Source organism: Biomphalaria glabrata, chromosome 9, assembly GCF_947242115.1.
Source record: "Biomphalaria glabrata chromosome 9, xgBioGlab47.1, whole genome shotgun sequence".
Taxonomy (NCBI): domain Eukaryota; kingdom Metazoa; phylum Mollusca; class Gastropoda; family Planorbidae; genus Biomphalaria; species Biomphalaria glabrata.
Genome location: NC_074719.1, coordinates 23,267,037 through 23,338,552, shown reverse-complemented (window position 1 = coordinate 23,338,552; position 71,516 = coordinate 23,267,037). Strand labels below are relative to the sequence as shown.

General features: G+C 35.7%; 2 protein-coding genes across 6 annotated transcripts; both read left to right on the top strand.

Moving 5' to 3' along the window:
• Positions 1-1,242: 1,242 nt before the first annotated feature.
• LOC106061777 (asparagine--tRNA ligase, cytoplasmic-like) lies at positions 1,243-17,687 on the top strand. 3 transcript variants are annotated; one of them, XM_056041053.1, is made up of 15 exons: positions 1,244-1,383; positions 1,487-1,500; positions 2,084-2,170; positions 6,022-6,100; positions 7,836-7,906; positions 8,832-8,918; positions 9,130-9,216; positions 9,371-9,427; positions 9,869-10,024; positions 10,875-10,996; positions 11,479-11,614; positions 11,803-11,916; positions 13,459-13,590; positions 14,012-14,143; positions 17,235-17,687. In XM_056041053.1, exons 1-15 carry the CDS (start codon positions 1,380-1,382, stop codon positions 17,364-17,366), a joined length of 1,410 nt encoding a protein of 469 aa, XP_055897028.1. In that variant the 5' UTR covers positions 1,244-1,379; the 3' UTR covers positions 17,367-17,687. The 3 variants fall into 3 exon arrangements, with proteins under 3 accessions (XP_055897030.1, XP_055897028.1, XP_055897029.1); XM_056041055.1 differs by lacking the exons at positions 14,012-14,143; positions 17,235-17,687 and adding an exon at positions 13,772-13,831 and having other exon boundaries at positions 1,243-1,383; XM_056041054.1 differs by lacking the exons at positions 1,244-1,383; positions 1,487-1,500 and adding an exon at positions 1,507-1,647.
• Positions 17,688-23,719: 6,032 nt separating this feature from the next.
• On the top strand, positions 23,720-68,158 carry LOC106079142 (GTPase IMAP family member 7-like). 3 transcript variants are annotated; one of them, XM_056041058.1, is made up of 2 exons: positions 23,720-23,871; positions 43,126-46,753. In XM_056041058.1, the coding sequence occupies exons 1-2, from the start codon at positions 23,862-23,864 to the stop codon at positions 44,031-44,033; spliced, it is 918 nt and encodes a 305-aa protein (XP_055897033.1). In that variant the 5' UTR covers positions 23,720-23,861; the 3' UTR covers positions 44,034-46,753. The 3 variants fall into 3 exon arrangements, with proteins under 3 accessions (XP_055897033.1, XP_055897031.1, XP_013095737.2); XM_056041056.1 differs by lacking the exon at positions 43,126-46,753 and adding an exon at positions 66,511-68,158 and having other exon boundaries at positions 23,812-23,871; XM_013240283.2 differs by lacking the exons at positions 23,720-23,871; positions 43,126-46,753 and adding exons at positions 58,328-58,460; positions 66,511-68,158.
• Positions 68,159-71,516: the final 3,358 nt, after the last annotated feature.

Sequence of the window (71,516 nt, the reverse complement as noted above, 5' to 3'; positions counted from 1 at the left end):
TTTTTGAAATTATTATTTTTTTTATTTATTTTTATTATATTTGAATTTTATATTGCTTTTTTTTTTTTAAATATTTTTAAAATGTTTTTCACGTTGATCTTGCAATTCGCGGCGTTCCAATACCACCTCATCGTGGTCGCCGCGTGAACATCCTGCTCTCTTAGGGTGGCCAAGGGTACTGGTTAATCGCTACTGATGAATGAGCTGGCAGCGATTGCAAAATCGACTCTAAAGGGGTTATAGTCCAGCCTACCCCCCCCCCCCCACGTGGTGAGTAAGAGACGCGCGGGTTCTCCGAAAAGCGCTGGACACCAACTCGAGGTTTGGTCGGGATCTCCTGCGTTCTGGCTGATTCGCGGATCTCACTAATGAGAAAATTGGGCTGACTGGCGTGGCCTTCGCAGGCCGTGTCAGGCGTCTCTTTTGCGCTCATGAGCTAGGCTCTATCTAGCAGTCCCCCGACGCCGTACTAGAGGAACGCGCCGACCCACTGACAGTTCTAATACTGGACATATGGAGAAATCTTCGTCAAACCACTCCCAGTTGTGGGAAACTCTAGCCCTCAGATCTTGTTAGTCCTATCGCTGTAAGACAAACTGGGAGAAGTGAAGACATGAACCATTAACATTGGCTCAAATAATGACTCGCTGACATCTGTAAGAACTAATGAAGTGCAAACTTAAAATGTATGGCTATAGCTCGAGGTCCTCATGACCCTCAAAGACCTTCCTGCTAGGAACAGTACCAGGGAAACAAAAAGAGAGTCAGTCAGAGAAAGTAATTGACGGGCCGGCCATTGAAAGAAATTCTAGTCTAGGCTAAAGACAAAGAAGAATGGAGAAAGATGTCTTAACAGACTAAGCGATAGGTGAAAGGTGAAGATAGAGGGACAGAGTGAGACAGACACATAAAAAGAGAAGAATTACACTACAATTTTGTAAAAGAGAGAAAGAGAAAGATTAAAAGAGAGATAAAAACACAAAAGTTACACGAAACCCTCGAACAGTTGACTGTTTTCTTTTCCTCTACACTTACGATTATACCGTATACGAAAATGCACCGTAGCAGGTTACAGTGACTTTTGAATAATTTACCGTGGCTCCTTGCCAAAAAAAGTAGGCCCATGATATCTAAACTTATTCAATAAAAGAATGAACATTTCAATTAGATTACTTGCCATGGAAATATTTATTTTGAAACATTACTCCATAGTTTTTAACGACTTGTGCTGATTTCGATACAAATTCTAGAAATATATTTTCCACGAAAGAAGCGCTGACGTAATCAGCAGTATAAGTAATCTCCCTTAGAATAGGATTATTATTGATCTAAATGTTACGCATACCTTATTAATCGAACCAGTCTGTAAGCTTTCGAACATGGGTAAGTAATTCTCTGTGTTATAACTTATTCGTTAGATTTTTTTTTTTGCTTAGTGTAAGGCCAGCTAAGCATTTGTAAACACTTGTTTTCTATTCCTTTTCAGCGGACACACGCCTGGTAAGTAGACAGAGATGCGTTCATTCTTTTCAAGTTGCAAACGTTAAAGTCAACAGAAATAAAATGGAAAGAAAATGATTTGTTTAAAGACGCCATGGTCATGAACTAGAGGAACTTTTAATAACAAATCTAAGACAGTTTTTGTTTGTATGTTTTTAAAGTTGTTCTTTTTTAAACCACATTTTACAAACAGTATATTTTTAAAGAAATGACTATATATCATATAAGATATCAGTAGGTTTTTCTTAGAATCCATTTACTGAGTCTATTTCTATATTTATATAGAAGACTTAAAAGTAAAGAAGCAATTATACATAAAACACTGAACCAAAATCTTCGAATACAAAAACAAAATTTAATAAAATACTCAGAACGAAACAAAGATAAAGGCACATTCCTCGTTCCATATGCTAGGACAAATTTGTACAAATGCTCCTTCTTCCCTAGCTCTATTAGAGCATGGAATGGGTTGCCTGAGCTAGCCAGGAAAACCAGTGACTTGGCAGAATTTAGGTCATTGGCTAATATGCACTACTAACGTTTGTATTATATAAGATAAGATTTATAATTATCATGACAACAGATTGACAGTGAAAGGAGAGAGAAGAAACTGGAAGAAGCCAAAATTATAAAAATTACAAACAACCCAGAACTTCCTTCTCCTAAAAAGGTAATTTTTTTTTTTGAATCTCATAATAATTTTATCCAGTTTAAAAATCCATTAGATATAAGAAAACATACTTAAAAATTGCAATAATAAGCTTAATTCTTTTGCAATCTGGGATCTTTACTATAGACTGAAACATTGTGAAATAAAATAATCTCAACAGGTTCTAGTTTACCGTGCTGACATAAATGAATCTACTATATATTGACCAAATACGGACTCATCGATCACGAAACCAGTTAAACTATCGCACCTAACTGCATGAAATTTCGTACACAGATTCCTTTTACCTCCTAGACTCTCACTAAGAACGGTATTTGACAGATTCTAAACTTGTGGACGCTTTTCGCGAAAATCCACACGTTTTCTATTACATTTTTTTAAATTTTATTTTCGGTATTTCCCCAAAAGGCAGCAGTCGTATTTTTAAAGCATTTTTTTTCTTTTCCCCATAGACAAATATATATATATATATATATATATATATATATATGTCTATGCCTTTTCCTTAAGTTTTTTATTTTGTACATGCATTACGTCATTTCCACTTTCTTTTAAACGCGGTCTAAATAAAAAACAAATCCAATGTAAATTGTCCACATGTTGTGACGTTGCAGGTCAGTGTTCAGGCCTTCTATGACGATTGGTCTCGGTTAAATCCAATAACATAATACAGGGGCGGACTGGCTATATGGGCAAACGGGCAAATGCCCGGTGGGCCGGTACCAAATGGGCCGGTCTGGTCGCGACCAAAGGAAAAAAAAATTCAATGCAGACACCTTTTTAAAAAAAGTGACAGCATCAAGACACAAAGTTGTCGTTTTTTTTAAAGATTACACTATCTACTGTACATATTATAATTTGTAAAAACGTTAGATCGTACTTTCTGCTATGCACGAGCGGCATGGCCTTCAACACTACTTTGATGTCTTCGAGACTGTGTTTGGCCTGATCATTTTGCTGGTCGGCATGGGCCTTTGATGGCACTCCTATTTTTGTTTTGCTCCTTCCCTCACCCGTCTTTTGGTGGTTTCATTGAAAGTTAACAAAAAGAGGGATGGGAGAGGATAAGTTAGAAAACATTGATATAACGCGGCAAAAGGGGAGACAATTAGCTCGTTAACAAAACTTAATAGAAGTTAACTTAAACACATACACACAACCTCGAAATTGCAAAACACCCAACTTATTCATAACTCAATAAGGGTAAAAAGAATTTATATAGCGCTGTCCCATCCGATATTTAATGAAAGGATATTTAGAATCATTTATATTTTAAATAATACTAGTCGACCGACGGCGTAGCATACGCCGCTATTTTGCAGGGCCGGCCTAAGGCCACTGCAACCTATGCGACCGCAGTGGGGCCCGCACTTTCATAGGACCCGCTCTAATTCAAGGTGTATATATCTTTATTAAATTAAACAATTTTATAACAAAACAGATTTCCAGCGCCCTCCTGTCGAGCTCCTGGAAATCTCCCGAAATCGCAAAATATACGAAAAAGTCCTTAAAATATACGGAAATATATACACAAATTGTCATTTTGTGGTGTCATTCAATATGGAAAACGTCAATCTTACGCGCGGCATTATGCATCAGCCGTAATTGTGTAATCTGGTGAAAGAAGCTACTCGCGCCTCAAACTAATGAAGAATTACTTGAGGTCAACAATTTTCAAAGATAGATTGAAACATTCGGTAATTCTTGCTATTGAGCGTGATCTATGTAGAAAACAGAATTATTATGATATACTGTATGACTTCGCTACACGCAAGGCTCGTAGAGTAATTCTGTACGTAGTTTTTAAAAAATATATTCATATACAAATCGCGTTTTTGAGAATGTACTAGGACGAAGCAAGAGCTTTTCACATTTAGAAGTACCTCTCTAACCATTCTGCTTTCTTTTATCTTTTAAAGGAATATATATAGATCTCTCTCTCTCTCTCACACACACTTTATCTCTCTCTCCATTGTAGTTCGATTATGACCACTTTGTCATCCATGGGGCTGAGGGCTTTGTACTGGGGTTTTATGTCTCCTCGTGTGGCTGGTGAGACCTATGTGAGCCTGGAATGTTCGGCCGCACACTAGGCAGGTTATTTCAGCTGAAGCTAGTGTCATTGGCCTTGCTTTTCTTCTCTGGAATTTTTCTTCTGCCAGCATTGTTCTCTTTTCCTCAGCAACCTGTGCGCCGGTTTTCACATCGCGACGACATGATGCTCTGTCATGTGCCTCTGTCTCCCAGGTGGCTGGGTCTATGCTGAACGCATTCAGAGAAATTTTGAGGGTGTCCCTGAAGCGCTTTCTTTGACAACCGAGCGCTTTCCTTCGCTTAGTTGGCCATACAAGAGTCGTTTAGGGATGCGGTGGTCTTCCATTCTGCATACATGTCCTGCCCATCGCAGCTGGGACTGCATCAGGATTGTGTGGATGCTTTGCAGACCCGCTCTTTGAAGGACTTCAGTATCTGGTATTTTGTCTTGCCATTTGACATTCAGTATTTTTCACAGACATGTCATGTGGAAGTAATTCAGTTTCTTTGCACGTCAACTGTACACTATCCATGTTTCTGAGGCATAGAGCAATGTAGGGAGGATGACGCCTCTATAGACCCCTAGTTTTGTATTTGTGGTGATAGCACTTTAAAGGAATGGGTTGCCTGAGTCAGCCAGGAAAACCAATGATTTAACATATTTAAAGTCTCAGATCAACATGCATGACTAGATTGACACGTGAAATGTGAAGGACCTAGCTATTTTATTTTTTTGAAGAAACGTCTGTAATCTATAAGTAATACCAAAAAGTTTGAAACTCATTAAGGCTGCTATTGTAGTGTTTATAGTTTTCAGACTACATACATATATAAATAGAATACATCATGTAAGCCTACGAAAGCATACATCCAATTTTCGATGCGTTATCAAACTTTATATATTTTGAATAGAATTAGGCTTACACCTATGACAAACTACAGTCACCAAATTTCATGAGCGTAGCCAATAGGGGTTTTGTGGTTTCCCTCCCCCCCCCCTCCAATACAAAACTAAAGCATTTTACCATTTTCTACCAGTCGCTGGACTCCAGTGAATAGAATATTTAGTTTTTGATTTTTTTTTAGAAGAGTAGCAGGCTAATTGCACTGTAGATACCTCAGAATATGCATTTCTTTAAAGCTTAAAATAACGGAAATAATGCTTGGATCCGGGGCTTCGCTTACAGCACTCCCCCAGACTCCCAAGCTGTCCCTTGGCTGTGTATACTGCCTTTCACTAATTATAGGAAGAGAGTATTCTAGGGTAGAAAAAACGTTTAAAAGAATGAAAGATAAGAATGTAATGAAGATTAATTACATATACACACACTAATATATATATATATAGGTAAAAATCCCCCCCCCCCAACCGAAAATATATGACATGCCATTTGTGGGCCGGTTTATATGGTAATGCCCGGGCCGATTTTGATACCCAGTCCGCCCCTGACAGAATACATTATAGCGTACACTGAAATCCATTAATGCATGACACCAAAACCACGTGACGTTTTGTTAAACAAGCTACTCCGCGAAGTGTTATGAAGTTTAATCCTTTGGTACTATACACCTTAGTTTTTTCTTTTTTTTTCTAGATCAAAGTGAACCCTAAACGTTTTTAACTATTAGAACTATTTAGTTTTGTTGGCTGCTTGCCCATGAAGTATGTAAATGAACTGTCACCAAGAAGGTCCGCAGACCAAACCCCTCTCGTTAAACTCAAGTCACGTGTTGTGTAAAGATTCTTAGGTCATATGAATTGTTTTTTTAAATAACTGAACCAATTACTCTTTATTAAAGTTTAATCATTGTTTTAGATCAAAATTAAGGATGCAGTCCAAACACATAGTCAGCGTGTCAAGATATTTGGTTGGGTTCATAGACTTCGACGTCAAGGTAAGATAACTGTAAACTTCATTCTACATTTTGGATCAGCCCTTAGTTCATCTTATACAATTTCTCTTATTAGCTTGCTAAATTTCCGTTGGTTGGTGGATACTGGGTTGGTGGATTCTGGATTTGTGGATACTGGATTTGTGGATACTGGGTTGATGGATACTGGATTGTTGAATAATTGGTGTGTGAATACGGATTTTGAAAATAACTAACAATTTTCTAAGATATTTTAAAGATATTTTAAAATTATGTATATCTTTCGGAAAAAAAAAAAAACCTAGCTGATTGGCGACATAGTGAAAACACTGGCTTACCGTTATAATTGTTCAAAATACCATAATCTTAATATTATTTAACTTTGGTTTATTTTGAACACGCATCAGTAAACCTCAGTGGAAATTCCCGCACTCGACTCCAATGTTTTTCTGTATTCAGTACAGAGTTGAATAAATAGATAGACGTTCATAAACCTTTTGTCCATTGCTTTGTGTCCAAGTCATTAGCTGGACAGCTAGAATGAATTAGTGACACTATGCATATATACAGGGCTTTTTTGTGACGGTACGCACCGGTACGGCGTACCGGCATCTTTTTGAATGTGGGGAAAAAATATTACTTTTCTTTTATTTTAACGTATAATATTAATTTATTAGTAGTTAAAAGTTAGGCAATCAATCACTTAGTACCGGCACCTATTTCTTTACAAAAAAAGTACTGTGTATATATATATATATATATATATTACATTTACATAAATTCGTTCTTATATCTGCGAATTTAGAATTCCTGACGTACATTCTTTCATTAGACAATACCGTAATGTTACACATCTTTCTATTCCTAGGTCTAAAAATCTAATTCAACTTTCTCTTCGCAGATAGTTTTATACTTTAACACATGAACATACTAATTATAGTCCATTCACTTCATATTTTAATCAAATTAACATTCAAATTTGTTTTTCTAAATCATTTTTCATACATTCGTTCGCTAAAGCTGCGAAGCCATGTTGAGATATATTCTAATGGTTTCATTCATTAATCGCGTACATCTTATAAAAAAGGTCACGCATGCACAGAGCGAACCCTTCACGCACGCGCAGAATGAGCTCTTTCCAAGCCAATATTTAACTCTAGATTTGTGTAGATCTAGATCTATGTCTAACTCAAGATCTGTTCTATACTTTGAAAATAAACATACAAAATTAAGTCTATTCATTTCAAATTTTAATAAAAATAGATCTATATGTAGGCCTACAAGCAAATGTTTTTATTTCAAAAAATGGATTTAAGTCGATTAGCTATTTTGATAGCTCCATTCATACTATTTTTACATTTTAAGTAGATTAATAGGCCTACGTAGACGTAACCAGGATTTTTTTCGGGGGTGCGGTATTGGGGCGGGGTAAAAGGTTTCTTTTTTTTTATCCTCTATCATGTATTGGGTATTGAGAGATATGTAATAGGGTTGGCAAAACGCCACCGGCTTCATCAAAGAGAAATTAAATGTTGAAACCTTTTTTTTAATGTGACTTCTTTTTGTTTACTTACTGCAACTCTATTTCATTCAATACAGGCTTCAGTTATGTGCTTTGATAAATTAGGCCTACTGATGGTACCAATAGAGAACATTTTCTGTTCTTGTTGTTGATATTAATAAGCATTGAAATATTTGCTAAATAATGGATGAATAACCTTGTGACAATTATATGATGTTATTTTTGTTTGTATTTTAGGTAAAAATCTCATGTTTGTAGTGTTGAGAGATGGCACTGGCTTTCTACAAGCTGTATTTACAGATCAATTGGTAATAACTTTAATTTAATGTGGAACAATTTTAACTCTTTCTCTCAGTAATTATTTTTCCACGTTGCGAAGGAATTCTTCATTTCGCTCATTACTATTTCACTCCCCTGTTATGATTAAGCTTTAATATCTTTGTTGTTTGTTATCAGAAAATGATGTATTTGGTATAGGATTAAACGGAAATGCATGCTCTTTTTTATGTAACTCAAAGTCAAGCTTATAAAATGAAGAATTAATTTAATTTAACGAGGTCAAATCAACGATGGTATCGTCGATTACGAGAGAAAGAGTTAACTTGACATAAGTTTCGACCTTTCTTAAAAAAACAACTCCAAGTGGTGCCGATGTTTATATTACTTTAGGTTCAATGTTTAGTTATGCAGTTGTAGTTGACTGGTATACAGTTTAATGTGAGAAAAAACATGTCGAAGTGTATATATTCACCTCATTCAAAATCATATCTGTCCCACCTGCTTTGTTGTCGACTACAAACATTCTGTGTGGCTTGAACATTTGGTTTGGGGGAAAAGTGGAAGGGGGAGGTGTCAATTTTTTTGTGGGGGGAGGGGCTGGTGGAACACAAGAAAAACAAGAAAAAAAATTCTGATCTTTAAGGAATATCGAATCCATCCATCGCTATTGGATGCCAGAATGAGTTTCAGAAAGGACGGCGGTTGTTTGTTCTGCTTATAACATGACACTTGTCATAGAAACAGTTAAGATTAATTTTCTGTTCCATGGATCGCAAGATTTAAAATTAGAACATTGTACAAATGTTGATAAATGCATTGGTTTAGAATTGATCTCATTCATCTCATTCAAATCAGTCTACTTACATTTAACGTTTGAAGTTAAATATCAAAGCTTGGTCATATAATTTAACTTGCACAATGTTTAAACAATAACTTTATTGTTTTCCTAAACAGTGTCATACTTACGAGGCTTTAACATTATCAACAGAGTCTTCTGTAGCTGTGTATGGTACCATCCATGAGGTGCCAACTGGGAAAACGGTAAGTGACAAAGAAACATTTAACATGGAAAACAAAAAGCTGTGAATTGTCTTGATAACAGATTAGCCTTCTATGATTGTCAGAATGCACTCACAGTCTTATTATAGCCAAACTTAGAAAACAAAAAACAAGCATATCTAATGTTATATTTTATGTAAATAATGTAATTATGCACATAATGAGTTCTAATATTTATATTCCAATGTATCAGGCAGTTGACGGTCATGAACTGCGTGTTGATTTCTGGGAGTTGATCGGCACATCGCCTGCAGGTGGCATAGACACTATCCTGAATGAGGTGAATATATACATTCAACAACTCTTCAGTGGGAATTTAATTTTTAAGTCTTTGTAGTTATAAACCGAAACCTAGACAAACAACTTCAGCTATATCGGATACACCTGAGTCACACTGACATTGTATGATCCTCTATAATTCTGTGTTATTTCAGGAGGCACATGCAGATGTACAGATGGACAACAGACACATGGTGATCAGGGGAGAGAATGTAAGATGTACTTTTAACGCTTGCAGTGAACACGAGAAGATATTGAGCTGAGTGCTTACAGATCGAAAGTAGTCATTGGTCTCACTTTGTTTAACTAATTGTTAATACTAATATAGTTTCTCTTTGCGTACTAGAGGCTCAGTCAGAGAACATATACAACAAAGTCAGCACAAGCTTCGTAGCAAAGTAGAATGTGGTCATCATTAGCCTTTAAATATATAAAAAAAAAATCTAATGTTATGTAAAATTCTCTATTACTTTAGCAAGGCTAACGTTGACTGCAAGCCAACAAATCGTTTGGTTAATTTTTTAATAGTATTAATGTAATGTACGCACAAATTAGGGAGAAAATGATAATCTCACCTGTTAATATTGCCTGTTTCACTTAGTCAATTTTAAGGTAATTCAGTTCTTGAATGAATCGTCCCTATTTGTTCCTAGACTTCCAAAGTGCTAAAGATGAGATCAATCATTACTCAATGTTTCCGAGAACATTTCTTTGATCGTGGCTACTTTGAGCTGACACCACCAACATTAGTACAGACACAAGTCGAAGGAGGATCGACACTATTCAAAATGAATTACTTTGGTGAAGAGGTCAGTGAATTGTTTTTGTTTGTAATCAATAATTCGTTTCTTATGTACAGAGTTGAAAGTAAAAACAACGGTGATACTGAATATATTTAAATACTATTCCGTTTGTTAAAATAATGAATTCAAATTCTACATAGTTGCATTAGGCAATTTTTTGGTGCTAAAATTGTATTGATGAGAATATAAAGTCGTTAATAAAACTGACTTAAATTTCGACATCTGACAGAAGTGAACTATACAAAAGATTTAAATAGTAAGTCATGATGATCTTGCTGTGTTTCCAAAAATATAAATTGCATTTTAAAGCACAATGGAACTGTGAAGATAAGTTAATTAAGTGAAATTAAGTCAGCATATTCTTTCCATTGAGCACATAACCCAGCGCCGGCCTTACAAATAGCGGGGACCAATTTAATGGATGTTTGCAAGGTCCCTCTTCCAATTTTTTTTTTACAATAACAACTATTACTATTAATGAGATCATTATATCAACATTTTGTATACATCATGCATAGGAAGCAACTCAAACTCAATAGGCGACAGTGGGTTGATTAAAGTTATGCCAGTCGTACGATACACTCAGTATATCAACCCCCTAAGTCCTACATCTTTAAAAGCCTGTGACAAGAACCATGACTGATAGTGATAAAGCTTAATGTAAATTTTGGAGTCCCTGCTAGGCGCGTGGCCCAATTTAGAGCAATCGGTTTAAATGCCTAAAGCCGGCCCTGAACACCTCCCATTCTTCTGCAGAATGAATTTAACTATTTTTAAAAACTGATAAGCAACTTTTTAAAACATTAATACAAAGTTTACATTGAAGTAATATAAATGAATACTACTTGTTTTTCAGGCATTCCTGACCCAGAGTTCCCAGTTGTATTTAGAAACTGTGATCCCTTCAATGGGAGATGTTTTCAGTATGGCCCAGTCTTATAGAGCCGAGCTGTCCAAGACACGACGCCACTTAGCAGAGTTTGTCATTTCTCAAAAGCTTCTAGATGTTGTAAAATGTAGATCTTTGTCTATGCTGCAAACAATTCCCCCTTATACCTATGCTGCGCTGTAGGGGACTTGGGCTGGGCTTGAATGTTATAATCTTCGTTTCTGAAAGAGCATATAACACTTATAAAACATATCAAAATTAAAGCCAAACTATCAGCTAGTGTGTCCCAAATCCTTTGTACTTTTCTTGACACTATGCGAATCTAGTACGTTTCAGCCTTCAATTAATTATAGCTATCTACTTAGAAATGTGTAATCCAGCCTCGTTAATAAATCGTGTGAGTCTTGGGATCAAAGTGTTGCTAGTTTCTATTTTATTATAGAACTGTTTTTGTTTCTTTGTAATATTACTTATATTGTGTTGTTATAGTTTTGATATCTTTTCAATGCCTTCTCTCTTTCATTGTGTTAGCTCATTCTATAGCAAACTTTTTGTCTCCAATACTTTGCAGATACACTCACATTGAAGCTGAATGCCCTTTCATCTCATATGAGGAACTTCTTGACAAAATTGAAGACCTTGTTTGTGACACAGTTGACAGGATATTGAAGTCTCCTTGGGGAAAGGTTGTCTTTGAACTTAACCCAGTAAGTAGCCTGTATATCTCATTTCTAATTCTAACATCTAAGGGACATCTAGATCCACATAATACTCAAGCGATTAAATGTATAAGTATGATTTAAAAAAATATAATTGTTGCATTGTTATTTAAACTTGAAAAAATTGGATTGAAATATAACAGAGCTATGAAAGAACATCGTTTATTTCCCCCCAGGACTTCAAACCACCAAAAAGACCTTTTAAAAGAATGAACTACACTGATGCCATAGAATGGCTGGAAGAACATGAAATCTATAAAGAGGATGGTACGCCATATCAATTTGGAGATGTAAGTTTTGGCAACCATCAATTAGTTTATAGTTTATACTAAAACGTGTGCCTCACATTAAGTAGTTCTTAGGTCTTCTCGAATCTCTAACAGCAGTGACTATGGTTGGTGATTTAAAGTAATCAAACTTACAGTTACGTCAAGGTTTAAATAGTATACGTTTGCTTAGATATTTATATCCGTGCTGAGCCATAGACCATGGTCATTATAGTTTGGACTTTAGTTTTTTTTTTTATTAAACTGACTTGTTTGATACTTGCTATAAACTATTGCACATTTTTACCAGTTGTATTTTTGTTGTTGATGTATTTAGTTCCTCTGCCTTTGCTTTCTGTTCTTCTAAGATAAAGTAATGTCATTCTAATAAGTACATACATTACAAGTAGATGATTGATATTCACTGGCGTAGCTAGGAATTTGCCATCCTTTTGGGGGACCGTGTGCCTGATCTCTTTGGGGGCCCCTGCATTTTTCATAATATTTAATATAAAAAAACAATTTCAAACACTTATTTGGCCTCCCCTCAAGTGGGGGTCTGGGGTTGTTTTCAAATTCCCCCATCCCCTACCCTAACTACGCCAGTGTTGCTATTCTTAGTTTTCTTAAAGAAATCTACCATGTTATTTTAATACTAATTACAACTGTTGTTGACGGTGGTTGACTTGTAGCACCAAACTGCTGATGGATGCAGGTGTATTATAGTGTAACTTCTACAACTTGAAATAACTTGTATAACTTCATTGTGAACAATACTATATAAAACTTTTATTACAATATGTACGAATTGAACATGAGATGACATGAAATAAATCTAGTAGACTTTAGTAATAATATAAAATAGTATTTTTTAAAATCTAATTCCCCACAAAACAAGTCTTTTCGCTCTGGCATTCTTGGGTCGTTTGGCCTAACCAGGACAGCTTAATACAGCTCACTTATCTTGCATCATTCAAATAATAGCTTAATTCTTCTCACCATCCCCATAAACACACACTAACACATACTCTTGGCAGGAAAAAAAGTTGAATATCATCCACCTTCAAATCCTTTAGACGGATTCTTAATATTTATATATAAGGTGGCAAGATAAAATAACTAAATAAAAAGTACTACAAATAGCAGTGTGCTAGGACACGCTGTTACCAACAGCAGACGCCTTGGCTGGCTTGGACATGTTCAAAGAATGCTAGTAGGTCGACTCCCACAAGACATTCTGTATGGTGATCTAACTGAAGGCAGGAGAGCTTATAAGGTAGACTGATGTATACATAAAGCTTTTCAAAATCGACACTGACAGCTGGGGAAAAGAGGAACTGAATAGATCCCCAAGGAGAGTGAGCAATGAGGAAGGCTCATGGATTGCAGCTGATGTACACACAAGAATAGGAAAGAAAGTTGAAAACGCTACAGTTGTGTATCAAAGATTGAAAAAGATGACCATTCAAAACATAAAATGCCACAGACTAATTATTATTTAGAAATACTCTTAGATACTCTAAAAAAATATTTCATCTAGCTTGAAATGTGTTTTTATTGGTTTAGGATATCCCAGAAGCCCCAGAACGTAAAATGACGGACACAATTAATGAGCCAATCTTTCTTTGTCGATTCCCTGCAACTCTGAAGTCGTTTTACATGCAGCGATGTCATGAGAACACTAGATTGACTGAGTCCGTAAGTTAACTTTCATTGATCGTCTTAAAGTTGTATTGAATTAAGTGCCGAGTTGAAGTCTTTCGGGTTCTTCCTTTAATCGTCATTTACTTTATTTACAAAAAAATTTCAGCTTTACTTCTGTTACTCAGGCCTAAAGTTACACCAACTCTTAAAGTGTTCAAATTTCCATCACCTTTAGACTGATCTTCTAATGCCCAATGTATTTTAGACTGATCTTCTAATGCCCAATGTATTTTAGACTGATCTTCTAATGCCCAATGTATTTTAGACTGATCTTCTAATGCCCAATGTATTTTAGACTGATCTTCTAATGCCCAATATATTTTAGACTGATCTTCTAATGCCCAATGTATTTTAGACTGATTTTCTAATGCCCAATGTATTTTAGACTGATCTTCTAATGCCCAATGTATTTTAGACTGATCTTCTAATGCCCAATGTGGGTGAGATAGTTGGAGGCTCTATGAGAATTTGGCAACAGGATGAACTGGAAGAAGGCTTTAAAAGAGAAGGCATTGACACGAAACCATATTACTGGTACATTGATCAGGTAAATGTGTGCTAATTAATACATTTATCATGATTTATCTAAATTGTAATGGAATATGTTTTGAATTACTAGTAGTAAGTGCTCCTCAATTTTATAAGTAATAAATTTAATGTTTCACTGAAGGTCAAATGATTAATTCCTTAGTATTTTAATTACATAAAAAAAAAATTGTTTCTTTTTTGGCATTTCCTAAAGTAAAGAACTGTAAATAGCTAACTTTAAAAAAATATATAATACTGATGATATCACCAAAAAAGAAAGGGTAAAAAAGATTACGATTTTTAAGCAAATGTCCTCCCCTACTGTTAACGAAAAAGCTTTGTCATGTTTTATCATCTGCTGTATTTTAGGCTTCAAGTACCAGGTGCCCGAGCCTCGCTCGGTTGAATAATTTATTAAGGAAAGTTATTTGCCCGAATTCATTTGGGAAACATTTTTGTAATGACGAAACTGAGCGCTCTGGTAACAAGTACCAATCTGAAGAGTTGCTTTTATGTACTGTTAGTTCTAGATGTTAGTTTGTAAAGATTCAATATCACTGCCTGGTAGGGCATTCTAAACATTACAAATAAAAATAACCTGCAGAAAATTATAAATGCTGCTAGCAATATCATTGGTAGCAAACAAATTCCATTCGGATAACTGTACGAGAGAAACATTCGTAACTAGGATAAAAACAAAAGAAAAGAAAACGCCTTCTGGGCCAGGATTTTGAGATTTTACAATCACAAAGAAGATACAAAGAGGATACAAGATACCGTTTACAAAAACAAACAGACACAAAAACTCCTGTGTTCCCTCGAGATCAAATCAGTGACTAGAATGTGTGTATATGTGACTAGAATGTGTGTGTATCTGATGTAAACCTGCTACGTTTGAGTGAAAGCAGTGTTAACGTATATTTACAAAGCTTCTATCAACTCACTATGTCTTGTCTTTCTATCTGGTTCAATACTGTACACGCTTTTTCTCTCATACCCAATCTCGGATCAAGTTAAAACTTTGCATAATTATTTCTTTAACCTAACAAAAAATGAATCAATAAAAAAAAATGACCAATTTGTTAATTAATTATTGGTAATAATTATTTTGTTTGGTATTGAACAAGGGAAAGAAATTGTACTTTATCTCCATTATCTTTCATCTCAACTAGTCCCTGCTTTCCTATGTTCTACTCTTATTCTCTTTTGTAAAAAATGTTTGTAAGTAAAATGTTTCGGATCGGATGTTTCTTCAGAGTTGAAGATAAGCTTTTCCTCTCAAGCCTAGTGCTTTCCCTTTATCCCTGTTCCTTTTGTAAACTTTGACCTCCGCGTCAAACTGTCTCTTGTAGACGGACCAGGACACGGAACCATCCAAAACTGGAGGCTTTATTTACAACAAGATATTGGGTACGAATGACGTCACATCAGTCTCCAGCGACTTAGTCAGTTCACCTTGGGCTTGAGTCTTTTAGTCAGTTCACCTTGGGCTTGAGTCTTTTAGTCAGTTCACCTTGGGCTTGATTATTTTAGTCAGTTCACCTTGGGCTTGAGTCTTTTAGTCAGTTCACCTTGGGCTTGAGTCTTTTAGTCAGTTCACCTTGGGCTTGAGTCTTTTAGTCAGTTCACCTTGGGCTTGATTCTTTTAGTCAGTTCACCTTGGGCTTGAGTCTTTTAGTCCGTTCACCTTGGGCTTGATTCTTTTAGTCCGTTCACCTTGGGCTTGATTCTTTTAGTCAGTTCACCTTGGGCTTGAGTCTTTTAGTCAGTTCACCTTGGGCTTGAGTCTTATATTTCTTCAATGGCCTTCTCAACAGCGTCGACTTTCAACCGCTCATCTACAGTGTTTATTCTTTGTTTTTTTGTTTTCTCCTTGGCGTGTATGCGCTGTGTCACATGAAATGGCTGATCACACATAGGGCTACACTCTCGTCATAGTTCAGTTAAAGCAATATAAATGATAGCTTCCCCTCTCAGACCTTGCGGTTTATAGGGCAGAGACCTTGTGGTATATAGGGCAGATGATGTAAAGGTCATCTGTTTTGGTGGCCTACGGTTAACGAGGGTGTCATGTGGCCAGCACAACGACCAACTGCCTTTACTTTTCCCCAACTAATGTAAGGTATCCATTAGAGCTGGGTGGACTCGGAGGCGCCCGAAGATCCCGAAATTTAAAATCCCAATCTTCTCCATGATTCGAACATCGGACCCCGGTTCGTAAGCCAAGCGCAATTACCCCTCAGCCACCTCGCCTCCAATATAGATGATGCTAAAATATCTTTCTTTGTTAGCATACTGTTAACATAATCTCTCTTACATTTATGTATTGTTTTTGAATCGCTTACATAATTAATTTTTAAAAGCAAAACATTTTGCCCCTAAACTTAGCAAACCATGAAGTATGGTGAAATTTTCTTCTCTTCTAGTTTTTGAGATCATCAGAGTGTGACACCCGGACAGTTTATACATCTAATACAAGCTTTTCCACTTACGTGGGTCGCTTAATTAAAACATTAAACAAAAAAGAGATTAGGCCTACTAATTAAACATTTATATTGAAACTCCTCAATAATTTAAATAATTTAAAAAAAAAACAATTTTGCTACAGCTACTGTTTCAGCCCATTTAGTGCTATACGTTCTTTGGCTACATTGCATTCTCAGAGATGCAGTATCAATAATTATACATTGTTGTACTTGCGCGGTGGCTGAGTGATTAAGCTCTCGGCTTCCGAACCTGGGGTCCTGGGTTCGAATTTCGGTGAAGACTAGGATTTTGAATTTTGGGATTTTTAGGGCGCCCCTGAGTCTAATGGGTACCTGACTTTAGTTGGGTAAAGTAAAGGCGGTTGGTCCTTGTGCTGGCAACATTACACCCTGCTTGTTAACCGTTGGCCACAGAAACAGATGACCTTAATATCATCTGCCCCATAGATCGCAAGGTCTGAAAGGGGAAACTTTCCTTTACTTTTACGTTGTTTTATGTTGATCGTTATTGAGCCACCATTGATCATATTGAAATAGAGTATTTGTTATCTCACATATCATGTATTCATTCCTTATATGCACTCGAAACGTAGACAATTATTTGTTTTATTACTAATTGCTCAGAGAAAATATGGCACCTGTCCCCATGGAGGTTATGGCCTAGGACTGGAGAGATTCTTGTGCTGGATCCTTAACAGATACCACATCCGAGAAGTCTGTGCATACCCAAGATTTGTTGGAAGATGTAAACCTTAAACTACGAGCTCAATAATTAGATAATAACATTTGGAGCTGACATAAATCATAACACAATGCAGTCTATTATTACTTTGTGTGGAATGTAACTTTGCAATGATAAGGAGTTTTTGAGAGTCAATGTACAAGAGAACGTTGAGCTACTTGTACTGACTGACATTTATGTACACAGGTAATTAGTTACTATCACAATGACTCAACTATGCAGTGATAGCGGATTCAGTAGGTTGTATAACAGACTGTAATATTTTTATTTTATGTATGTATGAATAATGAAATATTGACAATGAAAAACAAACAATAAATATTTTTTTAAACTTCTCATTTGTAATCATTATTGTGATCATCCTGTCAGCTTATTCACTAGTGATCTGTAAACTTATTTTTATAATAGAATTGAGCCTTTATCACGTGAGTACTCCTAAAAGAAAACAACAGGAACTGTTTAGGATTCTTCACCTGATGCTTATAGGTTTCTTTTGTAACTCTCCAGCTTACAAAGTAAAGTCTAAGGCTAAATATGAGAAGTTATATAATCCACACAATTCCATAACTAAAAATTACAGCGGTTGCCCCAGTTGGCCATAGATAAGGAGTATTCAAGCAAAGTTCTTAATAATATCGAAACGTAATGAGAAACAAACATAGTTATACAAAACAAAATATATATATTATTCCCCCCTCCCCCTCATTTTATTAGAAATTTAGTCGACCGGGATTGGTGGCGCACAGCACCACCTCGGGATCTCATATTTATTTGTAAGCCCATAAATTATCTACATTTTTGCGTTGAAAATAAGAATGCCAGTTAAAGACATGTGTCTATGTATCTGAATGGGACATCGACCCAGATGTGATGTGCTCCTTAAAGATAATAGTCAACGAATCAGAGCTTTCGCTGCAGGGTCCTCCAACAAAAGGATTCGGAGTTGGGCCCACTGCGCTGGTTAGCTAAGATAGATCTTATATATATTTACATGTATACTGTTAGCGGCAGTAGCTACTTGCTATTATATCTAAAATAATAAACTTTGAACCCTGATACTTCTTATCACTGTTAGACAGTTAATGCAAATTTGAATTCTTCATACTAGTTGGGTATAAGAGCCTTACCATTTTATTCTTCTCATTAGCCCGTACAAAGAAATGTTAATGTATAATTTGATTATCTGTATTTATAACAGTTGCTTAAACATATGGGTTAGGGAAACCGTACAAATTAAATACTTATGTATAATTGGATTATCAGTATTTATTTTAGAACAGTTGCTAAAACATATGTCTAATTTAAAAAGGCTCACGTAGAAAAAGGCCGATATTCGTTTGGTGTTGTACGTCTGTCCGAACGTCCTTGCGCCTGTTTGTCCATCTGTCATGTTTAGAACACTAGAAAACTAAAAGCGTTATTGAAAATGCAATAGCACTATCGCTCGTGTCGTGCACGAGATAAACGCTACGGGTACCTTGGTCTTGGAATAGCATTTATCTTTGCCTTCAATTCAACAGAGAAAGCGATGGGAAGACAAAAATGAATGGACAGGCCTGTCACTGAATGAAATCCTATCCAAGGCAAAAGACAGAAATGGAGAAAGACGGTCAACAGATCTTGTGTGGTACCCTAACGGTTCAAAAGACTAAAGGATACGCAGTGGCGTAGCTAGCTATGTGCGGGTGGTGCGGGCCGCACGGGGCATCAAGTGATGGGGGGCATCAAACTGAGGACAATCTTTCTCAGTAAAACTACAAATTGTAATGACATAAATAAAAACAAATATTTATTTGTCTTGGCAATTTGTTATGTCCTACATTCTTTCTTTAATGAAATGTAAGCTCTAGACCGGCTTGAATCAAATTGTATCAGATTTGTTTAAATCTCTGCAGGCAACGCACTTAAACTTACTAATTAGTAATGGTCCAATCTCTTTTGTGGACCAGTGGGGGAGGGGGTATCTGGGTGAAGGTTTTCAAACGCTCAGCAAACATAACCCTGCTAGAGTCGGGATTCAAACTCAAGCCCCTTGTGAGGTGGCCAATCCGTAGTCAAACGGTTTTAGCCTCCCAGCCACACATCACTTGTGTGGAGGGAACTTGAAGTTTGTCTGTGACTAGGTGACACATCACTTGCGTGGAGGGAACTTGAAGTTTGTCTGTGACTAGGTGACACATCACTTGCGTGGAGAGAACTTGAAGTTTGTCTGTGACTAGGTGACACATCACTTGCGTGGAGGGAACTTGAAGTTTGTCTGTGACTAGGTGACACATCACTTGCGTGGAGGGAACTTGAAGTTTGTCTGTGACTAGGTGACAATAATGTAATAAACCTGGTGGCGGCACAGATGGGGGTAGTTGTATGTGTGTAGACAGCCGACGCAAATCGCCCCAGGCCAGTTGTAGACTAGCGGTCAAGCGTGACGAGCTACGACGGTCAGCCAAGACAGTTCGGGAAGGATCTGTGTTGTGAGTAAAGGTCATGAGCGTCACGAGGGACGTAGTCATCTTACCACCCAAATTGGTTGAGCGACGTTCTGGCCTGTTCTAGAAGGCCATTAGGGATCCTAAATAAAGAGCGGAAGTGTCACAGTCAAGACGGTTCACTACAGTCCAGTTCACTACAGCCCAGTTCACTACAGTCCAGTTCACTACAGTCCAGTTCACTACAGCCCAGTTCACTACAGTCCAGTTCACTACAGTCCGGTCGACTACACCACAGTTCAGTGTGGTTCAGCGGTGTGGTCTGTACAGAGCATTACAACGGTTCAGTGCCGAGTACTGTCTTGTACAGTCAAGACGAAACGGCGTCTTGATCTTGGTCTGCGATCGAGTCCGACACAACGAGCCTAGTGTGTGAGGTCAGTCCTGAACAGTTGAACCCAGTGCAAGTCCGGAAAGAGACGGAGAGGCCAGTGCAAGAGTTGATACGGCAATACGGTCGATACGGAGAGATATTTGTATAGCCTATGTTACGTGTTGCCAATTGTACAGTATTGGCTGTAATTTAGTGGACATTAAACTGTTACATTACTTTGGAGCCTTGAGTCGTCTTGTTCTTTAAGTTGGTGGTATCGTGTGGTGCAGTTTGCAGAGAGCCCGGATAGGGAGATTCATTACAATAATAATAGCAAGGCTTAAGATTTAAATAAGCAAGAGGGAAAAATGATGAGAGATTATCTGTAGAGAATCTTGGACCTCATGCGTTTTTTCTTCAAGCAGAATCTGAAAATCCGTGGGCATCACGAACGAGTTGAAGAAGAATTGGCAGTACAAAATCAAAGGAAAATCCTGGAGTGAAATGACTATCTAAGTACGATCCATTCCTTAGAGACCGAATACGTACATATCCCAACAAAATAAAAACGAATTTATTGTAATATAAAATCTCATGAAAAAAAATCTTACAGAAATTTTAACAGCAAATATTTCTCGATGATTTTTCACAGCACACTTAACATCTAAAATCTGGATCAAAATTTTATGGTACATTGTCATGCAGAGCCTCAACAGCGTATCGGCCACAACAAAAAAATTGCCAGGTGAAAAAAGATGAAGATAGATTTTTTATCAACGCACAAAAAAGAGCTACTGATGGAAATATTTTCCTTGGACGGATTTGTTCAAGAAATAATAGCCTCATAAGAACAACGTGATGATAAATATGAATTTTAGTCACCTTTATTGAATCCTCAGATGGAAATCAATCTCGAATGTTCTTCCAGCGACATAGACAAAAACAAACTTTGTCTGGGGCTTCAGGTAATTGTCGCAGTTTCCCCAGAAAGTCAGTCCCCGAATATTGCCATTTTGATCCGCATATTTTTTTTACTTTTGTGGTAAGTGTGACAAGCAAGCGAAGTTTTTCCAAACTTACTTTAAAGAAATACTTGCAATCAACGATGACGAATTTACGACTCAATTCTTTGACAATTTCGTCTATTAAACAAGACTTAGTGGAAAAATTGATCTGATAAAATCATCGATAGTTTGCCGACGAGAAAACACTGAGATTCATTTTTTTGTAACATAGATTCCTGGCACATTGTGATCCAGGTATGCTCGTACGTCCCTATGATAGTGCGGCGGGGCGCCACTTGTTGGAAATAAAACTCATTATTACCGTATAATGCACGAATGGCAGGGAATATGGAGTCCCCTTGCAGACAAACCACACCGCACATTTACGCTGGGCAAATTCACAGCCTTTTCAACTGTAATGCGAGGATTATCTTCACTATTGTGCCTACTGACAGTTCCATTAAGTTTGAATTGGGCTTCATCCGTGACCTCCGTGACGTATGTCGAAGGCGCCGCTTCATCCGACCAAATTATGCCACCCATAAATCCCGGTTCACGTCTCACCCTCTCCTAACCTACGATCTGGATCGTCGTCACTTAGCTGTTGCACCAGCCTTGGAATGTACACACAAAACTTCCTCAGAATGCGTAGCACACTACTAGCACTTACATCACTCTCACCTGCCGCTTGCCTTGACGATTTTTGAGGTGAACGCTGAAACAGTTCCAAGACCGCAGTTGTGGACTCATGACTTGTAGCTGTACGAGGTCGCCCTGATCGACCTTTATGCACATCACATTGTTCCGTGAATCTCAAATGTGTCTCGTAGACGTGTAATTGTTCACCTTGAAGCTGGTTCTGTACCATACTCATGCCTCCACTGTCTTCGAGCCACAGCTACATTCTCAAACTTCCTATACCACTTAATTATCTGCTTCCGCTCTTCAAAACTCAAACGCACGTCCGCCATGTTACAATTACTGATGCTGATGGCCACCAGTTTAAACATTACTCGCATTAATCACATTTATTTTTCCAATTAGACATTAAGCTTTCCATGTGCAGAAATTTAGCATTGTAGAAATAAATAAATTGTCTATGACAGTTTAAAGTGTGTATATATTTTTTTGACGCACCCTGTATAGGCCTATATGTGTGTGTGTGTGTGTGTGTCAACAACATACAATTTACAAAAGAGATTTGCTTTTGCTTTTGTTTAAAAGAGATGCAATTGAGGGAGAGAGACAGAAATAGAGAGACAGAGAGAGAGAAAGATTACGACAAGGAAATGAGTGAAAGAAGAGAAAGAAAAGTGATAGCGAGTAAGTGTAAGAGAGCTTCGTGAGGGAGACAGAAAGAAAAAAGTAAAAGAAGTGAAAGAGAAAAAGAAAGAGAAAGAGAGTGTACAGAAAGAGTTAGAAAGAGAATGGTGAAAGAGTAAGAAATTTCAGGAATAAGCAAATTTCGTAGTTGAGGAAACATAACCTATATTAGTGGGAAGTCTTGATAGGAAACAACTACTTGTAGGTTTATAACAAATCCTCAAGTTTTGTTTTTAGTCCAGAAATAACTGACGACCAAAAAAAAAACACGAATATTTAATCATTTAGAGCTGACTTGACAACGTCGATATTGATATTCACACTAATGACACTAATTATTTGGTTTAAAACTATTCCTGTGTCCAATACATCATTGTAAACTGAACTCAAATGCAACAGAACGATTCAGAAAGATCGCCAACACAACACATTTTCCAGGAAAAAAAAAGATGTCAGTCAATGCTACATGCCTATTAGAACCTGAGATAATTCCCGATTTAAAAAAGAAAGGGAAATTCTAGTTGCTAGAATTCCATGACGTAATGACGATGTTAAAACTCATTTCTGACCACTAACAGTTAACGAGGATGTTATTTGGCCGTCACAATTGCCTCTACTATCCCACTTTATGTCGTGCCCAATTTACAGTTCAGTGGGACACAAATCCTAAAATTTTAAATTCCAGTTTTCCTCTGGATTGGAACTCATGACTCACCATTACCTTCAGTGTTGCTAGGAGTCATTACAATGTCAGAATGCTAATCTACAACTAAACTAGTTGACTTAAATGGAGTCATTACATTGTCAAGATGCTGATTTATAAAATTAAAACAATACAATGCAACCCATGACACATAAGTCGTAATTTGAAATGTACCCAGAACGATAAAGGTTGGCCACCACTGCTATGTGAACATTCGGATATTACGTAATGCAACCCCCACCACCACCACCACCAACAACAATATAGCCCCCTCCCCCTTAATATCAAATCAAAGACTCAAAACCCCTCCCTTTCTCAGTAGAGTAACATAACAAGAAAATTAGAATTTTACTTAAGAATTATTTGTTAAATTAATTATCATTGATCCAGATCAAAATGTTCATCATGCCATCGATTTAAAGGATGAACAAACTATCAACAAACTATCAACTTCTTTCGGAGCTTCGATGACGTACTCATTTTTTTTTTCGCAGAGGGAAAACCCGTGATTTAAAAAAAAAAAAGCAGAGTATTTTTCCACATTTGCGAATGTTCCCCATAATTTGTTTTCTAAGAAAAGGCAACCCACTTACATAATTTTTTCCTGGGGAAAAAAGTTACTGATAATTTCAGCAACTATTTTGAGGCCAACAAAAGAGTCGAGGGGAAAGTAGCGAGAAATGAGTTCGTGTAAGTCTTACATTTGTCTAATTTTTCATTTTTTTAAATGTTATATAGTTCATGTTGATTATGCTAAAATAATATAAAATAATAGTTCGGGTCTAGAGAGTGTGTGGTTTTATATCTCTTTACTAATATGTGCAAAATGAATGTGTTAAATCAATGTGATATGAAATGTTTAATGTTGTCAAAACTGTACAACTGTATTGCGTAATCTTAATTAAGAACTTATTTTACGTCAATAAAATCTAGGGTTTCAAAAGGTGTGTCATTTCATATCACCGTTGTGATAAAATGGCTTTTACTTGTTTAGGTTTGTGCAACGTGGTGAGAAAGTGTTGTTATTGTCCAAGTATCTTTTGTCAGTTCATGTGTCGTTCTAGTGCCTTTTTACAAAGCTCATATCAACTCACTCTGTATGTCTGTCTGTCTGGTTAAAAGTTTGTACACGTTAAATCTTCCACACCCAATCTCGGATCAAGCTGAAATTTTGCACAATTATTTCTTGTACCTGACAACACAAATATCAATAAAAAAATAACCAATAAGTTAATTAGCTATTGGCTTATTAATTATTTTATTTGGCATGCTCAATAAGGGAATGGAATAGTACTTGATAGATGTGGTGGTTTCAGTTGAATTAGCCCCCTTGAGGACTCTGGAGCCCCGACATTTTGGATGCAGTTACACAAACAACGATCAGGCAAACTTCTCCCCTCCCCCCCCCCTTTTTTTTCCAACTGGTCCAGGGCCAGGCATGTGATAGGAGCAGAGCGCAGTGAGAAAGCTAAAAGGTAAACAAAAACAATTTGAAAAGATATTTCTAACAAAAACAATTAGTAAAAATATTTCTAGTCGCACTCATTTATTATGTGTAGATCGATCGTGCATACAATTTCAAGACTGATCCAAACTAATTGATACAATTACACTTACTATCAGAATTGTTTTTTTAATAAGTATTTTTTTTCTTGTTTTCTATAGTGTTACTTTTATTCTTATTTAAGTATATCTATACTCTTAATTGAGCAATTCTTCATATATATATATATATATATATATATATATATATATATATATATATATATATATATATATATATATATATCATGGGCGTAGCCAGGATTTTTTTTCGGGGGGGGGGGGGGGTTGGGGGGGTGTTTTTTTTCTCCCCCCCCCGACCCTCCCCCCTCCCCGTGAAAAAAAAATTATATGTATTACATTCTGACCCTTCATTCTTTCGGAAGACGTTTATTGTGCCCTAGAATAGGTTCTTCCATGAGTTAGTGAAAAAATTGTAGATTCCCCGACATTACTAGCAAAGGGGTCTGGGGGAGCGCTAGGAGCTCTCCCAGCGCGGGGCGAAGCCCCGCCGCCAATCACTATTTCTGATATTGAAAACCAACAAAATGCATATTCTGAGGTATCTACAGTGCATTTTCCTGCTATTAAAAAGTTCTATTTCAAAAACCTAATGTGATATTCTTACTGACTTAGACCCTCCCTCGTCGTTCGGCGCATTTGCCATCAAGCTGTTTCCATAAAATTGTGGACTCCCCGTCATTACTAGCAAGGGGGTCTGGGAGAGCGCCAGGAGCTCCCCAGCGCGGGGCAAAGCCCCGCCGCCAAGCACTATTTCTGGTATTGAAAGCCAACAAAATGCATATTCTGAGGTATCTACAGTCCATTTTAATGCTATTAAAAAGTTTTATTTCAAACAAAAACCTAATCTGCTATTCTTACTGACTTAGACCCTCCACGCCGTTCGGAGCATTTGACGTCAAGCAGTTTCCATAAAAATCTGTCACTGGTAATGTCTGAAGCCTCTTCCCACCTACCATGAGGACCTCATGATTTCCTTGATTTAGATCCGATCTCTATGACTGACTCCTAAAATCTGTCTTAGCCATCTTTGTTGAGCCACATTTAGTGTTTTTCAATTTCGGCAGATGACTATTCACTGCAGTTTATTAATGGAGCCCTGCCACTGGTAAAAATGTGTAACCTCTCTTGAATACGCTCTTGGAATTAAGTGATTGTAGTTTGCTTTAGATTTTATATCGAAAAGAGAAGTTTTATCGTCAAAATCTTCTGTTGGGGGTTTTCCACCTCGAAATGCTCTGTAGGGGAATCTTAGACTTAAAACCATCTGGAGGGGTTTTAAACTTTAAAAAAAAAAAAGCCATCTGTAGAAGAAACTCAAAACCCCCGATTGGCTTGGCTACGCTCAAATAATTTTAGTGTGTAATTTGCTTTTTTTTTATATTGAAGATGTATTTTTAGCACCAAACCCCTCTGAATGGGGGTTTAAACTCAAAACCCCATTTTGAGTGCGTATTAAAGAGGGGGTTTATCGTAAATTTTAGACGGGGTTTTAAAATCAAAATCTTCCTTAACTGTGCTCTTGGAATTAGGGGATTTTTTTTTATTATTAAAAAGAGGTATTTTTTACCTTCTTACCTTAAACTCAAAACTGAGTCAAAACCCATTTAGCTACGCTCATAACATTTTGAGTGCGTAATTAGCTTTTTTTTTATATTAAAGAGGGGGGTTATCGTAAATTTTAGACGGGGTTTTAAAATCAAAATCTTCCTTAACTGTGCTCTTGGAATTAGGGGATTTTCGTTTGCATTTTTTTGTTTTGTTTTATAGAATAGGGGGAGTTAACTGCAAAAAACCCAGGTAGGGGGTTGAAAACTCAAAACCCCTGGTAGGGGGTTTTAAACTCAAAACCACTAGTAGGGGTTTTTAAACTCGAAACCCCTAGTAGGGGTTTTTAAACTCGAACCGCTCTGGTAGGGGTTTTAAACTCGAACCCCACTGGTAGGGGTTTTTAAACTCGAACCCCCCTGGTAGGGGTTTTTAAACTCGAACCCCCTGGTAGGGGGTTTTAAACTCAAAAGCCCTTTGGTTGTGCTAGGGCAAGTGATGGTTTAGTATTAAAATCTCACCTAAAATAAACAAAATCAAAGCAAAAAATCAGTCACTAAATTCCGACTCCCCCCCCAAGGGGGGGATTTCATTTCGGGGGGGGGGGTGAACCCCAAGAACCCCCCCCTGGCTACGCCCCCCGAAATGAAATCCCCCCGCAGCGGGGAAAACTGAATTCAGTGACTGATTTTTTGCTTTCATTTTGTTTATTTTAGGTGAGTTTTAATTCTAAATCATCCCTTACCACAGCACAGCCGAGGGGGTTTTGAGTTAAAAATTCCTCTATATGGGAGTTTTGAGTTTGAAACCCCCTACCAGGGGTTCTGAGTTTAAAACCCCCTACAGGGGTTTTGAGTTTAAAACCCCCTACCAGGTGTTTTGCAGTTAAATCCCTCTCTTTTGTAAACAAAACTTCGACTAAGTTCAAACGACAATCCCCAAATTCCAAGAAAACAGCTCAGGAAGATTTTGACTTTAAAACCGCCTCCAAAAATTACCATAAACCCCCTCTCAATATAAAAAAAATCAAATTACACACTCAAGATTCTATGAGCGTAACCAAAATGGGTTTTGAGTTTCAACCCCCCCCCCCCCCCTCAGTTGGGGTTTGAAGCTAAAAAGTACCTATTCAATATAAAAAAAAAGCAAATTACACACTAGAAAATCTATGAGCATAGCCAGGCAAAAAAGTTTTGAGTTTAAACCCCCCTGCCTAAGGGGTTTGAAGCTGAAAAATACCTCTTCAATATTAAAAAAAAGCAAATTACGCACTCAAAATGCTATGAGCGTAGCCAAAGGGGGTTTTGAGTTTAAATCCCCCTTCAGAAAGTTTTGATGATAAAAAATACCTCTTCAATATAAAAAAAAGCAAATTACACGCTAAAATTCTTTGAGCGTAGCTAAGCTAATGAGGGGTTTTGAATTTAAATCCCCCTCCTCCAGATGGCTTTTAAAAAAAAATAAAACCCCTCCAGATGGTTTTGAGTTTAAAATTCCCCTACTGAGCGTTTTGAGTTGAAAACCTCTCTCTTCAATATTATTTTCAAGCAAACTACAGTCACCAAGTTCTATGACCGTAGCTAAATGGGGTTTTGAATTAAAAAAAAACAAAAAAACTCATGAGATTTTTTTAGTTTTAAACACCCAAACAGATGATTTTGACGATAAAACTTCCCTTTTCTATATAAAATCTAAAGCGAAATACAGGCATGTAATTCCAAGAGGGTAGTCAAGAGAGGTTAAAAATTTCGACCAGTGGCGGGGCTTAATAAAGTGTCATTAGTCATCTACCGAAACACTAAATGTGGCTCTACAAAGATGGCTAAGACAGATTTTAGGAGTCAGTTATAGAGATCGGGTCAAAATCAAAGAAATCATATGCCGAACTGGGAGTCGAACCCTTAGTAAGGTTGTGACAGAGCGTCGCATGAGGTTTTGCGGGACATGTTCTCCGACAAAATGAATTACGCATAATAAGAGTTGCAATGACATCCTAGTACAACTTGGCACCACGTTTTCATTGACAACCTCAGAGCAGGTGAGAAGAGGCTTCAGACATTGCCAGTGACAGATTTTTGTGGAAACAGCTTGCCGGAAAATGCGCCGAAAAGCGCGAGAGGGTCTAAGTTATTAAGAATAGCACATTACGTTTTTGAAATAAAACTTTTTAATAGCAAGATAATGCATTGTAGATACCTCAAAATATGCATTTTATTTGCTTTTTTATACCAGAAATAGTGCACGGCGGCGAGGCTTCGCCCAGCGGTGGGGGAGCGCTGCGAGCTCCCCAATATCCCCTTGGGTTCCAGGAAGAACCTATTCTAGGGCACAATAAACGTCTTCCAAAAGGTTCAGAATGTAATAAAGATTAATTATGTACACACACATACAGATGTATATATTTTTTTTTTCCGCGGGGGGGGGGGGGGCGGGGGAACCCTCCCCTCCCCCCGAAAAAAAAATCCTGGCTACGCCTATGATATATATATATAGCCACATAAATAAAATCGAGGTTGGCAGTTATATAGGTTTAAAAATGTTTCATTAACGTAATATTAATTTTGGCTTTACATTTGTAAAAAGGGAATTCCCGGTCTCGTCCACATAAATTAGACACACACTAACGTTTCCGAATTGAGCTTGGAAAAAAAAAACCGAGCGAGGCTCACTCACCTGGTACTTAGTCTTAAAAACGTCACAAAATGTCTTAAATCCATTTCTACCTTTCAAATCTTTCCTAACAATTATTTTTATGTCTTATATCCATTTCTACCTTTCAAATAAATCCTAACACTTAATAGAGTAACACAAAAGCCATTAATCTAACTGCGCTACCTTTAGTGTATCGGTCTATATTTGTAAATTCCGAGTACTAAGCAACAATACTAAGGTGGTAAGTTGACTGGTGAATGATTGAGAACCAGTGGCGTAGCATCCATGGCGCTAAGGGGTTCAATGAACCAGAGCCCATGACCAATAGGGGACAATGATGACACGGGCAATAAATATTATTATTATTATTAAAATTAAATGTGTTAAATGTAATAATTTAAATATTTTAACTTTGTAAGTATTTGTATTAAACCATTCTTGTACCACGCTGTTATGTTATATCTCATCTTATTACCAAAAGTTATTACAACAATGTACACACAGTGCGGCATATCTACTCGGGCCTTGTTTTCTTGTTGTTTTTTTTTAAATTCTTATTACAATTAATATTGTTTGAAATTCAACAAGAATAAGAAAAATAAATACACTATAGGCCCTTACACTGTACGTATTATCATTTGCAAAATGTTAGACCGTACTTTCTGCTATGCACGAGCGGCATGGACTGCTTTGATGTCTTCGAGGTTGTGTTTGGCCTAATCATTTTGGTGGTCGGCATGGGCCTTTGATGGCGCTTTTTTTTATTTTTTTTTGCTCCTTCCCTCCCCCGTCTTTTAATGGTTCCAGTAATATTTAACCAAAAAGAGGGATGAGAGAGGTTAAGTTAGAAAACATTGATATAACGCAGCAAAAGAAAAAAGAAAGAAAGAGAGGCGCGACAATTAGCTCTTTAACAATACTTAATAGAAATTAACTTTAACACATACACAATACACACATCCGCGAAATTGCAAACCACCCAACTTATTCACAGCTCAATATGGGTTTAAAGCTCTACTTTCTGCGATTTGAAAAGAAAAAGTAAGTTTCATTTTGTTTATTTTTAATAACATAGATCTAAAAATACTTCACTTAAAAAAGGCTTACAAATAATATTTATTTAATTAAAAAATAAATCTAGATCTAAATCAATTTTTATACTATTATAATTAATGACAAACTTATGCTTAGTATGAAGTAATTAATGATGAAAATTATTACAATAATTACAATAATTTATATAGCACTGTCACATCCGATATTTAATGAAAGGAGATTTATATTTTAAATAATGGGTCATGGTATAGTCATATACAACTCGCGTTTTTGAGAATGTACCAGGAGGAAGCAATCGCTTCTCACATTAGGTAAGTGCCTCTCTAACCGTTCTGCTTTCTCTTATCTTTTAATGGAATGGGTTGCCTGAGTCAGCCAGGAAAACCAATGATTTAGCATATTTTAAGTCACAGATCAACATGCATGACTAGATTTGACACATGAAATGCGTAAGACGTAACAATCTTATTTTTTGAAGAAACGTCTGTAATCTATAAGTAATACCAAAAAGCTTCAAACTCATTAGGGTGCTATTGTATTGTTTATAGTTTTCAGACTACATACATGTATAAATAGAATACATTATGTAATCCTACGAATGCATACATCCAGGTTTCGATGCGTTAGCAAACTTTATATATTTTTTAGAGAATTAGGCTTACACCTATAATATAAAACATGGGCGTGGCCGGGAGGGGAGGGTCTTTAAACCATCACTTGCCTCAGACCTCATTGTCTGAAAGGGAAACTTTACTTACTGCCCCAGTGCAGCCAACGTAAGCAAACTACAGTCACCTAATTTCATGAGCGTAGCCAAAAGGGGTTTTGTGGTTTCCCTTCCCCTTCCAATACAAAAACAAAAGCTTGATTCTCATTGAATAGCAGATTTGGTTTTGAATTTTTTTAGCGGAAGAGTAGCAGGCTAATTGCACTGTAGATACCTCAGAATATGCATTTTTAAAGCTTAAAATAACAAAATAATGCTTGGTTCCTGGACTTCGCCCCGAACCCCACTGGGGGAAGCTCACAGCGCTCTCCCGGACTCCCTATCTGCCCTTTGGCGGTGTGTACTGTCTTTCCACTAAATATAGTAAGAAAGTATTCTAGGGTAGAAAAAAAAACGTTTGAAACAATAAAAGATCAGAATGTAATGAAGATTAATTACATTAATTAATTAATTACATATACACACACACTAATATATATATATATATATATATTGTTACAAATAACAGTGATAGGTAGAGGTCAACGTATGACCCCGGCGAGATAACACAGCAGCGGGTGTTTTCTGGAATGTACATGTATCAACAAAGACAGGATGTGACGTGTCCTTACATGTTATTCCAAAAGGTACTAGCAATGTCCAGTGACAGATAGAGGTCACAACTTGTGACCCCGGCAAGATGACACTGCAGCCAATGTTTTCTGGAATCTACATGTATCAACAAAGACAGGATGTGACGTTTCCTCACGTGTTATTCCAGAGGGTACTAGCCGTGTTTGTGCAACTTTGGACAAGCGATTAGGGACTCTATATAAGCCAGAGAGTTAATGTGAAAGTCAGTCGTATGGAGTCGTGAGTGAGCCGTTACAGTCGATACAGACTATGTAAGACGTAGGCGGCTCTGTGGAAGAGAAATGTGTACGACTCGATGCAAGTTAACTAGGGTAGAGTTAACTGGAGTGGACTACTGTCGTTAAAGTCTATACAGCGAACTACAGTGGACTTGAGCCGTTACAGTCGATACAGTCGATGTAAGACGTGTGCGGCTCTGATTCGGTAGACTTGAGTACGACTTGGTTCAGCTTTGGGAGACCTGGAGCGACACTGGGAAGTGTGTCGTTGGTCTGTTCTGTGGAATACGGCTCGAGGAAAGTTGAAAAGAGATGAATTGCAACGAAGTATAGCTAACTGACAGATATTGTACAGTCTTCTACGCTACATGTTACAGTAACGAATTGTTAGAGTTAATAGTCATTAAAGTTATATGAAACTGAAAGTTTAGTCGTCAAGTTCTTTGCTGTGTTTTTATTTGTGTGCCAACTAATACATCTAGCCAGAAAATTCAGAAATACGTAACAATTGGTGTCAGAAGATTCAGAAATACGTAACAATATATATATATATATATATATATATATATATATATATATATATATATATATATATATATATATATATATATATATAAATTGCGGAGTGGGGTAAAAATCCCCCCCCCCAACAGAAAATATATGACATGCCATTTGTGGGCCGGTTTATATGATAATGCCCGGGCCGATTTTGATACACAGTCCGCCACTGCTTACTTGTCAAAAGTTGTCACTTAATTAAGAGTTATTACACCATAACTCTCAGAAGGTAGTAACCCTACCCATATAGAAATGACGTTTTAAAAAATGTACTGATGCATTCGAAACCACTAGATTTGCTTTTGTCATAATCTTGTGGAGAGGCAGGGGTTCACCATTTTAATCTTGAACCCGGGCCCACGAGTACCTTGTTACGCTGCTAGTAAGAACATAATCCAAGGACATAAAGACAAGGGAAGACAATCCTCTAAGTAGCAATAAGAGCAACGTTTTTGTTTTTTGTTTTGTTTTTAAATCAGTTTCTTCTTTACGAGACCGAAGGCATTTTGTGAGCGATTACTTCACCCTCGATAACTTATCTATGATAAAGAAAAGAAAAATTCTAGGATAATGTTTACTTATCCGACCCCCACTCCTTTTTGCCCTCCTGCTAACAACGTACACTATATGACCTTTTTGTTTTGGCTTCTCACTTCAATATCGAAATAATTAATATACTCTCTGTTACTTTTCAACCAAACTCCCCCCTAACACACACACACACACATTCGTCTGTCTGGTAGTATAAATCTTGTACACTTATTTCTGCCACCTCCCTATCTCAGATCAAGTTGAAACCTTGCACAATTCTTTTTCTTTCGATGACAACACACGAATGAATCGAAAAAAAATGGACCAATTATTTGATCAATCAGACGTACTTAATTCATTTTGTTTTCTATAGAGATTCTACTAGCTAAGGGGAGATAAGCGTTGTACAGAAAATTAGGTCGTTGGCTAAAAATTTAAAACTAGCAAAAGAAAATCACAACACCTTCTATTTTTATCAGTACTTGAAAAGCTTACGGGTTAGCATGTCGGTTTTTAATCATGGAGGCCTGAGACCTCGGGTTTGGTATTCACACTTAGCAACATTTTTTTGTATATGACACATCAGAAAACGTAGTATGAAAACCTGTACTTTCTCCAGGATACTCCCAACCCACTGGTTCATAATACAAATTGGACCAAAGCGCGCTAAGTATGCTATAAGCATCAAACAATTATGAGCACATTAGAGGGTGGAGGGCGAACTCATGACAAAATCCCGCACACTACACAGTCGCATCCCGACAAACAAGCGATGTCAGTCTCCCTTAACTCATTATTAAATTGTAAAAAATATTTTGTTTTTTAAGTTCTTGAATAGCGAGCGCGTCGGCAGAGGCGTAGAGTCCCGTAGTGAACATTGTCTGGCGCCCAGTGAATGACATTTTTAGGGCCCTCCCCCCTCCCCTGCCCCCAAACTGTTTTCCAGAAACATAACATATAAGTTTTTATAAAGAATGTATTGAATAATAATACAAATAACAATAGAATGTATTACCTAACCAAAAGATCTACAACATGCATGAATTACTAATAGTCACCGAACTTAGCTTCTACAAAATACGAGATAGTTTTTAGTGTAAATTAATCGAAACATACATACACACACACACACTCACAAGTACAAATCATATGCAAAGTTAGTTATTATAAGCATTGTAAAAAGGGACACTAATGTTTCGTTGTGTTTTGGATTCATGCTTAAAGGTTATGTTTAAATTGATTTTTAGCAGCTCCGAAAGGGGAAAAGACGCTATTAGTTTTGTGTGGCCTGTCTGTCCGTCCGTCCGTCCCATTTAGATCTCAGAAGCTAGAAGAGAAAATGAAAATCGGACATCATGATATTTTAGTTCAAAGTTCTGATGCAACGGCTACTTTTTTCTTTTCCGAAAGTGAACCATTTAACTTTTATTATTACATATGCAAGCAGATTTTTAAAAAAATACGCCTTTTAATGAAAAACTTCAGGGGTGGTTAGTTTTTTTAAAAAAGGTCACAGACCTCTTCATTAATGACTCAAGCTTCATTCATAGGTTCGCGCATTGGTACAAAAAATTAGCATCTAAAGTCACAATGGGAAAAGTGTGAACTGATCATTATGAAATATATTTTCCATTTTTTAACTAACTCATTGAATGGAATGCTGATTGAAATGTTGTTTTTTTAAAAAGAATTTCGATACAAACTTCGTTTTAATTATAAGTAAAAAACAAATGAAAACGAACTATTTTTTTTATAGCGATCAGTTTTGACATATCCTCATTAAGCACATGACAACAATCTAAATAACACAAAAAGAGGCCAGATTAGATCTAGATTTAGATTTAATTGTATTAAACAATTTGAACAAAATTTACATGTATAATCAATTAAGGAAATAGCTTATCTTCTTTTAGCTTAGGGGTGCAGATTTATTTATTATGTAAGCAGAGGTATGACGTTAAGAGGTGAATCTGATGCGATCAGCATAAGTATACTAGTACCCAGTAGTAGGCCTACTAATCCTGATCATAATATTTGTCTAGCTTTAGGTCTAGTAATTTAAGATTAAAAGTGTAATGTCATACGATTTCTAGTATAGTTTTGTATATTATTTGCAGATTCTAGATCTTAATCTAGTCTGGATTCTAGATTTAGTTCTAGATCTTGATCTAGAGTCTATTTAGTCTAGATCTAGATCTAGACCTAGTCTAGATTCCAATTTTACATCTAGTTTAGATCTAGAGTCTATATCCAGATCTGGACTAGATCTAGAACTAGACTAGAATTCTAGTTCTAGTCTAGATTTCAATTCTATATCAAGTCTAGATTCTAGTACTTGTTACGACACAAGACTCTTTGAAATATTAATAGACTCTCAGGTTATTACTCTATAGATACTTTAATATTACAAGAAGTTATGTAAATACGAACATTTCATTTCTCTTCCTGTCAATTTTCTCCCGGCCTCCCCTTTTAAACATCCCTTCCATTCATTACACAAATTCGCACCATTATTCATGCACACCGTGCTGCGCTACGACCGTAACACCCCCCTTGTTTGCCAAGTTCGATGTACATCGAACGTCTTTTGAATATCAAATAAAATTATAAATCACTGTTCAATATAATTATATTATCTTCATTAATTCTCATTCTTTTAAACCAGGTAAAAACCAACAACAACAACAAAAAATCTCCAACAGCAAAATTAAATATCACCATTCTCTACATTATTATTTTAGGTTCAAAATTACTTACATCCATCCCAATGTATAATGTCAAGACTTTCCCAACGAACCAATCAGAGTAAATCTCATAATTCACAATTATAAACTATAATTAACTATGTAACTGTAATACTATATTTTAAATTTCTAACAATGATTTCATCAAATTCTCAATATAACACCATATATTAATATCTCGACACCTCACACATGTAACAAAGCTTCGTCAATCCATACAGTGTATATTTACAAAATGTTCCAATCTGTTATAGATGTCTATTCATTACACTGCCAATCATTGTGTTCTCACCAAAATGATTTTACTGACATTATTCTTTTGACCAACCAAAAGAAACAAAATTGACGTGGCCAAGCTCCTTTCCTTACTTCCATTTTTTTCCATCATATGTACACCGTGATAATGTGTCAGCTATCACATTGTCTTTCCCTGGTATTGTCCTGACCTCAAAGTTATAATCCATAAGTTGCAATGCCCACCTGGCTATTCTGTTGTTCCTTAGTTTATTTGTATTAATGAAGGCCAAGGGAGCGTGATCCGTCCATAGTTCAAATTTAGCTCCCATTAGGTAGAAAACTAATTTTGTTATATACCATACAATGGCTAGTCCTTCCTTTTCAATGGTGGCATATTTCAACTCAAATGCTGTCAGTTTTCTACTCTCATATAAAACAGGATGTGGGACACCATTCCATTTTTGCATTAGACAGCCTCCTATTGCAATGGCTGATGCATCTGTAGCCAAAATAAATTCCTTAGTATTGTCAGGTAATTTCAAAATCGGTGCCCCAGAAAAGAAAGTTTTTATTATGTTCAGTGCTTCTTGACATTCCTCCGTCCACACTATATTGTTAGGTTTTCCTTTCTTTGTTAGATTTGTTAGTGGTTCAATTATTTCTGAAAAATTTGCGATAAATTTTCTATAAAAGTTGCATAGACCCAAAAGGCTTCTAATTTGCTTCTTTGTCTTTGGTACCTTAATGTCCAATATTTTTGATACAGTTTCTTCCAATGGTGTAATGTACTCATTTTTAATCTTATACCCCAAAAATGAAATTTCACTGAGGCCAATTTTTATCTTTCTTGGTTTCAATGTTAAATTGTTTTCTTTGATAATTTTAAAAACCTCTCCAAGGCTTTGTATATGCTCATCCCATTGCTCACTAAAAATGCATTTATCATCTAAATAACTAATTGTGTCTCTTCTATGGCTGAATAATTTGGCCATCATTCTGTTAAACGTGGCTGGAGCATTTACCAAGCCAAAGCTCATCACATTCCATTGATATATGCCCGAAGATGTCTTAAATGCCTATAATGGTTTAGCTTCTTGTTTTAGAGGTACTTGCCAGTATCCTCTTGACAGATCCAACGTGCTAAAAATCTTTGCATTTTTTAGCGTAGTAAACTTTTCTTCTGCTTGTGGCATTGGAAATGGATCAAATTGTGTGACTTTATTCAACTGTCGATAATCCACACACAATCTTAAGTTGCCACACTTTTTTTTAACAAGCACGACTGGTGCAGCCCATGGTGAACTAGATGGTTCTATCACTCCAAGTGTTAGTAGCTCATCAATTTCCTTCTGTAATGTTTTTCTATGGTGTAATGGGATCGTATATTTTGGCAGTTTATTCGGTACTTTGCCAGTTAACTTGATATCATGTTCTATAATACTTGTTTTTCCAGGTAAATCCGTAAAAATATTCTTATACTCCTCAATTAGTGCCTTGATTTCTTTAGCTCTATCAAGAGAAACTCCATCCACCGTGACATCCTTCCACGTTTGCCTACTTTCTGTTGCCACTGTCTCTATTGGTCTAAACCTTTCCTCTGTCTCCATTTCTTCCGTCACACAGGCACTCATTGTCAATGACTCATCTTTACTCCTTTCTTCACTTCTTTGTCTTGGTCTGAATTTTTTTAACAAATCTACATGAAATATTTTGAGCTTCGAATCAATGTCTATTTCATAATCCACATCGCTAATTTTCCTTGTTATTTTGTACGGCCCCAGCCATTTTGTGAACAGTACATTATTCTTATCCTTTAGTAAGACCAAAACATCTTGTCCTACCTCTAATTCAATCATTTTTCTATGTTTATTCACCCTGTAACGCGTTAATTTATTTTTCTCTAGTACCTGTCTACCCGCTTCTTCGCATGGCTTTATAACCTGATTTCTAGTTTCTGTTACAATATCATAACTGTTATTAGTTTCTACATGTTCACGAGAGATTATCAAATCTTTCAATATTGTCATTGGACCTCGCGGATTTCCTCCATAAATCATTTGAAATGGTGAAAACCCTGTTGTTTCATTACGACTCTCTCTGTATGCAAATAGTATTGACGAAATAGCCATATTCCACTCTTTGGGTTTATCATCCACTACTTTAGATAATGCTTTCTTTAGCGTACCATTAAAGCGTTCGCAAATACCATTGCTCTGTGGATTGTAAGGGGCTGTAAATATTTGCTGAATCCCAAACATGTTCAAGAATGTTGTAGTCAGCTGACAGTTGAATTGAGTGCCCCTATCTGATAATATTTCTTTGGGAAATCCAAATCTTGTAAATAACGTATATAATGCTTGTACTATGTCTCTGGCTTCAATTCTTTTGAGTGGAATAGCCTCTGGTCATCTTGAGCACACATCTATCACAGTTAAAATATAACGGTGATCCCTATTCGAAACTACTGGCATTGGACCAATCAAATCCATCGCTATTTTACTAAATGGTCTATCTGCTATATCCACCCTTTGTAATGGTGCTTTTATTTTTCTTGCCCCTTTTATTTGGCATAGTCTGCACGACGTCACATAGTTTTTGATGTCCTTACTAATAGATGGCCAATAAAAATCATTGAATATTCTTTGTTTCGTTTCATGTATTCCCATATGTCCTGCGTGCGCTACATCGTGCCCATTTTCCATAACAAGCTGCCTGAATTCTCTAGGTACCACAAGCTGGATTACTGTTTCCCCATGTCATTCAATCTCTCTAACAAGAGCTCCTCTTTCTATAAAAAATCTTCCTCCTCTACCTCCTTTCTGAGCCAGCTGACGTAACTCTGGATCATTTTTTTGTTTTGTGATAAATTTTTCTTTGTTAAATACTATCTCTTTGATTTCTATTGTTTCTGTGTTTTCATGTTGTTCTTCATCTTGCTTTTTTTCCTTAGTTGATAATTCAAACAATTTTGCCAAATCTCCTTCCTCTACATCTTTACTACAGGATCGAGTAGTCGCCATTCCACAACAATTTTTCCAAACTTCTGTCTCTTTTTCCGTGCACTGCTTCATGTTTGGTATATTGCCAATAATCAAATCAATTTGATCATGGTCTATAACACATGCCTCTACGATCCCTGTATAATACGGTGTTTTAATGTTCACTCGGGCCACTGGTAATCGAACTGTTTTACCATCAAACATAATACATGCTTTGTTTTTTTCCAGTATATTCATGATCTTCGACCAATTTTCGGTTTATTCCAACAATAGTGCTCCCAGTGTCCCTTATCGTTCTTGCAGCCTTATTTCCTACATATTTGACTAGAGTAACACCTTTAGTAAAATCTCTAAATTTAGAAAGCCTTCAGGACAGAAGACTCAAAAGTAAAGTAGCAATTATACATAAAACACTGAACCATAATCTTCAAATACAAAAACAAAATTTAATAAAATACTCTGAAAGACACAAAGATAAAGGCACATTCCTCGTCCCATATGCTAGGACAAATTTGTACAAATACTCCTTCTTCCCTAGTGCTATTAGAGCATGGAATGGGTTGCCTGAGCTAGCCAGGAAAACCAGTGACTTGGCAGAATTTAAGTCATTGGTTAATATGCATGACTAAATGCATTAAGCGTAGGACGTAATCATCTTCTTTTTTGAAGTAACGTCTGTATTATATAAGATAAGATAAGAAATGTTTGAAAACAGTATAGAATTCCTGAACTCGACAATAACGACAAACTTTGATCTCTTCCATTTCTTCTGCCGTCATATCTTCCCTGTCTGTTTCCTTGATATCTTCCTCTGTAGCTATTATACTGACCTTGTCTACTATCTATTTGGCTCCTTCCTTGTCCTCTAAACCTATTCTGTCCTTCATATCTAAGTCTTCTATTGTTGCTATAACTGTCTTGTGTTTCTCTAGCTCTATTAAATGCTACTATTTCTTCAATATCGCTACCTCTGTTTAACTTTTTTTAGGATGTGCCACTCTGTAAGCCCTTATTAATTTTACAATCTCATCTACAGATTTTGACTTTCTCTCCATCAGGAATATTTTTAGTTCGTCCTGACTCTCATAAATGACTTTATCCAGCATAAGAAATACCTTTAGTCCATCAAATGTCTTCTCTATTTTTGATGACTCTGTCCAATTGTCAAAGTAGCTATTCATCTTGTCTAAAAATGTTTGGGGATCCTCGTTGGTTTCAATGGTGCAATTAACATATTGTTGACGATAAAACGCCTCAGTCATAGCTAGCTTCTCTTTCTCAATTTTTTTATCCATTGCTAATTTATCTTTATCAATAGTTAACTTCTCTTTATCTCTTTCTTTTTCCATGGCTAACTTCTCTTTCTCTATTTCCTTTTCCATGGCTAACTTCTCTTTCTCTCTTTCTTTTGCCATGGCTAACTTCTCTTTCTCTATTTCCTTTTCCATGGCTAACTTCTCTTTCTCTCTTTCTTTTTCGTGGCTAACTTCTCTTTCTCTATTTCCTTTTCCTTGACTAGTTTCTCTCTTTCTATTAATCTTTCTTGTACATATTTTCTCAGCTCTGCTCCTTCTAATTCCAATAGTCTCCCTTCTTCTTTCAAAGCAACTATCTTAGCTTTATCCGCCATTTGTAATTTTTCTTTATAGAGTTATCCGACCATATCAATTAAATATATTTGATTCTCATATACTTAATGCCTGGACCCAACAATGTTCATATCTAAATGTAATGTAATGAACCAAACGTTTAATGTTATTCGAATACAAATATGTATCTACTTCCCGTAATACTCTTCTTCCTGCTGGTATAACTGCCAATGCTAGTGTATATTCTCCGCCGGTGAATTGGGTTTTCGTTGTTTGTCTATATGCTGTAGTCAGTGTATATCCGTTGGTCCTAAATGGGCACTGTTCTCCACCGTAGTCCAAATTCACTAGTGTTGCCCACAGCAGTGCTAATAATCGTACAAATTTCCATCAATATTGAATGTTAAAGGTTATTGTTGAGAACTATGACCAGCCAGAATAATGAACATGTACTTAAGCTAAGCAGCCACTGCCATGATTTTTTAATTTTTTTTTTCAATAAATTCATAGCACATCCAAATACAGTGACGTTTTCACATTGGTGAATGTAGAGAATGGGCCGTCATAACAATTATAATGATATAAATCTAGATTTAAATGTTAATCCAATTGATTAATTCAGCAATAATGTTTTTAGTTAAGTTTCAACTAAAGGTTTATGTTTACCAGTGAATCTAGTACATAGCTTTAGAGATTTAGATGCCGCTAACTCTCTCAATCTTAATAGATCTAGAGATCTAGAGATTTTGTTACACTTTGTAGTACTTGTAATACCTCAGTAGACAGGAATTAGATACTTTAATATTACAACAAGTTATGTAAATACGAACATTTCATTTCTCTTCCTGTCAATTTCTCCCGGCCTCCCCTTTTAAACATCCCTTCCATTCATTACACAAATTCGCATCTTTATTCATGCACACCATGCTGCGCTAAGACCGTAACAGTACTAATATAGATTCTAGATTTTATTTCTAGATGTAGTCTAAATCTAGATCAAGAACTAGTCAAGAAATGTAAAAAAATGAAAAATATTCGTTCCTTTCGGGTTTGGAAGTTGCTAGAAGTTTCACATTTTCTGATTCGGCCAGCGAGGAAGTCATACTTGTGCGATTATTTATCGGTAAGCTCATTATATAGACATCTAGATCTAACACTGGACCTAAAGTTCTGATTTAGAACTCTAAAACATCTAATCTAGATCTACTTCTGCCCTGGAAGACAATTGATGCGCCCAGATAAGTCACTGCCTTTGGTTTCCTCTTGAGACGGGGCAGAATCTAGAGTGACTAATGCATCTTTGTTTCTTTTGCTCTCGGCAAAGTTCGTACCAGCACGTACAGTCTGTTTCTATTCTGTCAGGTCTTTGGCTATCTCCTCCCATATACTTTAGTTGATGACTGTGGTTCTCATGTCTCTTGCACACATCTCTATAGGTTAGTCTTGAGCGGCCCTTGGGTCTGACTCCGCAAGCTCAGCGTATAGGATGTCTTTAGCAATTCTTCCATCTGGCATGCGGGTGATATGTCCCAGCCAGCGTAGTCTTCTCTCTGTCAGAAGAACATAGATGCTGTGCTTATTAATCAGTTTCAAAACGTCCTAGCTGGAGACATGTTTCCTCCAGGAGATGCACATCATGCGTCGTAAGCAGCGTAAGGGGAAGCTATTTGTTTTCTTGACGCATGTAAGTTGCCCAGCTCTCACTACCATAAAGAAGTTTGCTAAGAACACAGACATTGTTTACTAGGATTTTGTTTGCCAAAGTCAATTTGGTATTTTCTCAGACGCCCTTGGAAAGTTTTGCCATTGCTGCAGAAGTCTTTCCTATTCTTTTTGTCAGCTCATTGTCTACATCTAGGTTGCAGACAATTGTTGTTTCCAAGTAGGTGAATTCATGCTCCACCGTAAGTGTGAGATTTCCAATATGTATCGCTGGTATTTCTGCGGCGTCTTGTGCCAGGATTTCGATCATGGAGAAGCTTACTGTAATGCTAAACTCTTGCCAAGCATCTGCCAAAGCATTCACAAGCCTTAGTAATCCTTGTTGTGAATGAGATATGTGTGCCGCATCATGGCTTCAATAAAATTGAAGCGAATTCAAATTTACTCCATTATCGCATAATTATGGTAATACTTTTGACTACGCCATGTTTGCTCTAGCCTTATTTACGTTTATTTAATTTTTACTTTGAAAACTTATAACAGTCAAACCAGAGTTTTCCCCTTGTGACCAACGAGCTAGTCATTTTTTTCTCAGCGATATATATCAACTGTTCTAGGAAAATCGTTAGAGCTGTTTTTGAGATCAGTTATCCGCCCACCCACTCAGGTTCCATAAAGGAGTGACTAGAATAGTGGTACTGTAAAAAAAAAAGTCAAGAGTTGAATAAATGTGAGTACATACAAACTGAACGAGCATTACGATGCACAGGTTGCAAACAAAAAATGGGGAATTTCAGAAAGAAAGAGAGAGAGAGAAAGGAGAGTAAATGGAGAGAAAGAGAAAATAAGTGAGAGAAAGAGATGGGAAAGAAAGAGTGTTAGAAAGAAAGAGCAGGCAGTTTAATTTAAGTCCAAATGGGAGCGCAATACGATACTCAGGATGCAAAAAAGGGAGGGGTTCCAGAGAGAGAGAGAGAGAAAGAGGGAGAGGCAGAAAGTGAAAAGGATAAGAGAAAAATAGCTGACCTTTCTAATTTAAGTTTAAAGTCTATATGAAAGAGCATTATGATGTGAAGTTAAAAAATGATCAATTAAGTGCTTTTAATGAGTGTGGCGTTTGTAAACAATTAGCTAAAAAAACGAAATTCGCCCAGAATAATTGATTGCTTTATTATTTCTGTTCGTTTAGGTACCAATGGATTGATTGTTTTATTTCTTTACTTTCAGTAACCAATAAGGACATCGCAGTGATACTTTTGGGTAAAACCGGCTACGGTAAAAGTACCACTGGAAACACTATACTTGATAGCGACAAGTTTGAAGTAGGTGTAACCCATACTACAGCATCAATCACAAAACTCATTGACCATGGTACATCTATAATAAATGGCTGTAAATGGACTGTTTACGACACTCCTGGTTTAGTGGACGTCGAGAAAAGTGAGCTGGAGAGCATACAAAATGCCGTTGACGATATGTCTAGACTTATGATTGCATGCCATGAACGTAAACAAATCAATATAGTATTTATATTGGTATACGACATAATTAACAAATTTTCCAAGGAAGACAAAAAAACATTTGACGCACTAGAAAGTCTATTTGGAAATAAAAATTTCTGGAAGAGATGCGTACTTGTGCTGACAAAACTCGACGTGTTAGACACCCCGTTTGATGAGTGGCTCTCCAAGCAGACAGGGTTTTTCAATGAGCTAGTGGAGAAATGCGGCAACAATGTCGTACCAGTGTGTAACAAAGAGACGAAGGAAGAACAAAAGACACTGAAGAGAAGCTCAAGAGAAAAACTTTTGAAGGTGATATTAGAACTGGGAAGCTCAGAACCAAGTTACACCTTTGATGAATTTAAATCCTTCGAGAAGCTTCGAAAAGATGTCATTCTCCAGTATGAGCTTCCATCGCTGGAAACCAAATACAATGAAAAAATCAATAGAATCAAAGAAGAACGTTTGAAAGTAAGAAGTAAAAGTCAAAGAGAAGCTGTACTCCAGAAAATCGCCATTTTAAAAGATAGAATTGTTGACAAAGACAACGGCACGGGGAGACTTCGGACCTACATAGAGAGTTTAGATTATGAAATTGAATCCATCCCTAATCCGCGGTGCGTTATTTTGTAGGATCTTCTATGTAGTTTGTTTCATGTCGAGTTGGTTGACTTTGACACGAACTTGAATGAAAATTTATCATTGCAAAAAATATCAGCAATTTTTAAAATGTATATTTGTTAGTAACAATGAGTAGTTTGAAAGTAGCTGATCATCATTTATACTTTTGCACATATTTATATATATTTTTATAATTTTAGCACGTTTTGTATCTTCTTGATTTCTTGGTAATACTAATGAAGAGTTAAGTGGAAGACTCTTGGAACTCTAGGCCCAAGGAAGCTTTCTTCATCGACCTGTCTGTTCAACTGTTCTGTCAGGGAATAATCCAAGAAGATATAGATTTGTCACAACCCTATGGCTTGTTTCCCAAGACTCTATAAAACAATAAACTTAATCCAATTAACCATACTAAAAAAAATGTCCATACTAATATTTTGATTAACAATTTGAAGGGTAGATTGTTTCTAATGTTTATACATCCTTCTTCTTTCTTCTAGCCAGCTTTATTGCTGCTGAGCTGTCAGCTCTTTTGCAGAATGTGCCAAGGAAAAATAGTGTGCTGTTCTCTTCAGTTGTTCAGCACTGCCATACATAACTTTACTTTTAATATATAATTTCATCTTAATATGCATAATTGTGTATACAAATATTTTTGTACCGATAAAAAAATTATGCATATGCCAATAACATAAGTGAATTATATTTTTAAAAATTATTTTTTTTTTGGAAGGAATAGTTTTAAAATTTAAAAAAGGATAAATTTCAAAATGTATTGTCACGAGTAGTTTTGTATTCTAACAAAGCTTAATTCAACTCACTCTGTCTAGTAAAAAGTGTGTACACGTTATTTCTCCCACACCCATTGAGATCAAGCTGAAACTTTGCATTCATTAGCATAGACAAGACATGAATCTGTTTTTAGAAAGTAACCATTTAGACAATACACAATTTTATTTACTAGCTACAAGGAAAACTAATGCTTTAGCATTCACAGATGTCTAAATTTGTTGGGCTTAGTGGCCTTAAATAATTGTTAACGCTATTTCTCGCTCACTCCTTCTCCGACCAAGTTGATACAATTAATTATTGTACCTAACAAAATATGAATCAATGAACAAAAATGCTCCATTAGTCAACTGATTATTGGTAATTAATTATTTTGTTTAATATCGAATAACAGAAAAAAACGTGTACATTATTGATATAGGTTTAAGGACGGAGTTCTTCCCTTTTAGATAAGCTTTTTGTTTACACTTTGCTTGTTTTCTTCTCTTCTCTATTAATAGTGTGATTTTATTTTCTATTCTGCACATTGAGAAAAAAAAAAAGGGGGGGGGCGATAAGCGCCGTTTTCTTAATTGTGAGTTATTCGCTACGTCATAACTTTTACTGACGGTAGTTTGTCAACGGGTGTTCGTGATAACAGTTCACTAACTTAAGTTTGGTAAAACGGGCGGCGTTTCTGTTCCTGAAACTATTCTTTGCTTTATATAAACAAATGAACAGCTTCAGTGCCAGTGCCATATATTAATTTGAAGGACATTTTGACCCCTGTGTATGGTGAATCTTTTTGTAATATCGCTATCATATGTTCTATGAAGTTTCAACTACTATTTCTAGGCTTAGAATTGACGCGTTTTTTTCTTTTTGGGTGTCTCTCAGGCTGAACCTAGGGACCATATTTGTTTTATACTATTAGGCAATCTAATGAAACATTTACACACATATATTTCACTAGAAAACATATGATTGTTAGAAGTAAAATTTCATTTAAACATATATATTAGAATATATTAACAACATACCTCTGTGTCTTGACATGTATAATCAAAGTCTCAAATAGATATTTTTATTATGAAAAACTTATTTTTTTGACCACAAGACCTCTGGTTGGGACAGTTGAGGACCAGTGAACTCTTCCAATCGAATAGATTCTCTTTTTGGAAGCGCAATGGTCATTTCATGTGTTCACGTCGCACAGTACTTGCTTGGCAAAGTTGTCGAATCAGAGGTCTTTGGTTTGTGCCTTCATTAACCTATTTAATTTATATTTTTTTCTTTTTAAAAATATGTAACTTCCACTATATATGTAATATGCTCAAATTATTCTAACATATAATGTATGTTATTCACGGTTTATGACTTGGGCTTAATGTCAAATTGTAAAATATTGAGCATGTGAGAGTCTAGAAAGATGATGGCTGCCTGGTGGTATGATATGCGCTCTGGACTGTTGTCTCGAAGGTCATAGGTTTAAATCCTCTCCGCTTCCATATCCCGCCGTACTACTGGAGCTTTGGGCGAGTTTGTAGTAATGTTCAATCTTGAAGGAACATCTGAAACATGTAAAATAAACAAACAAGTAAGCATGAGAGTAACAAAATAGCCAAGAAGAATATTTTCCAAATAGACTAATGTGTTTTTTAAAGATCTCCACCGAAGCTATTGTGTAATTAACTGAAAGAAAGAAAATAAAGATCACATTCAATATGGAAGCGTATACAAATGCTATACACTGAGCTAAGTCTTGAAAACTGAACATGCTAGTCAGCTAGTGCATACAGAGTTTGTTCCCTGTAATGCAAGCACAATCAAATTATCTTAAATACCTCTACGTAATTTTTCTTTATATCATATTTTATTGATTGCACTTAGATATCTTCTTACATATCACTAATTTGTTTTGAAAACTAGAGAATAGAATTAAACTTAAATTTGACAAATAAAAACTACTTGTCTTATCTCTATTATTGTAACTCTGCTTTGCACTGGTGTTTGTAATGCGACGAGCCGTCCTTTGTGATGTAAGAAATCAGTAGTAAGGACCTGACGCGACGCGGGGAAGGCTGTCATTGGTTAATATCAGGGGTTCTCAACCTGTGATTCGCGACCCCTTTGGGGGTCGACTGACCATTTGCGAGGGGTCGCCTAAGACCATCGGAAAATTGATTTTTTTTTTGGGGCGGGGCTAATTTTCATCTGAAGTTGTTTTTTTTTAAATATATTTTGTTTGTGTCTCTAACGTGTAACAATCATATTTGGTCTATACTCGAAATATATTTATATTTTAAATGCCGTAGGTTTGGAAAAATATTCAGATTATCTTATTTTAAACAAATTATGAAAAGCACGTCAAGTATCAATAAAATAAAAAGTGGGAATAACAAAAAGAAATGTAAGAACACGGACATACGGTAAGGGGAGACGAATGACACTTTAAGGGAATGTATCATCATTGAATGTAGACGTGATTTTTAGTGGTAGGTGGTTCTTTTTCTTTTTTTTTTATAATTGTGATTCCAAACTATTTGTTTCGTACCACATCTTCGATGTTGCAGTATACTTCTTCAACAACTGAAATGACTCTCCGATAAATGCGTCCTAACGCCATTGCGGGCTGAAACATTTCTATAGAGATGATTTAATCACGTAGTGAAGAAAATATAACACTAGTTAAATCCCATTTACTTAAGCCAATGAACGAAAAATATTTTATGGTTGGGGGTCGCCGTCTAGTTTAAAATTGTATTAAGGGGTCGCGGAGCTAAAAAGGCTGAGAACCGCTGCTCTAAGGCGTTCTAATGTAGTCTGTTGACATCGGCTGTACTGCTAGTCACGTCATTCTCAAAACTTCCCCTATTTCCGAAACTAATAACTAATTCCTAATGCTGCCATAGCAGTCATCACACATTTAATATATTCACCTTGATTTTTATGTCCACGTAAACGCTAAAAAAATCTTTTATTAAATTTGTTGTCATCAAAGTGTCCTCTTACTTTAAGAAACGCTGTCAAAGTGTCCTCTTACTTTAAGAAATGCTGTCAAAGTGTCCTCTTATTGTAAGAAATGCTGTCAAAAGTTCATGAATATCGCAACAAGTGTTTTAAAGAACGACAGCGGGTAAGGAATTCAGTTTATCTCAACAAATTTGTAATTGTCAAGAATGAGATGAGCTCTAGAAAAGAATTCTCCCTTCCAAAGGTCTGTCTGAACAATTGTTATATGTGGCAGGGATTAGTCATCTTTGTTAACATAATAATATCTGGTTAGTGTTTATATTGTTACGTATCTCACTATCCAGTTTTCCAGGCTCTCTGCAAACTGCACCATACACCACCAACTTAAAGAACTTGACAACTCAGGGCTCCAAAGTAACGCAACACTTTAATAGTTGAATAAATAACAGCCAATACTGTACAATTGGCAACACGTACACTGTACAAATATCTCTCCGATAACACCGTTCCGCCGTATCAACTCTTGCACTGGCCTCTCCGTCTCGTTCCGGGCTTGCACTGGGTTCAACAGTTCAGGACTGACTTCACACACTAGGCTCGTTGTGTCGGACTCGATTACAGACCAAGATCAAGACGCCAGTCGTCTTAACTGTACTTGACAGTACTCCGCACTGAACTGTCGTAATGCTCCGTACAGAACCACACCGCTGAACTGTGCTGTAGTCGACCGGACTGTAGTGAACCGGGCTCTGAACCCCTGTAGTGAACCTCCTTTCTGAACCATCTTGACTGCGACACCTCCGCTCTTTATATAGGGTCCCTACTGGCCTTCTAGAACTGGACAGAACGTCGCTCGACCATTCTGGGTGTCAGATGACTACATCCCTCGTGACGCTCCTGAGCTCCGTTCACGACGTCGATCCTTCCCGAACCATCATGTTGAAACTCGTCTCGGCCGACCGTCGTAACTCGTCACGGTTGACCGCTCGTCTAGCGCTGGCCTGGGGCGATTATCGTCGGCTGACTACACTCACACCACTACCCCCATCTGTGCCTCCACAAGGTTTATAACAATATTTATAGGCGCTGTGTCTTATGCAGATAAGTCAAACGGAGGTAACACTAAAATAACGAAATCCAATAACACAGGCGAATGGCCAACAAGATAAAATAGTCAACGCTGATAGCGAAAATCGAACAAGAAGTTTAATAATAACGAATGGAACCATCGAATGTCATCGCGTTAAATCTCTCCGTTCATAAAAACTGCTTCTCTCTAAAGCGTCAAGAGTAGTTTGTTAACATTTCGCTATTTTTTTCCGAAAATCTTATTCTTGTTTTTTACTAGTGGCGTCATTGTCTGTAAGTCAAAACTTTCCATTTCTATGAAACAAATAACTAATTCCTCATCGTGCCATAACACTATTTGGGTATTCTAATCTTCTTTGGATCAAACATGTCCAGTTTTATTCCTTACCAATCTTAGTTGACGCAACATCAGTTTTAATTTCCTTTAGTCTGTAAGTTGTATGTTTATTGTATGTCAGACCTTGTATTTTATAATTAAATCAATTTCTTTGAAAACATCAGTTTCTGTGGAACTACTTTTAATGGCGCAAAGTGATGAACTCTTATCAATAATGGTATGTCAACAATGTCTGTAGATTTGGCAATGGCATTATTGTAGGCTTCTAAGTTTTTGCCAAGTTCGCTTGATATTTTAAAAATATTTTAAACCACGTTTTCAATTCTGTGAATCTTTTAATGAAAAAAAAAATGGTTTAAAAGCTTTTGTTCTTGACAGACGACATGGCCTAAATTGTGCCGATGTGCCATAAACTCCTAAATCCTTAATCTCGTCAAAGTGAGCCATTTTTAGCGGCGCGCGAAAGGAGAATAGACGCAATTAGTTTTGTGTTGTCTGTCTGTCCATCCGTCCGTCCTTTTAGATCTCGTAAACTAAAAAAGATATTGAAAATCTGACTTCAAGATATTTTAGACCATTCAAACTTCTGATGCAATGGCTACTTTTTTCTTTTCTGAAAGCGAAAATGTTAATTTTTAAAATCAACTATGCAAGCAGTTATTCTCATAAAAGTACACCATTTTTACAACTATTCACTATTAATGGTAAAAAAACAAAAACAGGAGACTATGGCACAATACAGTACACAATTACCATAATTTTAACACATTTATGCAAACGGTTTTAGATTTTTGTTCAATTTGTATTCCTAAAATTGTATTACTTAGTTAAATAATCTCAGTCCCACAAATACCTATATTTACAAAATATTTTTTACTTTTATTTTTATAGAGACAAAAAACTATTTAATATGCATAGAGGTGGAATATAATTTAAGAACAGTTATTAATAAGTAGTGTTTTTTACATGTGAACTGAAAACAGGCACAATCTAACCGGAATACTTAACTAAAGGAAAATTATTTTTTTTAGATAAAACTTGCATTTGTTGAGGTTTATTTAGAAATTCACCCTTATGAAACAATTATATATATTAAATAATCATTCAATATCAGTTAGGCCAGGCTCACATTCAACTTCACCTTCAGTTATCCCTTAGTCTGTCCCTATCTTCTACCATTGGGGCACCACACAAGATTTGGTCATTGTGGGGTCCAATTGCTGTATTAATCATGTTTCTAATCTCTTCATTCGTGATGCGTTCCTTGTAAGTGACGCCTAGGATTTGATTATATTTATATATCTCTCTATATATATCGAGCAAGAGAGAGAGAGAGAAAGAAAGTGAGAGATGTGTGTGTGTGGCTATGATTATGTCACTTTATAATGAACTATTAACCATTACAAAATTTGTTATATTTGAAACATTTTTATAATGAAAAAGAAAACAAATTGAATTAACTACGTATGGTATATGTACCTATCTTTAAGCAGATAGATAAATACATAAATAAATAAATAGATAAATAGATAGATAGATAGATAGATAGATAGATAGATAGATAGATAGATAGATAGATAGATAGATAGATAGATAGATAGATAGATAGATAGATAGATAGATAGATAGATAGATAGATAGATTTGGAATAAGACTTATAGAAAAAAAAAAAGAAAATCAACTTTTAAACAAGATTACAAAGAGAGTTTGTGTTACACAAACTCAGAGGCGGCCCCCGTCGAAGTCGGATCCCTGTCGGATCTGCATATTCGCAAATAATATTCAAGAGGTGATTTAATTTTGATGTAAAATGTTTTACACGTTTCGGATGTTCCTTCAGAGTTGAAGATAATTACTTCCTAGTCCAAACCTCCCGCAGGACGACGGGGGATGGGAGCGGGCAGGGTTTGAACCCTGGGCCATCCGTAAATCTGAACGACAGTCCAGCGCGCAAACCGCACGACCAGGCAGCCATCCGATGGTCAAAAGTAATAATGTTTCAAAGATTCATTTGCCGTAAATTTAAATTTAAATTTAATAAAAAAATAGTAGATTAGTTTTAGTATATTAAAACATTACAATATTGATCAAAACGTTTGGAAATGAAAATCTACACTTTTTTTTTACACTTTAAGTTTAGAAATTGAAATTCTACATCTTAATCTAGTCTATTTTAGTCTAAACTAGATCTAGAAATTCTAGATCTAGACTCTAAAATAATTTTAATTAGAATATAAATCCAGATCTAGATATACTGTAATAAAAATCTAGATCTAGTTTAAAAAATCTAGATTAGATCTAAATCAAGATATCATTCCTTTTTTAAACGCGAGTCACATAACGAGGCTTAATAAACATTACTATACCGAGTTCTTTTTTCATTTCATTTGAAGAATTAATTCCATATAACGTCAGAGGGAAAAAAAAAACACTACGTCACACGGCCTAGCTAGACTAAAAATCGCCTTAATCTATAAGAGCCATTTATCGAGTGTTCATAGACTTTGGTGCACCGAGTGCGTTCTTTAAGCATTTCATTTAAAGAATTCATTCCATATGACGTCAAAGGAAAAAAAAACACTACGTCACACGGCCTAGCTAGAATAAAAATCGCCTTCATCATTACGAGCCTTTTATCGAGTGTTCATAGACATTGGTGCACCGAGTGCGTTCTTTTAGCATTTCATTTAAAGAATTCATTCCATATGACGTCAAAGGAAAAAAAAACACTACGTCACAAGGCCTAGCTAGACTAAAAATCACCTTTATCAACACGAGCCATTTCTCGAGTGTTCATAGACATTGGTGCACCGAGTGCGTTCTTTTAGCATTTCATTTAAAGAATTCATTCCATGTGACGTCAAAGGAAAAAAAAACACTACGTCACACGGCTTAGTTAGACTAAAATATGTTTTCATTAATACAAGCAATTTTTTCGAGGGTTAATAGACATTGGTGCACCGAGTGCGTTCTTTTAACATTACATTTAAAGAGTCCATTCATATGACGTCAAAGAAAAAAAATTCCATTACCTCACAATAGGCTAGTACCGGTACCATAAAAAAAAATGTCTTTATTTACACGAGATATTTAACGAGGGTTCATAGACATTGGTGCACTGAGTTCTAATAGATATTATTTAAAAAGGATCAAAGCCACATTGTTTTTGCGTTTTGTCTGTCAGTCGGTCTGTCCGTTATCTTGATATAATAAAAAACAACTAAAAGTTATTAAAAATTGATTAACCTTTATTTTACGTTTCAAAACATCGCAATAATTTTTAGGTATGAACACAATTGAAAAGTTTATATAATAGATTGTTCCGGATGTTTGTATAAATAGTAAAAGAAAAAGAGAATTTCACATAAATGTAATACCGTTAATTAAATTTTTTGGATGGTCTCGTATAAAAATTAGATGTACTACAGCCACGTGGAGAGATTTTCATACCTTACTTTGGTGTTTGGATTCTGTTTTCCTTATAAATCGGAACATAATATTAACGATAATTAGATTTTTTAATGTTTTAGGTAGAAAGTTAAATGTACTGTAAGAGAGTAGTGAGTTAAAATATTTTTCATAAAAATCCGTAAAAACATTATTTCGTAAATGAGAAGATTATTTGTTTATTAATTAGAAGAGGGAGTTCAAACAATTATTTGGCGTTAGTAGATTTTTAAATAAATTCGGAAATTTCTGGCGACGATTTGTAAGAAACAAAATCCGGAACTTTCTTTATCGATTACAAAACTTCTATGTTATGTTTTACAAGAAAATTAAATGTCTAAAAAGTAATTTTCAGTAATCAATTCTAGTAAATTACTTTTTTTAAAAGCCTTATGCGATTTCAAACAATCATTAGGCATAATTCATGTTTTATAAAACAATATCCGGAACATTTTTACACTTAATGAAATATAAGTCAGTATAGAGATTATGATTTAGCATTAATATGCTATTTACATAAAAAACAGAACAACATATTATTGATAATGTGTTTTTGCAACGTTTAAGCATGGAAATTGAATGTAATATAAGTTAGAAGAGCAAACAAACATTTGTTGGCGTTGATTAGTTTTGCACAAAAAAATCTGGAACAATCAATTTTAGATACTTAAAACTATTGAGATGTTATGGGAGGAACATTAAAGGGTAAATCAGATTTTCAATAGCTTTTAGAGTTCTAGTTTTTTAAATCTAATCGTGACGGACAGACCGACCAACAGACAAAACGCACAAAAATAAGCTTCTTTTATTCGGATGGGGGCACTAAACAAAAAATAAATAAAATCTGATTTTTAAAAAAAGTTTAAGGAATTGGTTTAGCACCTGATCATGTTGCGACGTTACGCTACTGCACGAAAATCGCTGCATAAAAAGTCCATTTAAAAAATGTGCGTGATATTTACATACAAAGTGCATTATTAGCCTTTATAAACAAACAGAAATGTTTTCTTTTTATTTTAGCAGCTAGTTGACCAGAAAAAACGTCTTTAACTATTATTTGTATTTGTTGTAAACATTTCCTGTACATTTTAAAAATATATTTGACTTAGTGATACTGAAAATACACAAAATTGTCCATCTTTGTTAGCATATTGTAACATTGCCTCCCTTACATTTACGTAATTGTTTTAGAATTGGTGTATTTTTATGAAAAAATCGCTTGCATAATTAATTTTATAAATTAAACGGTTTGCTTTTAGAAAACCAAAAGTAGCCGTTGCACCTAAACTTTTCAAGCCGGATTTAATGATGAAATAATATTTTTCATATCTCTTCTAGTTTTCGAGATCTGAGTGTGACAGACGGACAGACGGACAGACGGACAGACGGACAGACGGACATTTTGCACAAACCTAATAGCGGCTTTTTCCCCTTACGGGGGCCGCTAAAAATAATTGTATTGATAAAATTTAAAGTTAATAATGTTTTTATTGGGTTACCACAACACATAGACATAAATAGTTTATGTCTATGCCACATCATCACTACCAACAGGAAACAAAATGCGTCTACAACCTTTTCCCATACTTTAACCCAAGTAATATCTAGTGTTATTGTTTTATATGCATTGTTGTTCCTTGCAAACTTTGGATACAGTCTAAAAAAAATATAATGGAAAAAAAATATGGAAACAGCTGCTAGCTGTAACTTTCATGTTTCTTTAACTAGCTGCTAGCTGAAATATTTAATCTCAAATATTTATAAAATTCATCGAATTCAAAATGATCTTCTTTTTACATTCCATTTTTCTAGAATACAGTTCTGTTATACTGGTTTATTTATTCTTTTGTGAAAGCGAAAAATCAAATTTATTTAATCAATTATGCAAGCAGTCAGTTTTTTTTTCATAACAATTCACCATTTTTACAACTATTCACTATTTATAGTAACAAACACTGGAGGCTATTCAATAAGGGAGATATACATTTACCAAATTTTTTACACAATTATGCAAACGGTTTTAGATTTTGGCAAATTTTTATTTTTTTTACAAATGTATTGCTAAGTTAAGTAAATTCTGTCATACTAACTACTTCATTTACAAAAACAAATGTTTACAGTTTTTTTTTAAAGAAAATAATCTATTTAGTATGCATATAAGTAGAACATAATTTAAAAATAACTATTAATAAGTAGTTTATTAATATTATCGCGTAATTAGCAATAGCCACAACAGAAGGCACTGTAATACTTAACTAAAAGATGTTTTTTTACAACGGAAATTTTTTTCTCTTGAGGCTTTGAATAAGAGATTGACCCTTTACAAAACAATTAGATAATCATTAAAAGACATCAGTTAGGCCATGTTCATATCAAACTACCCTTTCACCTATCTCTTTGTCTGCTGATTCCTTGGGGCACCACACAAGATCTTTCAAACATCTTTCTCCATTCTTCTCTGTCATTTGCCTTTGACAGAATTTCATTCTGATATTCTTTCTGAAATTATTGAAACCTGCCATTTTACCTGCCTGGATGGCCGCTTCGGGGGACGATTTTGAGTTTGTGACTTTAACTTACTCATGAAATGGTAGATGTGTCTCCAACTTACTCATGAAATGGTAGATGTGTCTCCTACTTACTCATGAAATGGTAGATGTGTCTCCTACTTACTCATGAAATGGTAGATGTGTCTCCAACTTACTCATGAAATGGTAGATGTGTCTCCAACTTACTCATAAAATGGTAGATGTGTCTCTAACTTACTCATGAAATGGTAGATGTGTCTCTAACTTACTCATAAAATGGTAGATGTGTCTCCAACTTACTCATGAAATGGTAGATGTGTCTCCTACTTACTCATGAAATGGTAGATGTGTCTCCTACTTACTCATGAAATGGTAGATGTGTCTCTAACTTACTCATAAAATGGTAGATGTGTCTCCTACTTACTCATGAAATGGTAGATGTGTCTCCTACTTACTCATGAAATGGTAGATGTGTCTCCAACTTACTCATGAAATGGTAGATGTGTCTCCTACTTACTCATGAAAGTGAACTAGAAATCAGACAAACAATTATAAAATAATGTTCCAAAGTTATAAATGGATGTAACAAACATGTGTCGTGATACACTAGGGTTATTGTTTTCACCTTGCATTCTCTTTGCCTCCACTGTAGAGAACTTTTGGTTCATCTCTCTCTCTCTCTCTCTCTTTGTCTTTGTCTCATTTTCAGCTCTAAGACTAAAAATGACATATGTTCTTTCTTTACATTTTACCTTTTAAGGTTTGATTTACATTCTTGAAGTGACTAAATTCAGGAATAAAAAAAATAGAATGCAATATTAAACCAGATTACAAAGAGAGTTTGTGTTATCACAATAACTCAGACCTTTTTTAAGACTTTTTGGCAGGAGAACTACCGTATATGTATAATATGTCAGAAGAGCAATTTTAGATAATCTTTTTGCATTGTTTTGTAATGGAAAAAAGTACAGATAACTAGCTCTTACTTCGCAACGTCTGCTCATTGTCCCAACAAAGTTACCAACAGAGCTATTAGCATATTCTTTTCATTTCAATGGAACTAGAATAAGGATGTAGATCTACCTGAACTAAACTTCTGATTTAGCATGCTTAAGATGTGTAAAGGGCAGTGGCGTAGCATCCATGGCGCTAAGGGGTTCAATAAACACGGGCCCACACCAGTGACGAAATAACATGTGGGGAGTTTCATTGCGTTTTAGGCCCATGGGGCGTACCCAATAGGGCCCATATGATCCCATGGGAATGACACTTTGCACTTTTGTAAAAGCCGATTTAAAACTACTCGCACTTAAATATCCTTTGGTCAATATACGAACTACTCGATTTGTTTGGACACTCACTAAATTAGTTTGATGGTGAGGATAGATCCAAAAACATAGTTTTGAACCCGTGCCCACGGGTAAATTGCTACGCCACTGGTCAAGAGCCCCCCTGTTTGATTTTTAATTAGACATTTTTAGTTGATGATAACTAGACATCTCAATAACGTAAATCTGAAACTGCATAGCATAGAGCAAGAGTACATAGATTTCTAGCTTTTTAAATGGTATTACTGACTGAAAATGAAGTTAAAACTGTATCTTTCATTTTAAAAATGTTATATGTTTAAAAGAACAATGTCTTGAAGATCAAGTCAGTTCTAGACAATACATTGGAGAGTCGATTGAATGATTTTGCTGAGGAAGACTAAATGCTTGTGTCACGTCCTTGTTGATACCTCATCGTTCTCAAAACGAGGACAGGTTACCTAACTCAATGTAGGTCACACATTATCACACTTAGATGCCAGAGAGACGCTGATTAAAACGTAGTTCAAGGCTACAGCAGGGAAATATAATTAACATTGCTAAATTAAAAGCAACAGACAAATAAAATTAAATGTAAAAGGGTCAAGGGTATTGAGGTGTCATGGTTCTAAAGCATTCTAAGGAAAGATATAAAAAAGAGGAGTAGTAGCTTGTGACGAGAGAGAGAGAGAGAGAGTTAGAAAGTTAGATCTAGAAGTCGCTAGTTTGAAAGTAAATAAGTGCTTATTTTTTATTGATCATTATTATTGTATCCTGTATCTACTTTATATATGAACTGTACATACATTTATTGTTTCAAGCTTGAGTTTAAAAGAATTAAACTCTAGTAAAAGTATATCAGCGCTTTATTACTTTATTATTTATTAAAGTGTTTGAACTATAATTACGACACCTCCGAATCCTCAGATGTCACAAGTTTATTTCATCAAGATCATTAAGTCAACCAAACATAATAAACACGTGACAGATTGCATTTATAAATCAAAGTTTCAGTGACTGAAATAAATATTCTGAAGATTTCTTACACGCGGAACTGAAAGAGGAACTTGATGAACTGTCCTCAATAGCTAATGCATATGAATGGATAATTTTGACGATCATTGCCATGTTAACATTTATAGAGCTAAGAAAATTTGCCTCTCGGATACTGATGCCAGAAAGCATTCATCCATGAAAATGATCAAAAAAAAAACCCTGAGATCACTAAATTAACTTTTAATATTGCTGATTCGGTCACGTCAAATATAGTCGGGTGACCACCCAGAAGGCGATGTTCTGCCCGGTTCTAAAAGACCATGAGGGATCATTAGGGACCCTATCTAAAGAGTTAAGGTATCAGTGTCAGTCACAACTTCCCGATCTACGATTCAATACGTTACGACAGAGTTCAACAAGGTACAGCGAAGCCAGTAGAGTTCTTGCTACAACAGTACAGAGTTGATACGGCTGCTCAGATATCCACGGCAGAACATTGCAAAGTCAGTGTACGTGTTGCAACTTGTACAATATTGGCTGTGATTGATTGGATATTAAACTTTTACGTTTTTTTTGTAGACCTGAGTTGTCAAGTTCTTTGAGTTGGTGGTGTCGTGTGGTCCAGTTTGTAAAGAGCCTGAATAGTGAGATTCTTTACAATCTCTCTCTCTCTCTCTCTCTTTCTCTCTGTATATATATATATATATATATATATATATATATATATATATATATATATATATATATATATATATATATATGTTTGTATATGTGTGTGCGTAGAGGAAAAATTCACCCACCCCAGAAAAAAAAAGTTCTGGTTACGCCCAAGCCTCAGACTGATAAAAATTGGCGACCTCTGCAATTAAAACTTTTTCCAAGAAAATGTAACCCACGTATATATATTTTCCTGGAGAAAAGTACTGGTCACATGTGCAGCTATTTCTAGCCAAACTAATTAGTCGAGGTAAAAGAAGTAGAAGAATGAGTTCGGGTAAGTCTTACAAAGGTCTTTATCTTTTTAAATGTCATTTAGTTCATGTAAATAATGCTAAGATAATAGCGGCAGACTGGCTTTATTGGCTTCAAGTAAATGCCCGGTGGGCCGGTACCAAAATGGAGCTGTAGTACCACCGAAAGGGCCGCATAAATGCCACTTCGTATTATATTGTCAAAGGTCGCATGATATTCTCTTATAAAAGGTTACTGTATGAATGTGTACAGTTATCGATACATTATCAAACTTAACATAATGATATTGATGACTAGGCCTAGAATAGGAGGTCCATCAAATGATATACTATGTGTGTCTGAATTGTATAGAAATGCTCGAGCAGATTTTAACACCCAGTCCGCCCCTGCCTATTGCGACTAACTAAAACAAGTCTAATAAATGTAAATCAATGTAATGATTGACTAGTTGTAGGGAATGTTAAAACTGAATTGCTTCATTTCGCTTAATAAAAGTCTCTATTCTAGAAATAGGTATGTAGTTTCGTATCATAATACAAATTCTGTTGTCCTTATTCGGTTTACAATTGCTAGAATTTCTTTAATGCATCTTAACCTTTCATCACTGAATAGAGCAGTGATGCCCAACCTAATTCGACCTGCGGGCCATTTTTATTTCCGACACTCGTGTCGCGGGCCACATGAACAAAAGGTAGGCCTACAAAAACGATATTGACCCTAAACCCGTAGATCATGTGCTTCATTAATAAATGGGATATTTGAAATTTATCTTTTTTCACCGCGTCAGAAGATGGCTTCATTTCTGTACTTAAATATCAGCAACATTGGGCTTCATTTCTGTACTTTAATATCAGCAACATTGGGACTTCATTTCTGTAATTTAAATATGAGCAACATTGTAGCTAGCTTTACATGAGTTATTTTCCTGTTTTTTTTTGGTAAATATGTCCATCAATCCTCCTATTTCTAGGCTTGGTTTAACAATCTTTTATTCGCGGCTTAAACCAAGAATGCCGTAATATTTGTTGCATAATGTCGTTTATATGTTGTTGTTTTGTTTGAAACAGCCAGTATTTCTTTATAAAACAAATATGTTGGCTTATTATCATGTTCCACAAAAAAAGTAAAGAACCGTGTCACTTTTCCTGGTAGAAAACGTACATTCTACACTCAGATATCTCTTTCATAAACGCACAAATGTTAAATGTCATGGAACTTATCATCAGGAGAAAAATTGAGGGCCTAAGCCCCTAACGTAAGCAAAGATAAATTTTTATATTTTTTTGTGTCGACATTTCGGCGGGCCGGATGGACTCACACCGCGGGACCGGATCTGGCTCGCGGGCCGTACTTTGGGCATCACTGGAAAAGAGTAACACATAATTTTTTATCTAGTGAAAGTGCCTTTGGTAAACAGAAGTAAATGTAATGTATCGATTACAGGATGAAGATAATTTAAATGTTTGAAAACATAAACCAAAATATGTATTAAATTAAAAAAAAAAAAGATCTCTAAAATGTGTCCACGTTATATCTCACACAGCCAATCTAGGGGAACGTTGAAAAAGTATCTAACAGACACAAGAATCAAATTCGTGGAACTTGGAATCTGGACGTTGATCCCCCCCCCCCCCCCCCGAAAAAAACGTCTCTATTTTCTTAGAAATTTAACATATCGCTGAAAAACGAATTACTAACATGTTGGACAAAGTAAAAAAAAAAATAATTTGTCTAGAGAACGAGAAACTATTTCTATTTTACGCGTCTTCGAGTATTTCTGCATTTATTTAAGTTTTAATTCACAAAAGTGCGAGAAAATGTTGCGCAATGTTTTCTAGTCAAGATTTAATTGTCTATGATTAGATTATTAAAAAGTTTAGTAAATTTATACATTCAATTATTTTTGTTATCTAACATTTATTATTATTAAGAGAAAAATTATACGGAAATGTTTTTTTCCCTTGAGGCTTTGAATAAGTGACGGACCCTTTACCAAACAATTAGATCAATTAAATAATCATTATATGACATCAGTTAGGCCAGGCTCACGGCGAACCATCTATTGTTTCCACACAAACTTTCTTTGTAACCTTGGTTTTTTTTTTAAATGTTTTGATTGTTTCAATAAGCGCTTCGTTACCTCAATGTACCATGAATACATACCCATTCAGCGGTGTCCTACAGCAACCGGATTGTCATATCACTTCTTGGCCGGCGACTCACAGTTAATACGATTCCTCAGTACCCTCATATGTGTCGCATGCGGAAGCGAAAATCAGTGGTACCGTTGCAAGGTGAGCTCAAGATGAACAGATCTCAAGCGAGAAACAATTAAGATTGACACTCGAAAGAGCATCCCAAAGCTCGAGAGCCAAGATTCCTTTCTTATCTCGAACTGCCAGAGGTTTCTTTCCTTCGCAATATTGGAGTTTTCTTTGATTCAACACCATCTCTGCAACGGTTGTTATTTGCGGCTGTGCAGATTAGACCAGATCCGACCATATTAGACGAAGGCGAAAAGCTACCTTTGCCCTTTATACTCTCCCTCATTGACTGTGCTCTGCTAGCGGGTATACCCGATGACAAAATCGCCAAACTGCATGAATAGTCCTCTAAAACAAAAGACGACACTCAGCAACTGTTCTCTTGATCATACTCTATTTTCCAGTGAAAGCGAGAATCGACTACAAGGTGGAAACACTTTGTCATCATTGCATCTACAATAAAGAAATGGTCTTGTACTCCATATGTCTCTCAGAGCGCCCTGCGCTCCATGGACTCGACGCTTCTAGTGGTGCCACTTTTTTCCCTCTAAAGTTAGGTTTGCGGGCAGTACAAATAAAGCTCCACGAGCCTCTCCAACCTTCTTTGCTATGTAACACCTCCAATGGGTCAAACTCCTACTTTACAAAATTATAATAATAATAATAATAATAAAATTATAAATTAAAAGCAAAGATATACTACATAACTATTGATACCATCAGAGACAGAAAATGTTACAAGGATTAGCATATCAGCAAACAAAAGATAACTAACCAAGAATAAAGGTAAATACACACCAATATATGCACCCTAATACACGCATACCCACATACCAAAACGTGATAGATCCACACAATCATCTTAAATAAAGTTTGGAACTCACTCAGACAGACAACATTCAAGAAGAACATTAAGACCTATTTGTTCAAAACATCTTTAGATTAGTTTGTCATTTTAGCTCTGGCGTTTATGTTTGTAATGTTATATCAGCACCTTGAGCCTATATTATGTTATCTTATCATAGATATTACAGACGTTACTTCAAAAAAGAAGATAATTACGTCCTATGCATTTCATTTGTCAATCTAGTCTAAGTCGATGGTTTTCCTGACTGAATTAGGCAGTCATCTCCATCCTATAATTGCACTAGGGAAGAAAGGAGCACTTGAACAAATTTTTACCTAGCATAGGAAATGTGCCCCTATATTTGTGTCTTTCTGAGTTTGTTTTTATTAGATTTTTTTTATTTGTAAATTATGTCTCAATGTTTTATGCATTATAGCTACTTTACTTTTTTAGCGACCCCGAAAACGGAATAGACGCTATTAGTCCGTCCGTCCCGTTTAGATCTCGTAAACTAGAAGAGACCATTCACCATTCAAAATTCTGATGCAAAGGTTACTTTTTGTATTTTCTGAAAGCCAAAAAGTTAAATTTTGAAATTTAGTATGCAACCAGTTTAAAAAAAAAACAACATTTCTACAACTTTTCACTATTTATAGTATTTAGTAAAGGAGACGACTATTTACCATATTTTTAACACATTTATAAAAATGGTTTTAGATTTTTGTCAAAAAAAAATATTTTTGTTTACCATTGTATTACTAAGTTCAGTAAGTTTTGTCGCACTAACTACTACATTTACAAAACAAAATGTTCACTTAAAGATAAAAAATCTATTTAATATTCATATAAATGGAAGATAATCAGCAATTAATAAGTAGTTTTTCATATTATCGCGTGAACTGCAAGGATACAATGTCATTATGGAACACATAACTAAAGGAAAATGTTTTACGGAAATGGTTAGCTTTTTTTTTCTTGAGGCTTTGAATAAGACATTGACCCTTTACAAAACAATAAGATCAACTAGATAATCATTATATGACATCAGTTAGGCCAGGTCCTCACTTACTCATATCCTCACTTTCACCTATCCCTTGGTCTGCTGAACCGTTGGGGCAAGATCTGCCAACCTCCTTTCTCCAATTTTATCTTATCTTATATAATACAGACGTTACTTCAAAAAAAAAAGATGATTAAGTCCTTCTCTGTCTTTTGCCTTTGATAGAATCTCATTCTGATATTCTTAATGAAAATATTGAAACCTGCCTTTTTGCCTACCTGGTTGGGCCGATTTTGAGTTAGTGTTTCCACACAAACTGTCTTTGTAACCTTGTTTTCTTCTGTCGTGAAGTTTATTGATAGTTTTATAAACAGCGCTTTATAAAACCTACTGTAAATAGACAGACCATTTTACATATTAAGGGAGCATAGTATCAAATGACGCATCGCTTCAAGGGAAGTTAATAACCGTCTGGCCAGGGCCAGTATTGCTTTTGGACGCCTCCAGGAGAGAGTTGAGTGGAATAAATCGCTCCGCCTGCCTACAAAAATCAATGTCTACCAAGCAGTGGTTCTCTCAACCCTTCTATATTTCATCTAAGACATGGGTATTATACAGAAGGCAACTAAGACTACCTGAACGCTTTCACCATCATGGACATACGGTGGCAAGACCGCACTACAAACAGCGATGTCCTTGCGAACTTCGGTATAGACAGTATAAATGGAATTCTTATGGTCAGACAGTTACGTTGGTCAAGGCAAGTATAACGTATAGGGGACGGACGTATGCCAAAAGTAGTCTTTTTTTTTTTAAAGGTGGTCGACGTAACAAATCTACAGAGATACCCCACAGAAACGATTTAAAGACCAGCTCAGGCGCCACTTTGCCTTCACTAACATAGAAGAGAGCACCTGTTTGCATGCGGCTTCAGAATGAGACAGCTGGAGACCGCGGGATACACATCTGAGACACACAAAAATAAAAGGCCGCTTCCGAAGACAGAGGTAGAAAATCTAAATCGAACACTTGCAGACGATGGTTATGCCATCGCGCTGGGTGTGCCAAATTATGTAGGTCACAGCTGGGGCTGGGTTGTCACGGAAAATATTGCACTCCATAATCTTCAGTCTAAAAGACAAGCCTTATTATATTATATTGAGACTAGTCAACCGGCGGCGTAGCATACGCCGCTATTTTGCAGGGCCGATCTTAGGCCACTGAACCTATGCGACCGCAGTGGGCCCCGCACTTTTATAGGATCCGCGCTAATTTTAGGTGTATAAATTATGAAATGAAACCATTGTATAACTTATAACAGATTTCCCGCGGCCTCCTGTCGATTTAACAGGAGGTCCTGGAAATCTCCTGAAATTGCAAAATACACGAAAAAGTCCTGGAAATATCCGGAAATTATTAAAATCTTTTGAAAACTCATACAAATGTCATGAAATATATAGATGAAAATTGTCATTTTGGTGTGTCATTCAATATGGAAAATATGGATTAAAAAACGGCATTATGCAATACCCGCAATTGTGGAATCTAGTGAAAGAAGCTTCTCGCGCCTCAAGCTAATAAAGAATTACTTTAAATCAACAATTATCGTAGATAGATTGAAACATTTGGTAATTCTTGCTATTGAGCTTGATCTATGTAGGAAATAGAATTTGTATGATGTACTGTATGACTTCGCTACACGCAAGGCTCGTAAAGTAATTCTGTACGTAGTAAAGAATGAATAGAATGCAAAGACGAATTTATTTTCTAATACAAACTCTTAATTTTCACTTAGTATCCGTATCCCTACCCAAACTTGGCCCCGCCAAATCGTTTCGCATAGGGCTCTACAATGGTTAAGTCCGGTTCTGCTATTTATTGACGGATGAATACTACTCCCCCCTCCCGCCCCTCTTTTTTTTTAGCTTCTTAAATTACCTAGGATAACTCCCTCCGTCCGAGTTGCAAAAATAAAAGAGTGATCTTTCCATGGTGTCCAAACTCTTGAGCGTGCTCTGTCGCCTCAATAGTTACTACAGACTAGATTACTTCCCCTCCCCTTTTTTTTTAACGTGAGGTAGAAATATAAAAAAAATGAGTGATATTTCTTGGTTACAACGGTCCGGCCCTACTATTTTGTGACTACGTCTTATCCCCTCCCTCTTGTTTTCTCGTGGACTATCCGCAGAAATAAGAGAGTGATCTTTCCTTACTTCTTCTCGTTTGAACTGTTGAGGGAAGAAGAGAGTTATATATATTGATGAGTACGTTAAAGCCATCTGGTTCGATTTGAAGTCGCATAACTTAAAAAAAAAAACAACTTTTTAAAAGCTTTCATGAAGAATTTCCCCAGATACCCCATTCTTTTTTCCACCCGTATCTCCACCTTTCAAAATGGTACAGAAAAGTGATTGGACCACAGCGCAATAAGCAAACTAAAAGCATGAAATAGCGCTAAACAAAAACAATTTGTAAAAATAGTTTCAATCGCAGAGACTTATTTTTGTTTGTCTACATCTATTACAAATTTAATGACATGACTGATCCAAACTAATTGATACAATTGCACTTTGTATAAGCTTTGTTGTTGTTTTTTTAAGTATTTTTAAGTATTTTTCTTGTTCAATTAGTTACTTTCAATAAAGGGGTTAATTTTTTTAAAAATGTTTCTAAGACAGTTTGTGTGGAAACACAAACTCAAACTCGACCCCCGATGTGGTCCACCCAGGCAGGTAAAAAGGCAGGTTTCAATATTTTTAGAAAGAATGCTAGAAACTATGAACTACAAACTATCAACAACTACAACCCGATCTCCTTGAAAACAAAAAAAAAACAACAGACGTGTTGCTGTATTGTTAGTTCGACTTACTACTTGATACCAAGATTTGTTTATATTATTATTATTACAGTGTTAATATTCATAGTATTCGATGAGCTGATAGTTATGAAGATACAGTTAAATCCTAGAATTCACTTACAAAGACCTCAATACAAATGAAGAGATTAGAAACAGGATTAATACAGCAATTGGATCCTACGCTGACCTGCTAACCACTGTCAAAAAACGAGCCCTCACGGCTCGCAAAGACCTTTCTTCAGGGAACAGTACCAGGATGAAGATGAAGAGGAAGACAGAGAAAGCGATGGGAAGACAACATCAAAGAATGGACGGCCTGTCATTAAATGAAATTCTATCAAAGGCAAAGGATAGAGAGGAATGGATAAAGACGGTAGCTAGATTTTGCGTGGTGCCCCAATGGTCCAACAAACTAAGGTATAGGTCACAGGTGAAGGTGAAGGTAAATGTAAACCTGGCCTAACTGATCTTATTGAATGATTATGTAAGGATCTAATTGTTTTCTAAATCGCTGATCTCTCATCCAAAGCCTCAATTCTTATCTTAAAATTAAAAAAATCCGTTTAGTTATACATTGTACCGGCCGTCGTGGGCACTACAGTTCACATGAAACACTACATATCAATTTTTGTTTTAAATTATATTTTTTTAAATAGAATGTTTCTCTTTAAAAATAAAACTAAAAATTTTATTTTGTAAATTTAGGTAGTTAGTATGACAAAAATTATTTAAATTAGTAATACAATTTAAAAAAAAAATGTATTCACAAAAGATCTAAAACAGTTTATATTAATTGGTATTAATAGTAAATAGTTGTAAAAATAGTATTTAAAAAAAGACAACTGCTTGTATAGTTGATTTTAAAAATTAAACTTTTTGCTTTAGAAAAGAAAAAAGTAGCCGATGCATCAGAACTTTGAAAGGTCTAAAATATCATGATGTCAGATTTTCAATATCTTTTCTATTTACAATCTAAACGGGACGAACGGACGGACAGACAGACAACACAAAACTAATCGCGGCCTTTCTTCTTTCGGGGCCGCTAAAAGTCATATGTAGCCCTAAATTCAATTTGTGCAAATATTTTTTTTTCCTTTCTTTCAGTTTCACCTCCAATAAAGGAGATTACGGCAATACTTTTGGGTAAAACAGGCTATGGTAAAAGTGCCACCGGAAACACATTGCTTGGTTTCGACAGGTTTGAAGTAGTTCATGCAATCAGCATGACATCAATCACCAAAATCATACACTATGAAAGTAATACGATAAATGGCTTGAAATGGAATGTTTATGATCCTCCTGGCTTAATGAACTCAGACAGGAGTGTTGTGGAAGACATAAAGACTGCGGTTGACGATATGTCTAAAGTAATGAGAATTTGCCACGAGCGTAACCACGGTGGTATAGTGTTTCTTTTGATCTACAACATTAGTTCCACTTTCACAGCGGAAGACAGGAAAACGTATGAAGTTCTAGAAAGTATATTTGGAAATAAAAATTTCTGGAACAGATGTGTACTTGTGCTGACAAATCTGGACACGCTGGAAGGTACATTTGATGAGTGGCTCTCCAGCCAGAGAGGAAGTTTTACTGAGCTAAAGGCTAAATGCGGTGAAAATGTTGTAGCGGTGTGCAACAGAGACAACAATGATGAACGAAGAACAATGAAGAGAAACACAAGAGACGAACTTCAACAAGTTATCTTAAGACGTGCACGTGTGGCGCCAAGCTACACTTTGAAGGAATTTAATTCCTTCGAGAATGTTCGAAAGAATTTAGTTCTTCAGTATGAGCTTCCGTCACTGGAAACAGATTATAATCGCAAAATCAATGAAATCAAAGAGGAACGTTTGCGAGTAAAAAGCAGACGTGACAGAGAAGCCGTACTGCAGAAAATCGCCATTTTAAAAGATAGAATTGTTGAAAAAGACAACGGCACGGGAAAACTTCGGACCTACATGGACAGTTTAGATCTGGAGATTCAATCAAGACGCGACCCATGGTGCGTTATTTTATAGAATCTAGTCGTATGGGTTTTAATAAGAAATTTGGGTTTAGTGGTGGATGTGTTTTCAACTTGAAATTGACTATAATTTACATTTCATCTTAAGAGCATTTGTAACATTTTAAATTCTTTTCAATGTTTAACATAGATCTATTAGTCAACTTCAAAGAAAGTCTTAAGTTAATACATTTCTATTTATTTATTTATTTTTGATTGCTTGACAAAGTATTCAACACTGAAAACATTGACTTTATTATTGCATTGGTTAAATTCAAAACAATTTACAATGTATTTATATGTATTTATATATATATATATATATATATATATACAGTAGCGTCACTAGCGGAATGCGGGGGGTGCGGGTGACACCCATTAGGGTGTGACACCCGAATGGAAAAGAATTGAATATTTGCAAAAACTAGAAAATAAAAACCCAAATTGAAAAAAAAAAATGAAATACCGGTATCCGCAAAAACTAGCAAATTAAAAAGAAATAAATCTCTAAATAGTTACCCAAATATGCCTAGGAATATCTACTGTACTAATTTAGATCTATACATTTTCTACGTTAGCAGCAAATCAATTCAAAAGGCTCTTTATTAAAGAAAATCTTCAACAAGAGTCTACCACGTTTTTACGGCAGTCGGCTTGCGAACCAATTTCTCCCGACTGTCAGGTCTTAAGATGAATGTAATTATTGATTATTATCAATGTATCTAGATATTAAAGTAATTGAATTACAAATGTGTGTTTTATATTAAAATTACGTTAAAACTTTGTAATATTTTAGGCCCAAGTTGAGCCCGACAGCCACATCGTACACACCCAGTTGTACATAAAATAATAAACGAAGTGTATGATGATTTAACTTAAAATATGAATTTCATCTAATGATATTTCTTCAATGAAAAATGATATATGATCAACAATAATGATAAAGAAATATGAGTACATATAATATGGTATACAAAATCAATACTTATAGTAAGATTCTAGTAAATACTTAAGTATTTTAAAATAAACAAGAATAATTCACCTCAACTTATAAGGTTCAGTAATAGTGTCCTCACAGTGACAATCTTTCAAGACAACAACTGGCAATACATGTAGAGATCTATATTCCAGCCAAGATACTGTTCACCGACGATCCATAAGTAAAAGTTTATAGTAGCATCCAAAACTCACAACTTCACAAAGCACCACCAGGTCTGGATATAGCACTCGCAGTCTGGAATCTGTAACCTCAGACTCGAACCTCAGACAACTTGAGATGAAAAACTCAGTCAAGTAACCTAGAACGGAGACTGAAACTTGACACTGAGACTGAAACTTGACACTGAGACTGACTGAGACCCTATAAAAAGATAAATAACAGATTCTTCTAATCTTCCAGTCTAATTATAAGAAATACAAATACGATCGAAACCAAATAGAGTTAACTATACAATGAGAAAATAAAACTCACCCTAAGCCGGGGTCAAAATAATCCTTTTAGAATATCTACCAAGGACAACGATAAGGCTATCCAATACCAGATCCAAGGAGAAATTCAATAGCTGAACAAAATATAGACTGCTTCAATCTATCAACATGGTGTGAATGCATCAGACGAGCTAAGACAATATACGTCATAAAAAATTATGACGAAGCGACAAGGGGAGATCCCCTACTGCACAAAAACTAAATAGCGCGAATTACGTCATTAAGAGTTGATGAAAGCGGCGCTTTAAGAATATGAACATATTAATAAACAACTAATTCAATAGGTGCGACACCCGGTTGGGGGGTGACACCCAAGTAAAAAAAATGCACTATGTGAAAAACTGACAATTAAAAAAAAAAAAAAACGACAGTGGCTAAATATTGGAACATGTTATTCACTATTAATAAATAGATCTATAAACATTTTTGTCATTTTGACTGTCAATGTTTTTTTTTAATGAAATTCAATCAAAGTGTTCAAAATACTTAATATCACAAGAAAAACGTAAAACCTCACTTTCAGATGCATACCAGCTGTGTGTATGTAAACTATGTATACGAAGTTACGAACACTGCTTTGATTTTTAAAATAGTGTTTTAATTGCATTTTCTTTTAATTTGTAGACAGTACACCGTAATATCATACCAACCAATAGTCTTGAACGAATGATGACATACATATTATTAAAATCTCACTTGTAATGACGATATTTTTTGGAATTGGAAAGTAAATAAGTGGCCATTTAGATTTCTGAAGATATTCATGCAATTTCATTTTTTTCTGTAAAATAAGCTGTAGCCAAGATAAAGGAAATATTACAATGTGTCATTCGAATAAGATACTTGAGTATTTTAGAGGATTTTTCTTTTTGGCGTGTGCCCATTTCACATGATTTGCGAATTAGCAAAAAGGAAAAGAAATTTGTGACTTAATTTAATGTGTGGTTGAAATTAAGTCCGAGATTGAAATATTAAAAGATGTATGAAGATTTTATCTGGATTGGAAAATTTGAAAACAAGGGCATCCAGCTACAAATACAATTGAGAAGAAAGTCGGTGCTATGATTGGTGTAAAGAAGAAAAACAATGGAAGGATATATTACACGGACTGTTTCTATGAAAGCAGGACATTTGACATCCAGTGACTATATCAACAACAAGTCTTTATTGAATGAAGAATTTCCTTTAGAATATGGAAATGTTATGTAATTCAAACTCATAGCTGAAAGTACATCTGTAATGTTATAAAGTTTATAAATATTTTAGCAAACGACGTAAAAGACACTAGAGTCAGAATGACTGTAGGCACCTTTGTATTTTGTTTGATAGCACACCTGATATAGCACACCTGACATAGCACAAACTGATCAGATTCAAAATTTTTACGATTTTAAGGGAGACCAAAAGAAGCTGATGAGATCAACTATTAAATAGCTTTAAATGTCTAGAAAAGGAAGAGTTTGAATTTATATGCGAAATTCAATGGGTATGAAAATGCAGTTTCAATGTCTGAGACCATGGAGAGTCCAGGAAGAGTACAGGAAATTATTAAGAACCAACAGAACAGCTATTTAATTAGATGTGTATACAATTCGCTTAATCTATGTGTTCGACATTCTTTTTCAAGAAATAATTTCTGCCTAGCATTTTTGATACAATTAAAATAATTCTTTCGTTCTGAAATTATAGCCATTAGAGAGATCTTTTATTTTACCTGTCTTTATTTTATTTTTTGTGTTGGAAGATGTACTAGAGGGACAAATATACACAAGACTAGGCCTGTCTTTAAACTATTGTCAATGTGGTGACAAATTAAACCTTTTCTTTAACAAAAGCAAAACACGTTAGCGCACAGTGTTATATAAAAAAAAAGGCTCTCATAAAAAAAAAAAGCCGCTGTGTGATTCAGAAGGCAAAAAGAAAATGTCAGGTAAGAAGAGAAAAAAAAGTTCATTCTTATGTGCATTGGTCGTAACGCTGACCTTCACCTTCTACTGGAAGCAAGCATTGATGTAACAGATACATCTGGAGCAATCATTGATGTAACAGATACATCTGGAGCAATCATTGATGTAACAGATACATCTGGAGCAATCGTTGATGTAAAAAATACATCTGGAGCAATCATTGATGTAACAGATACATCTGGAGCAACCATTGATGTAACAGATACATTAAGAGCAATCATTGATGTAACAGATACATCTGGAGCAATCATTGATGTAACAGATACATTAGGAGCAATCATTGATGTAACAGATACATTAGGAGCAATCATTGATGCAGCAGATACATCTGGAGCAATCATTGATGTAACAGATACATCTGGAGCAATCATTGATGTAGCAGATATATTTGGAGCAATCATTGATGTAACAGATACATCTGGAGCAATCATTGATGTAACAGATACATCTGGAGCAATCATTGATGTTGCAGATACATCTGTAGCAATCATTGATGTAACAGATACATCTGGAGCAATCATTGATGTAACAGATACATCTGGAGCAATCATTGATGTAAGAGATACATCTGGAGCAATCATTGATTTAGCAGATACATCTGGAGCAATCATTGATGTAAGAGATACATCTGGAGCAATCATTGATGTAACATA

What these genes read in the sequence shown, in the direction of transcription:
- LOC106061777 (XM_056041053.1), top strand. An exon ending in TCATAGACTTCGACGTCAAG is followed by an intron (nt 6,101 to 7,835) that starts GTAAGATAACTG and finishes TTTGTATTTTAG; the next exon opens with GTAAAAATCTCATGTTTGTA. An exon ending in ATTACTGGTACATTGATCAG is followed by an intron (nt 14,144 to 17,234) that starts GTAAATGTGTGC and finishes CTAATTGCTCAG; the next exon opens with AGAAAATATGGCACCTGTCC.